Genomic DNA, 72,089 nt, shown 5'->3' on the forward strand with positions numbered 1-72,089 from the left:
CTAGAAATGAGCCGCCGTATCTTAACACACCATGTTATAAATTTTCTCTTCTAGATATGCACATATATACAGTAAGTGTGTGTGCGCTTTCATTTTTTGGAGCAAACCACAGCTAGGAGTCATATAAGGTAATGGGAAGGGGGTAGTTCAGTAGGGGTGGCCCCAGCGGGAACCTTTGCTCCCGGGCCTATGAGCTATTGATTTGAATGGCTGACATGTATGTAATACAATAGCTTCCTCAGCCAAATCAGATTTTAATCAGTGACTTTAATTTGAAGGGGCTGTCCTCATAAGTCAACCCCTTTATATAAAAAGTCTAAAAATGTTTCCAATCATCAAGCTGGATAGGGTGGAGGGGAGTGTATTGATGCACGGAGAAAACTGTCAAGCTAGGGAGCAGCTTGTTTGGTGTAGATATCACATGAAGCCTCCTTCTCCTTGTAAGGAGGAGAACCTGTCATCTAGCAATCTCTTCCCTGATGAGGAAGGAGTGAGTTTCATCTGACAGCTGCTTCGTGACTCCCCTGCCAACCACAAAAACTGCAGTAGGTCTGACCACCGTCACCACTATTTAAGGACACGGCATGCAGGATACGGCATCTGGTTCTTACAAGGTTTCCTGTTCCTCATTTAGAAATGAGATATAAGGGTCCACATGTAAATCCAGATGTCTGTTCCATGATGGTTGGTAACATGTAGATAGAAGTATTTGGTACGATGCCCTCCGCTGTAGTGATCTAAGGCCAGTGTCATTATGGCTGCATTGTAGGGTTCATATTATGGCAACCGCCTGACTTTGTCGGGGAAGCCTCCGCCATCCAAGTGTTCTACTGCAGGGGAAATGTAGCATTACAAGCCGTCCATTCACATGACTGGCCATCCGGTAATAACCGCACGGCACAAGGTCCCCCACCACAGCTAGGGCTCTTACTGTGCGGCGCTTTGGTTTGGTCATAGAGATGGACCCCACTCTATTTACATTCATACGCCCTAATAGGGTTTAGAAACACTTCACAAAGCCCCGTTTAAGTACCTTCCCTTTCCGACTCTCTGACAGGCATGAAACGGGCACTGGAGGATCACTATTTTATTGAAGTGATGGAGTTTTTGCATAGAGAAACGCCCCGAATCTACGGGTCAAATGCACAATATCAGGCCGGGTATCTCGGCCCCATATCGCACATGCCGTATGAATGTAGTATGTGAGGCGTTGGGGTGCATTCACACAGGAGAGAACATTTTGCGCAAGTTTTGTGCATTGCGAGGCGCAGAAAACTCACATGAAAAAGTAACCCATTATTTTACACGGGCGATTTTTCTGTCACAACAATCAAAAAAGTCATACTCAAAAATGGTACTAATAGAAACTGCAGGACGTCCCGCGCAAAAGGAGCCCCCGCACAACTACGTCGCCAAAAACAAAAGTTATGGCGGTCAGAAGACGGCGGCAGAAAACACATTTTATTTTCCAGACTTTTCATTTTTAAAAGTAGTACAGCAAAAAAAACTATATAAATTTGATCTTAGGGCTCCTTCCCGCAGCTATTAGCTCAATGTTCACGGTGCGGAATTCCACCGCGGAATTCCGCACCATGAAATCTCCCGACCTCACCCGCGGCATGCTCTATTTCCCGCGGGTGTACGCGCAGACGGCTTCCATTGCAGTCAATGGAAGTCGGCCGTCACGCTATCTTCCACTGTAGCATAGCGGAAGATAGCGTGAAACTGCTTCCCCGCCTACCGCCGCCGTGTCATATGACGCAGCCGGCGCGTCATGTGACGCGGTGGGCGTGTCATTTGACGTGGCCGGCGCGTCACGCTGAAGCGTCATGCGGGACGAAGGACGCCGGATCCGCAGGTAAGTATTGGGGTCTCTGGGGGATGCCGTGACGGGAATTCCGCGGCGGAGCCCATCACGGCCGTGTGCAGCCGGCCTTATAGTAGTCGGACCGACCCATAAAATACAGTCATCAGGTCATTCTTGCCACAGTGTACACTGTAGAAACAAGACGCACCCAAAGATGGCGTGACTGGGTTGTCGTTTTTTTTCTATTTTACTCAGATATTTTGTAAATATTTTCAGGAAATTATTTGGTACATTAAAAAAAACAGCTCGTCCCGCAAAGAAGCCCTCATACTGCCACGCTGAGGGATAAATAAAAGCGTTAGGGCTCCTTCACTCTGGCGATCATATCGCAGTGAGAGAATCACGTTTGTGCTCATGTGATGTCTGAGCGCCAGCGATGCTTTTTTCTGGAAAATCATTGTGTATCACATCGCTGCTGCTTGCGATATATGAAAACGGGAGTCGCTAGTGTTAAAATCGCATCACACAAACATCACAAGTTCGTGCGCTGTGATGCGATAAAGCGGAGGCTCTATAGGGAAACATGAGCAGGAAAAAAAAAATCCCAAAATGCAGAATGATGGGACGGGCAGCGATTTCCAAATCTCACAACATCGCATGAGAGAAAACATCGCAGATAGGAATGAAGCCATTGAAAATCATGGGCTTCATAATTCTGCGTTTTCTCTCGCATCATACGATTTTCTCGCCAGTGTGACGGCAGCCTAATAGGGAAGAAAATGGAAAAAAATAAATACTGTTCTTATGTGGTTAAAGGGGTTTTCCATGGAGAATACTACAGATGACCTATCATCAGAATAGGTCATCAACGGTTGATTGACTGGGATCCGTCGCTCGGGACCCCGACCGATCAGCGGAGCGGGCGCATGCTGTAAGCGCTGCAAATACACAGAGGTTGGAGCGGAAGTCTCCATGCCGACCTCTGTGTAGTGACCGGCGCTTGTAACTGCAGGTCGGGCTTTCATCGGAACCAACAAGAGCCGTGCCTGCAGTTACAAGCGCCAGCCACTATACGGAGGTCGGCACAGGCCCCTCCGCTGCTTCCACTCCGACCTCTGTGTATTTGTGGCGCTGACAGTTTGTGCCCGCTCAGCTGATCGGTCGGGGTCTCGAGCGACGGACCCCGGCCGATCAACGATTGATGACCTATCCTGAGGTTAGGTCATCACTAGTATTTAACTGGAAAACCCCTCTTAGGCACCTGAAATACATTCTACGTGAAATGGACTCTTGCGCTCGTGTGCGCCGGCCTTAGCGTATTTGAATTGCGTATTACGTGCACACACATATAATATGCAGTAAATCCAGGTGATTCAAACACACTGATTTTCGCTGTTCCGCTCGCACTCGCGAATATTCATTGTGTATAATATGCGCATAGAAAAGCACGCAGCGCGCTCTATTTTACCTCGTATTACCCGCGACAGACCCCTATTTTCTATGGGTGCGTACAAAAAACGCTGTAGATACCCAATTACACCGTATACGTTTTCACGCGACCTCACTAAGAAACAGAGAAGGAAATGTAAGAACCAAGCTGGTAAGCGTGCGCGGGATACGCCGTCCTGCGCAGGCAAGAAAAAGCAGCGGTACGTTGTTCTACATCCCAGTAGGACGCTGCGTTCTACGCGCCTTTCACCACACGCTCGCGTGCGCCCCGCCTAAACGCTATTTGCACCCCAAACCACCTCTAAACTGGTTCTGTCTCCCTCCATGTTGTACAGTCAGTGTTTCCATGAGGGGACTGTTATCTGTATTATTAGATGGTGACAGCCGACAGAGCCCCAGGGCCACCAGAAGGGCCGGCTATGCCCCCAGTAATATTAGGCCGCAGGTAGCGGGGATGGAGGAGGATGGAGCGAGGAGGACGCCGTGTGAGGAAGCCACTTCCAGCATCTGCCGCCAGAGGGCGCAGTGCTCTCCTCCATTCTCGGCCGCACTTCCCGCAGCCACTTCCAGTGTGTGAGGAGAGCCGGGCTGCTGCAGCGGCTCCTCGGCCCTCACCCCGCCGGTGTATGCTGTGCTCAGCACCATGGCGGCCCTGTCAGACAACATGGAGATGAACGGCCGGCTGGAGGACAGCGAGCATCTGCGAGATGACGAGGTAAGGGGAGGAGGGGCTCAGGGGTGTAATATGTGTCAGCTCTCCCCACAAGCCGGGGGACCCCAGCTGTGTTCTCAGGTAACTCCTCCTGTCACTACAGATGTTGCACGGCACGCAGCCACAATGATACTTTTTTGTCCCTGTGATACAATTTGTCACTTCTGAGCCACCTGTACGGTTCTGTCCGCCGCAGCGCCCCCAGCAGGTTGTAGACAGGTAGGAGAACCGCGGGACGATGTCACTGGCTGCCATCTGTGTGACCGGCAGCAGCCTGAGTCATGGACGCCGTCCAGAGGACTGTAGAAAGGAAAGCGCAGCAAAAATAATGGTATGGTGGACGCTGCGTTTACGTCTCATTTGCGAAAAAATGACGAACGACATCCGGAAATGTATCAGAGGATCGTTAACGGCGATGACACTATAAGTGGTGGACTAAGCGTTCCGCGGCCGCACGGATCGCGGCTCTGGTTGTTCCAATACGTGGCGGTGGCGTTCCGGCTATCTATTCTCCGAGCCTATTCGCCGTTCATACGTAATGTTTATTCCGTTTGGGCCGCAGATCGCTGCATCCATCGACGTCTACTGATGCCGTCCGCGCAGGATCTGCTTTACATAAGACCACACTACGAATTTTTTTCTTTCGCTTGCGGATTACGCACTTTGTACCCGCGGGTGTGAAGGGAAATTCGAAAATACGCGCCAATGCCTGCGTTACCCGAGGATCTTCTGCATGGACGGCGATCGTAGAAACCGCAATTAAAAATTGTTACTGTGACCCCTCTCACGTGAGCGTTGTTTTGTGACTGAAAACTCGCTGCTGTCCTAACTTTTTTGGCGATTTCTCGTAAGGAATCGCCCATTATTTCCTGTCAGATCTTTAAAAAAAAAAATAATGTATTGCCATGCGAGTGCGATGTGGTGATCGCTGCATGCGCTATATTTTGGCGTTCTCTCAGAATGCGTCACCTATTGTTTTCTATGGGGCCTTTAAAGACTCGCATGCCGTACGTCGTTTGTGCAGTGTGATGTTTCCCATTGAAATCAATGGGAAACACTTGTGATCCTCCGAACGCGTGAAACGTGCGCCCGATGAGCGCATTTTCACAGAAGCGATTTGAGACGTTTTTGAATGATAAAAAGCCTTGCCTCCGTGTAAGACGCGCGGTATTGGCGCGAGTTTCCCGCCCGCGGGCACGTAGTCTTGGACTCTCACGTATAGTTTGTACCACTTGTATCAAAAATAAGCGCGTGGAGATCGGCGCACTTATGGAGCGTTTGAACTAGTTTACGTTTTTTTTGGATTGTAGAATATTGTAGTCAACTGCGTTATTCACTACTCAGAACATAACGGACACCAAAGTGGCGTCCGTCTCACAAGCGAATGGGTCCGTTCGGAGGTTTGGTCACACTGCCAGCTTCAAATAGAATTGCAAAGCTAGTAAAAACCCCGCCATGTGAACGCTCCCTTCTAATGTAAGGGGTGCGGAGACCCCGACTGTGTGCTCTGAACCATCACAACCATAACTGATGAGGCGGTGTAACATTTGGCGCATGGTCACGCAGATTGGAAATGTTACGGATTTACTACGGCAGAGCTAGCTGTACAGAATCGGCAGCGATTACGGTACAAGCAGCGCGGATAGGATTTTAGAAATCCCGTCCGTCCGCAGAGAAGAACATCCACAGCATAAACTGACCTGCAAACAAGGGGGGACATTGCCATTATTTCAAATAATCTGCGGCATATGACCATACCATAAGGTCCCATGATGTAGTGCGACCAACCCGCATCTGTGACAGCCTATGGCCGTAGGATCTAGTCGATAATGCTTTGTACTGCCACCGTCTGCCGGCCGGTATGGCGGCACCGTAAGGGTAGGTTCACATGCCGAATTTACCCTGGAAGGATGTAATGTGACTTCTGCCTCTACAACCCACGTCTTCCTGATGCAGTTTTTGGCGCGGCTCCGTATGGTGGGTTTGTCCTTTCCATGCGTTTCCGCATCAGTAAGAGACATCCCAAGTGACCTGTCACTACTTGGTGCGGGAACGTGCGGAAATGAGATCCAGTGACAGGACTCTTGGTGCGGGAATGCATGGAAATGAGATTTTCTGCATCTAAATCCTGTTCGAAGGATGAATTCCACATGAAAAGCCACGTCTAAAAGATGCGGATTTTGACTTGGATTTTAGAGGTGGAATTTTTAAATACTCTTAGGCCTCTTGCCCACGGGGAAAATCAGGCCCGCCGCGGATTCTCCATGTAGAATCCACAGCGGGTCCCTCCTGCCCCGCGGACATGAGAGCTAAAATCAGTATAAACTCACCTGCTGCGGGCCGTGCGTGTCTTCCCTTCTTTGCGGCCAGATCTTCTTTCTTCGGCAAGGCGGATGTGCTCGGCACGCCGGCTGCGTGCCGCGCGCATGCGCCGGGCCGAAGCAAGAAGATCCGGCCAGGAAGAAGGGAAGACACGCACGGCCCGCAGCAGGTGAGTATATTCTGATTTTAGGTCTCCCGCGGATCGGACGGCTTCCATAGGCTTCAATAGAAGCCCGCGGGAGACCCGCACCAAATGGAGCATGGTCTGGATTTTTTCCTGCACTCGGATCCGCGTCTGCAGGGAAAAATGACATCCGCAGGTATTTAACTACCTGTGGGTGTCTAATGCATTCCTATGGGGCGCGGATCCGCGTGCAGGAGAACCGCTGCGGATTTTAAATTACAATTTGTAAGTGGACATGAGGCCTTAGATTCATTCCCATCTGTGCTGGAGGCTTTGTTCAGGGCCTTTGGTACAGATCTGACATAAAACGGCGTACACTTTATTATCTTTAACGCAATTGGTGTTAGTTTTAGCAAATCACTAGATGCCCTTTTACACACAACAATTTATTATCGCTCAAAAGCCATCTTTTATGTGATAATCGTTGCGTGTAAATGTGCGCCCATCGTGTACTTACCGTGCACCTTTCGTCCATCGCTGACTTCAGGTCAGCGTGAAATCCATCAGGACTGATAAAACAGACTGCAGGCTAAGCTCTCCGCAGGCAGCGCTGATAACATTCTTTAATCATAGAATCACAGAATAGTAGAGTTGGAAGGGTTCCTCCAGGGTCATCTGGTCCGACCCCCTGCTCAGTGCAGGATCACTAAATCATCCCAGAGAGATGTCTCTCCAGCCTTTGTTTGAACACTTCCATTGAAGGAGAACTCACCACCTCCTGTGGCAACATGTTCCACTTATTGATCACCCTCACTGTCAGAAACAGCTGCTGTCCCGCTGGAGAACAATAGCGCTGTATTTAGAGAACAGACCACCTGCCTTTTTCTAAATGCATGCAAATGAAGCTAGTTGGCTGCTAAAAGGTGCTCAAAACTATCAGTTTCTGATGAACTTTGAGCGATCACCTGTGTGTAAATGCACCTTAATGAAGGTTATATATTAGAATGTTGGCATATGGAACTTTTTGCCTAGGCAATTGGAATTGAATGTGGTTGTGCCAAGATTGCAAGTTATCCCATATCAATAAGATAGGAAATAACTTGTTGATCGGGGGGTCTCACTGTTGAGACCCCTGACGATCTCCAGAACGGAAGACCCACACCAATCAGCAAGTTATTCCGTTTCCTATCGATAGGAGATAACTTCCAATTTGGTGCAAACCCTTTTAATAGTCAGAATCGATCTGCAGGACAATGTTTGCTTCTACATATAGATTGGCCTATTGGGATTGTACTGCTGAGGCATGTACTGTAATGGGTGTATGTCGGCAGGGATACATATGGGTGTATGTCGGCAGGGATACATATGGGTGTATGTCGGCAGGGATACATATGGGTGTATGTCGGCAGGGATACATATGGGTGTATGTCGGCAGGGATACATATGGGTGTATGTCGGCAGGGATACATATGGGTGTATGTCGGCAGGGATCACGCACGCTGTTCATGTGTATTTGCTGCATTTCCCATGCGTATTTGCTGTGTAAGTTAAACTCCCATTGCCTATATGGGTACGTATTACCCACATAATCCGCACCAAAATAGGACACTTTGTGTATTTTTTCACACCGGTGTGACCGGCCTGATAGAATTAGGTGGGCTTTTAGCACTGTGGATTACATGTGTGTGTAAAATACGCGGGCGACATCCAAGAGTGAGCCCTATGTGACTCCAGCCCTGCATGCCATAACATGGTACAAATCATCTTAAAGCAACCCTCCGGTCTCATGATGAAATTCTGATTGAGAATCGGAGGGGAAAGGGTGGTATATGACCTGCGGATGCTATTTTCTTCCATCCCTCCAATCCACTTCTTCCGGGCACTGTTGTTGCCCATCAAAGATGGCTGATGCAATCTTCAGACTACCTAATCCCCAGACTGCACTGGTAGCGTTAGACAACCAGTGAACTCTACCTGCTTTCTGATTGGCCAGAGCTTCTCGCGTCATCAGTACTGGCCAATCAGAGAGCAGTGCAAGCTGTGCAGTAGGTAGTCATCCAAAATGTAATAGATAGAAAGTAATTTTCTATCTAAAAATAGGGGTCTGTAACCAGTAGAATGGGGGTGTCTAAGAAGAACCGTAGGTACTGTACCCCTCCGCCTCCTGTCCCGGGACAGAATTTTGTGCCGAAACTGGAGGAGGTCACTTTCAGCTTTAGTCTTAAATTATGGATTTAACCGTCATCTTTGCCCAAGATGTGCCATAGCAGCCGCTGCATCATCCGTTATGGGAGTTCACATCCCTATACCATCAGACTAGATGAGGGATACTGGCAGCAGAATAAATCTTCCCATCAAAAGGTCTGACACCATGATTGGCCCCAGTGACGCCCATCAGGTCTATCAGGTGCAGTGGTGTCCGTCATACAATGGATATGATAAGTAGATCGCTCAGTCGTGGCAACAACACATTGAAAGGTGACTTGAAGAACATCAATTACCTGGTGACAAGATTCTGCAGCAAGTGAACAGTCTGTTCTTGAAGGAGGAAAACGGACCCAACGAGGTTATTCTGCCTCGATGACTCGGTCAGAGCATTTCTGAAAATGGTAGGTCATTTCGAGCGTCCCCATCATGTAGTGGTTAGTACCTACCAACAGTTAGTACCTACCAAGGAAGGACATCTGGTGAATGGTAAAGGGTCATAGTCTTGGTCAGGTCATTAATTCATGTGGGGAGTGAAGGCTAGCCCGTCTGGCCCCATCCTACAGAAGAGCTAGTTAACATTGGGTGTGATAGAAGATGTCAGACATGAGGCATCAGAACTTGCTGCGTAGTCACAGACCGGTCAGAGTGCCCGTGCTGACCCTTGTTCACCATCAGTGGCACTGGGCACATTTGAGTATCAGAAGTGGACCATGGAGCGATGGAGAAAGGTAACCTGGTCTGATGAATCATGGTTTTTCTTACATCATGTGATCAGCCGTGGGATGAAGACAAATCGGCGGAGGTAGTATGATGCTCTGGGCAATGTTCTGTTGTGAAAACTTAGATCCTAGGACTTATGCGGATGTGACTTGTACCACCTAACTAACCATTGTACAGACCGAGTCCACCCCTCATGACAGCGGTATTCCCCAATGACAGTGCCCTCTGTCAGCAGGATAATGTGTCCGGCCATACTGCAAAACTTATTCAGAAATTATTTGAGGGACATAACAAAGAGTTAAAGCTGAGGACTTGGCCTCCAAATTCCCCAGATCTCAGTCTGATCAATCATCTGTGAGATGTGGTGGAAAAACCAGTCCGATCCATAGAGGTTCCACCTCACCACTTATAGGACTTAGAGGACCTGCTGCTGACGTCTTGGACACCTTCAGGGGTCCTCTGGAGTCTGTGCCTTGGGGCGTTGGAGCTCTTCTGGTGGTACGAGGGGAACCTCGACAATATTGGGTTGTAATGTTCTCTCTGATTGGTGTTTACATTCCTTAGTTGTTCTTCGGACCCGGTTGTTATATTTGGTGTCCTGAAAATAAAAGGTCAGGAGGGATTGCTGGAGCGTGAGGTGTAGTAACGGGATTGTTGGGTCATATGAGATCAGCAGTTTTAAAGTCCATTTATTGAACTCTGCTTGGTGTTTATACTGTATAAACTCTTCCCACATAGTTACTAGGTTTTGCACATCTTTGGCCTCCTTGTGCTGCTCTCAGCTGGAGGTGTTAGTAACTACCTGTCAAACAGTCCTGTAATGTGTTCTTGTCGGAGAAACCTTACTCCATTATACATTTACATTCTGTGGTTAACAGTAGAATGGATTTTTGCATCAGGAATACATAAAGGAAGGCTGTCATGTGACATTTACCCTACCAGGACCACCAGATCAGCGCTCAGATGTTGAGGGGCGTCATACCATGATTTCTTCGGGCAGAACTTCCATCATGGAGAAATCTTTTTATTCTTCTACCCTCCACTGTATTCAAATGAGTCCGAGACTGATAGGCGGGCCCCTCCACTCAGACTCCTCCCATGCTTCTGCTCTTGGTCCTTCGCAGCCCCTCCCCTTGCTTAATGATTGCAGGAGACAGCTGCCAATCATAAAGCAAGGAGAGGGGCTACGGAGAACCAAGAGCAGAAGCATGGGAGGAGTCTGAGTGGAGGGGCCCGCCCATTGGACAGTTTTGGGCTCATTTGCATACAGCGTGCTGGAGAAGAATAAAGATTTCTCCGTGACGGAAGCATTGCCCGAAGAAATGATGTTCTGATGCCCCTCCACATCTGGGCGCTGATCTGATGGCGCCAATAGCTGGTAGGGTAATTTCACATGACAGACTTCCTTTAATAATCATTTAGACATACTATATTTTTGTTTTAACCAGGGGGGGCGGTGCGAACTGAACTGCACCCCAACTTTCTCTAAACTGTATTGGGGAGGGGAGTCTTAAGAGATGGATGGTTAGGTCATCAGATCTCTACAGATAACTCTGCCCTTCCTCTGTCTCCTCTTCTCCCTTTCTTATTGACTGTGTATAAGCTGCTTATCTTGTCTCAGACAGTACAATAGATTAATCATTGTCATTAACCCTCTACCTACTGGTGATAATGCAGTGTATTTTAGAGTTTACTCCTATATGGTATTATTCATGTCTGATTTCACATAGAGGAAAATAAAGGTTTTTTTCTTCTATGCAAAGTTGTGACCTATTTCATCACATGGCATGTTATGGCGGGATTATCGCCCATACCAAGATCATATACGATGGCCTATGGAGTGACTGTGGCTCCATGTACAGCCGTGCACATTGCTTAGTCTTATGTATGCGGAATTATGCTGACATCTACAAACTGATGTGAAAATGGAAATTTTTCTTTTTTTTTTTTTAACATTGGTGCACAAAATATCAAAAATAGTTTGTTTTGGGCCTCTCTCATACGAGTGTATTGTTATGGCATGTCGCGTGCGCAATTTTCTATTGGGCCGGTCATACTTGCGTTTTTTTTCCTGCACAAAAAAAACTATGGCATGCAATGTCTTCATGCATATTACGCATGCATACATGCCAAGATAGTGTATGGGAATTGCGGTATGCAGCAAGTCTGAGCCCGGTCTTACAAAGACTCATTCTCTGATGATGGCGTCTCTTTATATTTCCAGCCAGCAGTAAAGACGTCTACTGGAATATATGAATTTGCTCAGGGAATATACTTAGTATTGAGCATCCGTCCCTGAGAACGGGGATCGTGTGTGGAAATAAATACTGCCGCACCCTCTGCAGCTGCAAAGATGTAAAATAAATACGGGAATCTCAATTGAAATATCAGTGTTCGTGGACCATCTGGTCCCAGGACAAATCAAGATGGCCGTGCAGCTGCTCTGACTACCTGATGCGCACTGCGTACTGGTTGTGCATCAGTAGTCAAAGACATTACATGTTGCATGAGCATCACTGGCTAATGCATGTACAGAGGTAGCAGAATTTAAGGCGGTTGTTTGACCTTTAGCCGTTTTGCTGCAGCAGACGGCTCTATATATTTCTCAGTGGCCTGTGTACTGCAGGCGGAGTCCCATTCACCTCAACAGGACTGAAGCTGTAGTACCAACCCGGGCCACTGCACGATGTATAAAGTCATCTGCTTTCTGCAACATACACATAGGGTCATACACCAGCGATATTTAATTTTATTCTTATTTTTTTCCTATGGCGCAGGAATAAAATCACAGCATGCCCTATCTCTGGGCATTCTCTCAGAACTCCTTGCATGGCATTACCCATTGTTTTCAATGATGCCGGCACAGCATCGCACGGTGTGTGAAGTGCATGTGAGTGTGATGTGAGGTTTATCCATCGAAAACAATGGGAAACATTCTGCGATCCTCCGTTGGCTAAAAGCGGCGGATCACTGCTTCCCTGAAGTGATACGGGCCGTTTTATACACCAAAAGGCCTTGCATCTGTGGGGACATCGCCGTGTGAAATTACCTATAGGGGCCATTACTGATGGCTATACAGAACTTCATGGCTTTGGTAAAACAAGACTTCATTTTTTCAGATCCTGATGAGCCTCATGCGCAGGTTGAGCCTGGTATTGCGGCTGGTATTGCGACTCTTTCATTCACTTGAACACCGCAATACCAGACGCGGCATTTCAAGAAAAATCTAATATGTTTTATGGAAAACCACTTAACAGCTCTTGGTCGCGGTCTGGTAGGTCTTCATTACCCCTAAACTTGGCCAGGTTTCTAGTTTAACACTGATGTGATTGTACTAAGAAATCCTTTCCGCTGCGGCGTCTTGGCATCTGCCCACCTGTCTGCTACTTCTACAAGTCTCCCCGCTGCCGCCGTACTTTGCTTTTTGCTTCTTTTAAACAAGTATCTTATATAATGTGTTTTATGGTGTTGCCTTTTGAATAAGTAATGCTTTCTTGTATAGAAGAGGTTTCTGAGCAAGAGCTGACGTTATTGCCTCTGACGGCTCCGGCGCCCGACCTCACATAACCCTTTGCCTCGAATTTTCCGTCTTCCTGTGGACTTGCACATAGTTGCCAACATATAAACAGACTTTCCAGCAGCAATTTGCTACCGAGACGTTCTCCACATTGAAAGTAATCCCTGCGGTTCAGCTAAGACTGTGAAGAATACATCAGCCCATCATAGTAATACGGAGACTAATAAGCAAGACTCATGAAGATTGGTTTGACTAGCTGTAACGGGGTCTTCCAGTTGTAGCAAGTGGCAGCACTTCTAGGTCGGTGGAGGCGATAAGACAAACTTCCAACAACTCCTCTATTTATTCACACTCCAATTTTATAATAGATGGCTTATGTATAATATGTGGCAATACATTTAGTACAGTAAAAAGGGAACATCAGGCTTATAATAAATATATGTATTTTCATATATATTTATTTCGAACCCATAATTGGAGTGAATTCCCTGATTCTGGGTCCAGCCAGAACTGATTCCAACTCCACAAGTATGAGTACTTTTACAATAGTCGCTCAAACGAGTGATTACAGGCGAGTGTTGGCCTGTGGAAACGCGCAACCCGGCAGAGTGCTGACCAAGACATCACTCAGTAGTCGCTAGTCATTCCTTTCAGCTCACAGATTGACCAGGGATCAGCTTCATCTATGAACAACTGCCTGTTTGCAGTGAATGGAGGTGAGCGGGTGACCGGAGGAGGTCTCCGGTGTGCTCTGCCCTCATGCACTGAAGACTACCGCACCTGTGTGAAAGCACAAGAGCGATGGTCATCCCGTCTAACCCCCCCCCCCCCCATAAAATTACAGCCTGGTTGTCCACCGGGAAGAATGAAAACTCTTCCTAGTTTTCCCCTGATATGCTATCATTTACTTTGGCTGGAATATCCCTTTTCAAATGGGTTTTCCAAATAATTATTTTTTAAATAATTTTGGTACCTCCCTGCACAAAACTACATAAAGAAATGTGCTCACCATGGCACCGGACCACCCTTTTGGTGGTCTGCCATCATTGCATTCGACAGGTGACATCACCCAGCCATTTCTAATATAAAAACCCCAAGGCTGGTTTACTGGTCGTCACTGATGACATCCTTGCAGTCATCCCACATCTCCGCAGCCACTGAAGTAAATGGCGCTCTGGCAGCGTGGCAGCAGGAGGTAAGTATGTGTGAGGTTTGTTTGTTTTTTTTAATTGTCACACACACTTCGTTCCCCACTGTCACCAATGACTAGATGTTGGACAACTCCTTTAAGGAGCATATTTGCCTTTGAATGCACCCGTTAGCAAAAGTCCTTCATTTTTTTGCTGTCAACCCTCTTTGGTCCTTTAGACACCACCCATGCCAAGAATGGCGCTATTTCTAATTTTAAAAAAATTAAAAGCAGGCATGATTTCTAGCGTCATACAACCCTTTTAAGTGAAAGTACCTTAATTGCATTTTTAGTGGCTACAGAAGGGATTTGATGTCCTTGTGAATTGTTCCAGAGTGAGTGACTGCAGACACTTCAGCGATGACCTGGAATGACAGTGTCGGCATTGTTCTGCTCCGCTGATAGTCTCCAAGTGTCGTTGATGGCATTCCTAAGAGGAAACATCTGCACAATGTATTGTATGTCTGGCAGTAAGTAGGTCAAATCTCAGATCCTGAAATGCGCCAGTATTGGAATTGTACCCTTGGTTTCTACATTACAATGCCTGGCATGTGCAGGACGCTTACAAGGAGTTGCGTTTCGAGTGAACACATGTTTCCAATTTTTCTATTTATTATATTATCGTTTCTTCCTGTCTTGTTTAAGTAGAGACAAAAGGATTATTAAGAAAATTAGTCTCACTGAAGTAAACGCTGTTCTCTGGAGACGGGTTGGGTGACTCATTCATGTACACTCATCGACAAAAATAATAATGCTTCCAGATAGATATGTCAGATTGCTGCAAAACTGGGCATGCCGTTATGTCTCGGGAAGATATGTATAGGAGTACGGTTGTGGTCTGCTAAGGCACTGGCTCTCCTGCTGAGAGATCCGTGACTGTTAGACAAGTCTCTATGATGCACTGGAAGACTTTGGGAGGTGGAGCAATGAGAGAAGTGGTCAACAAATTGACCACTATCTATGTCGTTCAGACCAAGCTGTTAGGAGGTGTTTGCATGTTCTCACGTCACCACTGCTCCCCACGAACAGGCTCCAGAATCGGCCGTCAGACCACCAGTAGAGAGGACCATTTGATCTACCGACAAGCACGAGCAGATCCAACAGTGTCGTTTTCTACCATCCAAAAACAGATGCACCTTCATTACAGACCCCTGTCTCTGCTTGGACCATTTTCAGGTGCTTAGCAGAAAGAAATTTGGTGTCACAGCGCCTATTACTCCTCTTTCCGTTTGCACCCCAACACCCTCATCTTCATTTGCAATGCTGTCATGAACAAGAAACCTGGACTGTTAGACTGGAACTGTATCGTCTTTAGGGACAAAGTCAGGTTCTGTTTAGGAGTCAATGACTGTCATGTTCAAGTATGGCAGCCTCGCAGTGACTGCCTCCATCCTGCCTTTGCTGTGGAGCGGCACACTGCCCCCTGCTGGTGTGATGGTCTGGTAGGGCAATCGCATACAACAGTCGGTCACCCCTAGTAGTGGTACGAGGGACAATGACAGCTCAACGATATGTTCAGGACATCCTGCAGCCACATGTGTTCCTTTCATGGTGGCTTCCAAGAGGCATTTTCCAGTAGGATAACGCTCGGCCGCACACAGAAGGGGGTCACAGGAATGTCCCCACAACATTGTCACACTTCCTTGGGCTACCTGGTCAGCAGATTTGTCACTAAACAAGCATTTATGAGACCTGCTGGGATGCCTAGAGGCCCAGATGGAATATCTGAGGGCAAATATGCCGCAGAATAGCCTATACAACCTATATGCCTCCCCTTTTTGCCTGTATTCCATCATGTATCCAAGCTAGAGGCGGCCTAACAGGGTACTAAAGCCTCCATGCCTGCCTGTATCACATCTTGTATCCAAGCTAGAGGTGGCCTAACAGGGTACTAGAGCCTCCATGCCTGCCTGTATCACATCTTGTATCCAAGCGAGAGGCGGCCTAACAGGGTACTAGAGCCTCCATGCCTGCCTGTATCACATCTTGTATCCAAGCTAGAGGTGGTACAACAGGGTACTAGAGCCTTCTTTTGAATTGTACAATTTTCTTAAATAAACCTATCCTTTTTGCTCTCATACTGTAATCCCTGTGATCACTTGCCTTATGCTTCATCCTTTTGGGTCTTATAACGACCAATTATTTGTACGTTGTAAGAATTAGTGGGATCCATAGTTAGTTTCAATATTATGGTGCAATCAGCACTCCAGGGCTTCTCTTGAATAAGTAAAAAGATCCTTTATTCCTCCATATGTGAGATGCGACGTTTCGACCTTTAAAAAGTCTTTGTCAAGCATGACTGATCTGTCATGATGCTGAGCGACAGTAAAAGTGATTGGTCAAAGCTCTCAATGAACAAGTCTACAACCTCCACCTTATAGAATTGTTCAGAGATTGGCAACCTCTTAGGTGAGTCTTAAACAATCAGGGTTGTGGAGTTGGGGTCCGAGTCCCATTTTGGTGGAGTTGGTAGAAATATGTATTAAAAAATATATTAATTTATTCTAAATATGGTATAATTCAATGCAGAATTTGTTGCATATTTCCTTTCATAGGAATTTAGGAAAGTTTTTTGAAATGTCCTATAAATATATTTTTATTCATCTAAGCCCCTATTTATCAAAAACAATGATTACCTGAATGTGGAAACAGCAATAGAAAATCGGTTATTGCCTTTCCTCTCTATTCGACTAAGGGATCGTTCCCGGTTTTAGTGCAATATGTCTCCACCTGAAGTATGGGTGGAGACATGGGTTGGCTGGCCTGAAGTCTTGGGAACGCCTACGGCTGCTGATTGGATGGTGGGCGCACACCTATACAGAGCGATGGGCACAGCAGCTCCTCTAGCAGATGCTGCTGGCTCAGCCCTCCCTCCCTCCCTGAAGGCCAGCCGGCCAGGAGCGGGACCTGCCGCAGCGCCACTGCCGCAGTGGCTTCCAGGAGCTAGCCGGCCAGGGCTGCAGCGGGACTGTTGGAGCTGTTTAGAGGAGCTGCCCTGCCAGGAGATGGAGTGCTTGCGGCTGCAGTGTCGGTGCTGCTTCTACGAGCTCGCCGGGCAGGCGCATTAGCGGCCGGTATAGGACTGCCGGTGCCGCTTGTAAGCCGGCCATAAGCTGAATGCCAGGCCAGTAGCGTCCACTACTAAACTCCCGGAGCCACTTCCAGTAGCTACCGCCCATGAGATGCAGGAGCCACCGTAGCGCTACAGCCGCTTCCACCGCTATGTGTTCCTTGCCGGTGGGAAGGGAAAGCTGGTGCAGGTGGCAGGAGGCAGAGCTCAGGAGGGCACGTCTGTGGCAGCCAATCAGCAGCTGGGAGCGTTTTCTTACACTCAGGACTGCCAACCCATGTCCCCACCCATTATTCTGAGACATATTACACTAATTCCCTCGTTCCCATGGCCATATGCGTAAAACGCTGTGTGTACCATTTAGCATTTTACTGCTGTGGAAGCCAGCTGTGAGTCTGTTATCGCTGCGTAAGGCAGCAATGGTGCACTGCGCATGACAGCGTATCTCCCCGCTCTGTCTCATTTCTGTGCGTAATACGCCGTTAATTTACACTTGTGGGAAGAAGCGCTAAGTATCCTTATGCTATTTCTTGAAAAAGCCTGATGTTACCATTTTAATACAGTAAATGTATCACTTAAACAGTGAGTATGAGTCATATATGAAGGAGTCGGAGGACTGGCTTACCATTGCTGCAACATGCTGGATTTCTACAGAATAGGCCTTACTTCTCATAAGGTTCTATGAAGGAGTTATTTGGAAGTGATGGAAGTTGCAGCCTGTGTTGATGATCTAGAGATACATACAACATTCTGCTCATCATCACTGGAGAGCATCAACAAGCTTGTCAGACTCCTAAAGCTGCCTGTCCACAGGCGTATTTTCATTGCGTTCCCCGCGGCGATAATCCGGCCGCGGGGAACGCAGTGGACGCTTTCCATAGCGTTGCTATGGAAAGCGCAACCCCCTGTCCATGAGCAGACAATCATAGTGATTCTCCGCTCACGGCCAGCAAATCGCAACACCTCTGTCAGATAGGCTCACAGCGGAGATCCGCCACTGGATACCGCAACGCCCGTGGACAGGCTGCCTAACTGTTACACTTCATTATAGGAGCTCTGCTATCTGTTCCTGAGACAGATGACTAAGGCTGCCTGCACACAGACGGATTATCGCCGTGGAAATCGTGGTCAGACACTCGCCGCAATTTCTGCAGCAATGTCCGTCCATAGACATGCTGTGTAAAACGATTCTCCCCTGCCCACGAGCGGAAATCAGCTACGATTTTTCTGCTTGCTAGGGAGAATCGCAGCAAGTTCTAATTTGCGCGGGAAAATGCACGGACTGCTTTCATTGCGGTCAGTGGAAGCCGTCCGGCCCGTGATACTCCATGCTGTGGGCGCAGTGGAAGTATCGCAGGAATCTGCATCATACCCCAGTGCCGGCTCGTCATGCACTGCGCATGCACGACAGCTCGCCGCCCAACACTCTCGCGGCGGATCCGGACAGGTGAGTATGGGGACTCTGGGGGGCGCTGGGTCTGATTCCACTGCGAGATTTCGCAGGCGGAATCCGACCCGGTCATGGGCATGAGGTTTTACAGTACCCGGAATAAAGATGACATTTCTCGTACAGCAGATCAACAGCACATGATCTGTGCAGACCTTGCAACATCACGAAATGCTGTAGGATTTCTGAAGCTTGCAGAATTTTGAATTCTGCGCTGGACTATAGTGCATGCTGAAACTTGGGCACAATGTGAGAAAAATCTTCCAGAGTATTTACAAAGTAGTGTGGTCTCACATCAGCGCCAGGGATTCTGTTTTCCTGCTACATTTGGGGAGCAGGAAAGGGGAATCCCTGCGGCCGAACGTCTCGGTTTCTGGATAGAACCGAACAGTGCCGGATGCACCAGGAATGACTATAATGGGGTCTGCCCGCATGCAGTGCTTTTTCTTCTGTTATTTTCAGCCCAGATCTACGACGGAACCCCCGGCCAGATGTGAAACCGCCCATACTCAACATTTTACATAGATTGAGTGTGAACTGCAAGCCCCTCCCACATTTATGCGCTGATCTTTAGTATGCCTTAATATTATATGAATGTGGGTTTTTTGTTCTTTTATTAATGTGAAGCATGGAACTTGTTTGCTGACACTAGATTTCGAAAAGGAAGGATGAACCGTTTCCTGCTGTAAAGCCGGCCTGGCCGGTGTTATGTGGAATGACGGCTGATGACTTGTAGAATAAAACTGAAAATAAGGACATGGGAAGCAAACCTCACAAGGACCCCTGTAAGGGGCTAGTGGAACCAAATGGAACATTCTAGAAGGACCCTTCATATGGTTTTCAGGGTTCTAAATCAGTTACTTACCACTTATTATTATTTCAAGATCCGAGGTATGTTATGAACATTGTTCTCCTTTATGGAACTTGCACAACTGTATTGCTTATGTCGACTTCCTTTTGTGGTGAGTCTTATATTTAGAAGCAAAAAAATTGAAGATTTTTAAAATCACATTCAGAAACCTTCCCCACATGCCTTAACTAAGGATGAGAGGGAGTATAAGAAAAAATATTTCATGACCTTTCTTGATGTTTTTGTTATCGCTGTACGGAGGGGCTTGGTTAGTCACCACAGAAGGCTTAAATCTCATAGTAGCAGCATATGAATTCCAGTGTTGGATACTGGCCAAAAGAAATAGAGGAAGAACACACTGGGGCAGATTTACTAACAGTGTCTAATAGATTCTCAGTGATTCCCAACCGGCACCTTCGTGTGCCTTGAAAATCGTTCAGCTTTTCAATTTATTACTGCTTAAATTTTTTTTTATTCAACTCCCTCCCCAACGAACTTTCTAGCAAAACTAGTGTGTGTGTGGGGGGGTTCCTCACGGCCACACTGGCAGCACACCATCTTAGTACCTTAACACCTAAGTGTCTCTTATGTGATCAGCACTCCGCTGCTGTGAGATGCTCTGACGGCAGTGTGTGCACCCAGATTCCACCTCCCCTGACCTCTTCTCCTTGGTTCCTCTGATACAGAGGTGCGTGGAAGAAGGGAGGAGGAGTCCAGGTGTGCACACTGCCATCCATGCATCCCGCAGCAGCACCGTGCTGATCACAGGAGCTGCGCTTACAGCTTCAAGGTAAAAAATGGTGTGCTGTCAGTGCGGCCATGAGTGCACCCCCACTCTGCTGGTAGCTTTGCTAGGAAGTCTTGCAGGGAAGGGGTTAAATCAAAAGAAAAAAATAATTGGCCAAATATATAAAATAAAACAAAACATGGGCCATCAGGGAACCAGGCTAGGGACACGGAGAGACCACCGTTGGGGTACATTTACATACAGCATAATTTGTCATGAAATTTCCGTGCAGACCCTCTATGGAAATTCCAGTAGCAGTAAAGTGGAGACTTTGAATATCCCGGTCAGAAATGGACATGCGGTGCGGAATTTAATTACACAGCATGTCAAATTTATCATCGTTTCCACTGCAATTCACTTCTCAATGAAGGGGTAAATTCCGCACACAAATACATGGTAGAACCCACACCAAATGGTGCGGGTTTTGAGGCAGAATTTCCACTGTGGACATTCCTTAGCAAATCAGCCCTGTATGGCCCCAGCCTTGGGGTGTGTGTACACGGAACGGACATGCTGCGGATTGTCTGCTTCAATGTCCACAGCATTTCTGCAAAAGAAATTCATCGGTGTGGAATTTGACTTCAAATCAGCTGCTCTTCCGAAGCTGATTTCAGAAGATGCCACGCTCCCTCTCACCTACAAAGTCCTCACGCTCTCTGCGCCTCCTACACTGGGCACCTGGCGGCCTCCAGTGAGCGTAGCGCCGCTGCTCCGGTGATGTGGTTACTACAGGCCGACAGGTGCCCAGAATATTGGAGGTAAAATCAAATGTTGTGATAATCCATCCCCTAGCCATGCCCCTGGCCCACATACCTCTTTTTGTAGGGGTGCCCCGTGGAAATTTTTCTTCTCCCAGTGGTATCCCAATACTGAGTAGAGAGTTGTATAGCACATCAGACTCATCACAGTGACTGCTGAATGATAAATCTGTTGAATTTCAAGACTATCTAGTGTAACTTTATACAACCTTAGTCGGTTTGGTCTATGACAAAATGCGACTTTCCTTCGGCACATGGCGTCACGTTTAGGTCACACAATCTTTTCTATGAAGCAGCACCCCTCTGTCAGACGCAGCTAAAAAATTGTCAGTGTAAAATGCACCAGAAAACAGTCAAATGTTTAATAGTAAATCTGCCATTCTATGTATTCATCAATAATAAAAAAATATTAGCCAGTTGGATCACTGATCTTCGCTAAATAAAGTGCGTAGAGACACTGAGGCAAATTTACTAATTCTGTCTAGTTTTGCAGTGCAAATATAGACTACACTGTCTTTAAGGCCGGCTTCCCACAGCCGTGACGGGCTCCGCCGCAGAATTCCACGGCGGAGCCCGTCACGGCGCCCCCCAGAGACCCCAATACTTACCTCCGGATCCGGCGTCTTCCGTCTCGCATGACACTTCAGCGCGCATGCGCAATAGAGCGCGTAACGCGTCACAGCGCCATGTGACGCGCTGGCCGCGTCATATGACGCGGTGGGCGGGGAAGCGGTTTGACGCTATTTTCCGCTGTGCTACAGCGGAAGATAGCGTGACGGACGGCTTCCATTGACTGCAATGGAAGCCGTCCGCGCGTACACCCGTGGCAAATAGAGCATGCCGCTGGTGAGGTCTGGTGATTTCATGGTGCGGAATTCCGCGATGGAATTCCGCACCGTGAGCATTGAGCTATTAGGTTCAATAGAACCTAATAACTGCGGGCAATGCGGCGGATTTTCGCCGCGTACTACGCGGCGGAAATCCGACCGTGGGAAGGAGCCCTAAATGTGCCAGAGGCATCACATGAATCCATCAGCCTGAGGAAGAGCCCTGAGAGGTTCAAAAACTCGCTATAACATCATGTATTTTTGTTAACCATTAAAAGGTATCATATCTACAAGATTAATCATAGAATGGTAGAGTTGGAAGGGACCTCCAGGGTCATCGGGTCCAACCCCCTGCTCAGTGCAGGATCACTAAATCATCCCAGAGAGATATTTGTCCAGCCTTTGTTTGAACACTTTTATTGAAGGAGAACTCACCACCTCCCATGGTAACCTGTTCCACTCATTCATCACCCTCACTGTCAGAAAGTTTTTTCTAATATCTAATCTGTGTCTCCTCCCTTTCAGTTTCATCCCATTGCCTCTAGTCTTTCCTTGTGCAAATTAGGTGGCTTCTCTTACTGAGAACAATCATATTTTGCTCTACTGGCTAACACTGTACTAAACCTTTTTCGGATGCATCACAGTGACTTTGCTAAATGTAAACCTGGTGTCTGTTTAGGCTATTTAACTTTATACCACTGGTATTATTGTACCTTGACGCCACCGAAAGCTAGTGGTTTGACGGGGAACGCCCCTCTCACACCGCTAGCTCCCGATAGGGTAAAGGCAGGAAAGTCGTAGCAGCCCACTGTGAATCCATTTCTGCCACCCCTGCTGCCGTAGGCCGATGGTTACTATTCTTCTTTGCCTTACATTATTACCTGTAAATGCTGCCATGTTACCGCTGTAACATGGCCGCATTAACATCTAATAATGTAAGTCAAAGAAGAAGAGTAACCGTCGGCCTAAGGCAGCATAGCCGGCAGAAATGGATCCACACACTGCAGCGCCTCACCTCAGTCCCGGCCAGCATTTCTGCCATGCGTCCCACCCGGCCGCCGGCTGTGAGCTCCGTCCCTGCTGCCGGCTATGAGCTCTGTGCCTGCCGGCCGCTCCCACCCCCGCCGACAGCTGCCAATCAAATGACATTCGGCCGCGCAAACACTGTAAGTTCGCTTTCGGCTCCCTGCTGCCCAGGTGGCGCACTGCTTGTGCACTGAGGGGGGTTCTGCCTTCTGAGGCACTGCTAGGGAAGCTGCTTGGAGCTGTGGTGGCACCGCCGGCAGACGCTGTATGCCTTTTCTAGCAATCTTTAGTGCCCTTCCAGGACCTGGTGGCTAAGAAGCTGCACAGCCAATCACGTACAGGGGGCATCACCCCCTGTCAATCTTGACTCCACCAGCAATTCCTGGTGGCATCAAGATTCAATAATACCTATACCACCTATTAATTTCTAGCTAAAAATATGCTAAAATTTGGCATAATTTCACATTTAGGCCTTGCACTGTCTTCACAAAGCCACATCCCTTTTGTTTGGCAAGTCTTTAACAATGTGTCACAAATGGGGCACGTACCATGTAAAACGGTTTTCTGGTGCAATTTGTGCCAGAATACTATCAAATTTTCAATAGTAAATCTGCCCCAGTGCCCCCACTTCTCTGCTACCTTAAGTCCCTGTGAAGAAAAAAAATCTCTATTGACTTCCCACAGTGACACATGAAAAAAGGCGCATATGTGGAGTTGCAGAAAAGTTGTATCAGTTAAGTTCTGTCACTATTGATCTTGGCTAATGCTTTCCAGTGATACTAGCATGGTAGCCCTCAGGCAGCATGGCTGTAAATATCCGCTTTAGCTTCATGTCTGTAAGATCAAAGATCATGGGGGACTCCCTTCCCCTTTAAAAACTTGCACTGAAAATTGACATCATGGAGATGTAAACAATGCCAGCTTACAATACTGTAGTCTTGAGCATTTTTATTGCTCATGTGGCTAGAAAAAGAGTTGTAAGGAGTGATAGTCATTCTGTCAATAGAGGCGGAGCAGGCGCTTCCACTCGACCACATGCGTTCACAGTAAACAGGCAGTCATTCATAGATTACCCACTGCCTGTTTACAAGGGCCAGTCATTGTTTTGATTTTTATGCCTACAGAAAATGAATGATAAGCGTCGTTCAGTCATTGGCAACATTTAAGCTGAACGATGATTATTCAGATTTTCACAATCCAGTGAGAATCTGAATGATAAATCATTTCGTGTAAAAGGGCCCTTAGACATCAGTGGGATATAGAAGCTGTAGAAGCTGAACTCTGCAATTTTTTTTTTTAATGAAACACTAGTGCAAAAAAATTGTCTTCCCAAAATCCGTGGTTTCCTTGTAGAAGTAAGTGATGCCAGAAGACTCCTGCATCCTATTATTTTGATGGACCTATATTTGGGGATGAAATAAAATCTATGAAAGTAACTCTTGACATACAGCTTAAAAAAAACCTGTTGCCACTTCTGCTCGGGCGCAATCTTCAACACTTCAGAAAATCTAATTTAACTCTGGATTAACATAATCCCTCTGTGCAAAAATAACCGAGCATTTTGAAAGTATCCACGATATCACTCATCCTCACTCTAAATACTACTTCTGCTTTGGGTAAGTAGGTTTATACGGTACGACAGGATGTTATACAGGCATCTTAGGTACAGATCAAAGATGGAGAAGTGAAATACAGCAGAATACTCATCTTCATGGTGAAGGTCTCAAGGAGGATATACAGTAACACTGATATAACATTGATCTCATTTCCTAATAAAGTCTATTAGTATACTTTCTAAGAACTAGTCTTGGGGTGATTGCTGCTGGGGAGGGGGTGTTCGTTTGTCCAACCTTTTCCATGGACAAGAAGCAATGCTGAGGTTGGAAGTCTAGAGATGAGCAGATTCATATAGACTCTATAGCTAGACAACTCCAGAAACATACTGTACTGTGTGACCAGGCATCAAGAACCTTTCTAAAAACCACAAAAATAGCATATATCTACACCTTTTGTCTTCATGACTCTCACCCTTCATGACCTTGAGGTAGAAAATGTCTTGTGAAGTTTCTACTGGTCTGGAACTTTAACATATATGGCCATCAGGGTTGTTGGGGATCTGATCCCTGCTATTCAGCACCGTGAAGTGAGCTTCCCATTCCCTTTATTGTATACTCAAGCACAGCAGCTTGTCCATAGGGGTAGCTGTACCTGGTAAAAAAAAATAGATGAGCAGCAATCGTGGAATGCAAAATGCTTGAAGTGCAAGCTGGTTTTGAAAAGGCAGGGGCACTGGTGATCATATCTCAAACTTGGGGCTGATCATGGAAAAAGCAAGAAAATGCCAAAAGACCTCTATCTCTGTTTTATTGACTACACCAAGGCTTTCGATTGTGTAGACCATGAGAAGATCTCGATTTGCCTCAAACAAATGGGTGTCCTGTCGCATCTCAATGAGCTCATAAGATCAGTCAATCAGGGAGCAACAGTCGGAACACCATTTGGGGACACAGACTGGTTCACCATCAGAAAAGCAGTGCGCCAGGGGTGCATTCTGTCACCATTTCTTTTCAACTTGTGTGCTGAAGCAGTCATAAGGAAAATCGGCTTGGCTGAGCTATAAATTGGTGTGAAAATAAGAGGGCGGGACATAGACAATCTGCGATCTGCTGATGATAGCACCCTTCTTGCAGAAAGTCAACATGATCTAGAATAGTTAATAATGGCAGTCAAAGAAATAAGTGAGCTAGAAGGTCGCTTCTTAAACATCAAAAAGACAAACATCATGACTACTACAAGAGATGGTAGAACCAGCATCGAAATTAACAATGAAGAGATTGATGCTGTACCAGATTGCATATTCCTCGGGTCCAAGATAAATCGCAATGGAGAATGCTGCTCAGAGATTAAACGAACAACATCACTGGGTCGTGTGGCTTGGCTAGGCATGGATAAGATCTGGAATAGTAAAGACATCAGCTTCAGAACCAAGTGCTGCCTAGTAAATCCAATTATTATTTCTCCTTTTGCAACTGATGCTTGTGAAAGCTGGACACTTGCAAAGGATGACAGGAGGAAGTTAGACGCTTTTGAATGATGGTGCTGGAGAAGAATGCTTCGGGTCCCATGGACAGCGAGAATCACTAACAAGGATCCCTAGAGGCAAAACATCCCTAGAGGCAAAGATTGCAAAACAAACGTTATCTTATTTTGGACACCTCATGTGAGCAAATTGGACTGGAGAAGGATATTGTGCTGGGATTTGTCAGTGGCTCACGAAGAAGAGGTCGTCAGAACTCGCTGGGTAGACACAATCATGGCAGACACTAGCATGTCTATTTGCCAGTTAAAGGAAGCTGTACTCGATAGATGAACATAGCGAACGTTGATCCATAGGGTGACCCAAAGTCGTCAATGACTCGATGGTTAATTATTATTATATTATAAAAGTACAGCATGCCTTACTTAATATCTTAAGGACCACCCCTTTTTTCATTTTTCTTTTTTCCTCCCCACTTTAAAAAAAATCGTACCTCCTTTTTATTTATTCCATCAGCATAGCTGTCTGAGAGCTTGTTGTTTGTGAGATGAGTTGTATTTTTCAACTGTACTATTTAATGTACCATATAATGTACTGAAAAGTTTTAAAACATTTCTAAAAGGAGAAAAAAATGCAATTCCTCCATCTTTGGGTGGGTCTTGTTTTTACAGTGTAAACACTGCACCAAAAATTATATGTACACCCTGTGTCGTTAAGAGGTAAAGGCAACGTGTCACATTAAAAATGCAGTCCAATCTGTAGGCAGCATGTTGTAGAGCAGTAGGCTATGAACAAAGTGATATGTAGTTAATTTATTAATTGATCATCAGAAAGCATGACTTCCTCTGTAGAAGCAGAACTTGTTGCAGTTTGCTGGTCTGGAGCATTCACATAATGCCAAGGCATTATGTGAATGGAAGGCTTGCCAAAAGAAAGCATTTTCTTTCTAAAAAGAATACTGCAGCATGGCTAAACCACAAGACTTCTGGAACAACGTCCTTTGGACAGACAAGAGGAAAGTGGAGATCTTTGCCTATAATGCCCAGTGCCACTTTTGGCAAAAACCAGTCTCCGCATATTAGCACCAAGACCTCATACTAACTGTCAAGCACAGTGGTGGGGGTAAAGAGTTGGCCTTGTTTTGTAGCCACAGGACCTGAGCACCTTGCAGTCATTGAGCTGACCATGAACTCTTCTATATACCGAAGTATTCTAGAGTCAAATGTGAGGCCATCTATCCAAAAGCTAAAGCTTGATCAAAAGAGGACGATGATCCCAAGCAAGCTAACAAATCTACATCAGAATGGCTAAAATATAAAAATAAAACAAGTGGCACTTACCTGTCCTCAACCCGGGCGATTCTCCCAATCTGTGTTGACAGCAGAAGTCAGGTGACTATTACCTACCAATCAGAGGCCTCTGTGTTACTGTATGTTCTCTTGGCACCTGCGCTCACAACCTGGGCACCATGATGCCAGGAGTAAAGCACAATAGTAGTCAATTTATAAATCGACAACCCCTTTTAATAGTGCTGTGCATAAATGAATGCCCACAAACCTCTGTGAACTGAAGCAACTTTGTAACGAGTAGGACAAAATTTCTTCACAGCGATGTGAAAGACTGATATAGGCTGAGCTCACATGAACATATTTGAATTGTGTTATTGCTGCTAACGGTAATTCTACAAGTTAGTGGTTCATGGAGTGTACTTAATTTTTCACACACTGCTTCTGCATTTTGGCCTAGTTACCTAAATAATGGCATGGTGTAATTTGCCAGCTGGTGGTGTTCATCTGAGGTTGTATTTACCTAATTTTAAGCTTTCTAAGGACCAGACTTTTATTATGTCCTGATACATGAAACCATAGGATGCAAAGAGGGTGTACCTAGTTGTTCGCATTACTCTAAATATATATATTTACGGTTTGGCTGTATTATGGTACAATACAAACTGCTTGATGCTGTCCCGTATATCTTCTTTGATTTGAGCTTCTATTAGGATTCAGGAGAGGAGAAAGAAGGACTTCTGACTGAGCCATCAGAGAGAGTGGGACAGTTTTTCTATTAGAAATGCCCCAGTTTTCTGATGCAATTAGTTCTAGAAAGCTATCTTGCTCTTACATGGTTTGCACCACATTTATCATGTGCTTTTAGACACTTTTCAGACGACTTGTGAGAGGGTGCGGGCCTAAATGCCATATTTTCAAAAAGTGCCCCAAATTTGGAGCAATGTTTGTCATAAATTAAGCCAATTAATAGGCAGACAACTGAAAAATAAAGTAAAATTAGGCAGTCTAAAGATTCCACAGATTTATCTTCCAGTAGAGTCATTGTGAAACTGACGCATTTTAAGACAGTGCAACCTAAAGGCCCGTTTAGACACAACGATTATCACTCAAAATTCGCTCAAAAGCCGTCTTTTGAGTGATAATCGCTGCGTCCAAATGTGCACTATTGGTTCATCGCTGAGTTCTCAGCGGGATAGCGCTGATAGCATTCTTTCAGCTGTCCTGCTCGAGAACAAAGTGTTATCTGCATTCAGCAAAAAGCTTCATTTGAACACTAATAAATATAGTTTTTGACATTTGAGCGAATTTTGAGCAATGATCGTTGTGTCTAAATGGGCCTTAGGACTGTGTAATTGAATTATTAGCCACGATTAGCAAATCTGCCCCAGTGCGGCTTCTTTACAAAAACAGATGGATAGTTGATGCCGACTCTCCAGCATTCAGAGGATTTGTCCTAAATAGATAACATTTATGACTTAAAGGGAATCTGCCACTAACATTTAGGCCGCCTGCACACGACCGGGTTTGAATTGCAGAATCCGCGATCGTCTCCTGCGCGGACCATCCACGGCATTCCGTAGCAATTCAAACCAATAGAGTTCGCCCGCTGGTCCATCCGCAGTGCAGAAGAAGACAAGACATGACAGGTACGCCAGCCGGGCACAGAGTCAGATTCTGCTGCGGGATCTGGAATCTCACTCGTTCGTGTGCAGGCGGCCTTATCCTGAGAAGCTAAGCTTTTAGGCTAAAAGTAGGCGACCCGTGGAGTCCAGGGCTGTAAGTGTTATACATACCTCCACCATCATTCCTTCAGTGCAAGTTGCCGCTGCAGTGCATTGAGCAGCGCTCACACCGAGTAAACCACAGGAGAGGTAAGTATAACACTTACGCCCCCGGACTCCATGAGGCACCTACTTTCAGCCCATAAGCTTGGCTTATAGGACTAAAAGCAGGCAACAGAGTCTCTTTAAGGCTGGCTTCACACAGGGCGTATTCCCGGCGGAAATCCCGTGGTTTGGCCGCAGCAAAAAACACGAGATTTCGGCCGGGAGAACCAACGTGGAAAAACCCGCGGCGGCTTTGAAGCGGCCCAGCCGCTCGCTTTTCCGCTGCAGCCGGCGCTCCCATAGAGGAGAGCGCGGCCGCAAGAAAAGATAAATAGACATGCTGCATATACGGAAACCGTGGCTGCGGCCGCCGCCGTTCCAGCCCGACTTACCGCAGCGGATTGGCCGTCCCGTGTGGACGAGATTTCTGAGAAATCTCGTCCACATGGCTGGCTAACCCCGAGATTAGCGGCCGCAGGCGGATTTTCTGCGGCGAAATTTCGCGTGGAATTTTCGCGGCAAATCCGCCCCGTGTGAACCCAGCCTAAGGGACCTTACACACGGGACACAATTCTCCATGGGATGCAGCACAGATGCCAATTTTGTCACTTAATACGGATTTTGTTGCCGTTTTATCTGCATTCTGCTGAACATTTAGTAGAATTTGTAGCTTTCATTTTTTACACGGGCTTTAATTGCGGAATTACTTCTCCTGTATGTTAGAAATCCGCAACGACAATTCCACAAGACGTCCTTATTTCTGCAGCAGAGAGCTGTTATATTGCAGAATGTTAATCTAGCAGTTTTGAAGTAAGGACATACAGAATTCAAGCCCCGAAGGGATAGCATTGTGTCGCAGAAATGTCCCTGCGTCCTAATTAATCCCATGTGAAAGGCCACTAAAGCAGAACCCATATACTGTATGCCTAAGGAGTGGAGCCTGACATGAGGATTCTCTGGTGCTCTTGTAATCCCTCTGTAATGCATATACTAAGTGATGTAAGGATACCAAGATGTGCTCATATTACATGGCGTATACGGCGGGACCTCGGTGTAATGAGGACACCGGCCGCCTCCTGATTACAGTCTACAGACTGCCCTGTTTGTTCTCTTGACGGGTCATAATTGAGGTACAATTAAGAGGATCATTTACCCCCAAACTGTTGTGACTGGCTGCTGTAAGGAAGGGAAGAAGGGTATTTTGGGGTATTACTCATCCAACTCCACCCAGAAAATGTATGTATTTCATGTTGGTATCGCCCTGTAACATTTGGCGCTTCCAGCGGAGTACAATGGCTAACTTGTAGCAGTTATTGCACATCTCCTCCTCCTCCTACAATGACCTCAGTTTTACACTGTTCATCTATGAAGGATAGAATTAGCAGTCTAATATGTGGCGACTCGCCGTCTCCTAATAGTGGAAGAGCGTGGACCGTGCCATTGTTCTCCTGTGTTTACAGAAAGGAGTAATGTTACATAAACACCATTCTAGGCTGCATGTCAGTTCACACGTCCTGCCCAAATAATGGGGGTTTCTCATGATTTGTTTTCATTCAAAGTAAAACTTATCATTTTGCCATGATTCTATGAAAATTGAGGCAAAAAAAATGCAGTCTGACACTCGTTCTTCGGCCGGGCTCACACGAATATATGGTAAAATACTGTGTTTCATATGCAGCATATCACCATGTATTGTCGTGTTTATTGCCTGCGCATGACCGCGTATTTCACACATGCTGTCCTGCACTGGCTTCCCGGTTTCTCTTTTTTTTCCTTTCTTTTAATGTTCTCTAGCAACGTTGCATAAAAAAGTGCGCATACACATTGTAATTGCGTATGTACAGCATTTTCATACGTACCCATAGAAAACAACAGGGCTATATTGCATGTAATACATGGTAAAATCGAACATGCCGCGTTCTTTTTTTATGCGCATATTATACTCAATGAATATACACAGGTGTGAGTGGGACAGCAAAATTCATATATTTGAATTGCTGCGTTTTACCGCATATTATACGTGCATACATCTCGCGCGTAATATGCAATTCAACTACGCTTGTGTGAACCCAGCCTTAGGGTGCTATTACACAAGCGCCAGTGGCTATGGCTAGCACGCGCGTATTCCTTGCAGCGGTTGTCAGCGAGTGGCTGCTCCTAGCACTCGTGTAACAGCAGCCTTAAGGCCGCCTTTACACACGCAGGATCTGCTGCAGGATCTCAACTAGCGGAATTTCTGCGGAGACTCCGCAGTGTTGAGAACACGCGCAGTGAACGAGTTGTCCAAGTGTCCTTCACACGTAGCTGACTTTTTCTGCTGCAGATATACAATAAGTTTGAATTACAAATCCACAACGTGTCAAAATACACTTTTGCCGCAGATTTTGATGCGTTTCCGCCATGGAAACAAACTGATTCTGCTTGGAAAGCTGCGTTTGTTGGAAAATACAGTTTGTCAGTGCAACTTCAGTGTGGGAACTACAAGTACCAGATCACACAGAAGCAGCATACACTGCAGTAGGAATCCACACTTAAACACGCAACTACATATATGAAAGCCGCAGCAAAGCTCATTAATTCTGGCAATCTGCAGTCCAGACGTCGTGTGTGAGGGTAGCCTGAAAGAAAACTGTAATTACCACATAATTTGGCATTGATGACTGTCATACCGTAGGGTACCAGTAGGATGATTGGGCATGATTAACGTGATTAGGTCTATACAGGGTTGATGTAAATGTCACTCTTCCCATTTATTGCAGCAAGCAGAGATTTTGAAAAAAGTGAGGGATTGAAACAAAGGATATTAAAGTTGTTGAAGCTGTCCTTCTACAACGATTACGCATCGCATATATGAGTGATACTGTATCTATTCTGCCAGAATGGATGTTCTAAACCTCATTCATAAAACATGTCATGATCTATAAATGTATCCCACACAGGATTCATACAGTAAAGTGGCCTCGGCAGATTTCTCCTTTTAAGCCGCCTACGTTTTTGGGACTGGGTAAAAGTTCAGCCAGCAAAGTTTTTGGAAATCCCCCACTATGCCTAGAAGTTGTACTGTAGGGTGATGAATAAGTCAACTTCTCACTAGTAATGAGCACATGGCAGCAGTTTAAAGGGGAACATTCTGCAGAATGTCCCGGTCAACTACTAGGTTCTGCATACTCTGTTTGCCATCTGTACCCCTGCAGCTATTCTTGGAGCCAAGGCAACACAACCTTTTTTGTCTAATGGCCGTGTTGTCCTATTGAAGGGCTATAATAAAAATGCCTCAGATGATAGATCAATAGTATATGCCATGAATATCTGATGGGTGCTAGCGCCACTTTCAGACTCTTATCTATCAGGAGAATAGGTATCCATTTCTCCCGCAATCGGAGCTAGACACACATGTATTCATGCCCCTCTCTCCATGTAGATGATGGGTGCTGCGGTCACAGCCTAACATTTCGCAACTCCTATACGTTATGATGGAGTGAGTCGCCATGTGATTGATGACCACCTCTAACTTTATATATTCCTACCAAGAGTGCCACATAGAGGCCCAGGGACCCATAGATGGCTACATACTGCACTGTACTTACCCATCCGTGTTCCGCCGCTGTGCGCCCACCTCTTTGACATGAAAGCTACATGTGAGCAGCCACAAGCAGCCAAGAATTTCAGCTTCCAGATGACTGGGGACGGTGCAGAATGGCCGCATGTGACCCCATCCTAGATGGAGGTTGTGCATCCAGGATGGGCTCACATGACAGGGGTCATAGTCAGTACATAGGGGGCCTACACACTAGCGATCTCAACATCGCTGTGTTTTTTTTAACTTGAATGTCAATAGGACTCTCTAATGTTAAAAACATATTGCACAAAATTGCAAGTTTGTGCTTTGTGATCTTTGTGCCATGCGTTTTTAACATTAGAGAGTCCTACTGACATTTGCGTTAAAAAATTGCAGCAAAATCACAAGTGTGAAGGCCCCCTTACTCATCTCTCAGGTGGCACCGAGGTCCTTCATGCTAACAATTCATGGAGTCTCCACACTGATGAAAACTTCTCTGGTGCTTAGGTGCAATGTCTGATAATAGTTGCTAATGACATGTCTCCTTAAAGGGGTTGTCCCGCGGCAGTGTATAGTGGGTCTATACACTTCTGTATGGCCATAATAATGCACTTTGTAATGTACATTGTGCATTAATTATGAGCCATACAGAAGTTATAAAAAGTTTTATACTTACCTGCTCCGTTGCTGGCGTCCTCGTTTCCATGGAGCCGTCTAATTTTCGCCGTCTAATGGCCAAATTAGACGCGCTTGCGCAGTCCGGGTCTTCTTCTCTTCTCAATGGGGCTCCGTGTAGCTCCGCCCCGTCACGTGCCGATTCCAGCCAATCAGGAGGCTGGAATCGGCAATGGACCGCACAGAAGAGCTGCGGTCCACGGAGGAAGAAGATCCCGGCGGCCATCTTCAACCGGTAAGTAAGAAGTCACCGGAGCGCGGGGATTCAGGTAAGCGCAGTGCTGTTTTTTTTTTAAGTCCCTGCATCGGGGTTGTCTCGCGCCGAACGGGGGGGGGGGGGGGGGGGGGGGTTTGAAAAAAAAAAACAACCCGTTTCGGCGCGGGACAACCCCTTTAAGGCCTCCCTCGCACAGGCATTTTCAGCGTTTTTCACTGCTGCATTTACTGCAGATTCCGCCCGGTTTCAGCAGCGCTGGCATGCGTTATGCCAGTGTTTTGGCAGTGTTTGTTTTTCAGCACGGCTGAAAGCGCAGCCAAGGCTGCTGATTAAAAGAAAAAAATCAATTCTCACCTAGCTGGTGAAGCCGCTGTCGGGACCTTGTGTAGTGGGCCAATTGCTCTGATTGGCTAAGCGCTGTTGAGTGACAGCTGGCTGAGCCAATGAGAGCCAGCACTAGATGCGTCCAATCACAGCCATTCAATGAATAAATGTCTGTGATTGGACGCATCCAGTGCTGGCTGTGATTGGCTGAGTGGGCTGTCAATCAGTGGCGCTCAGCCAATCAGAGCAATCTCTTGTTGGAGGTGGGGATTTCAAATCCCCATCACCACAGAAAAAGTTTCCCTACCGGCTGACAAGTGCCGAGAGCGTCGCCGGGTACAGTGACATCACCTGCAAGGTGAGTATTGATTTTTTTTTTTTGACTCAGTGTAGCTAGGGCGTTTAGCGCTGCCAAAAGTGCGGTACCAAGTTGTGCTGCATTTTCAGCATCACTAAAAAACAGCTGCTTATCCATTTCAATGGGCAACACAGGGCTGAAAACGGCCAAAAAATTGAACATGCAATGCTGTAAAAGAGCAGTGTTGAAAATGCTGCATTTCAGCCTTGTGTGAGCGGCCCCATTGAAATGAATGGGAGCGCTGTACAAAAATGCCTGTGCAAGGGAGGCCTAAGGGGGCTGCACAAAATAAAACTAGGCTGCCATATTCCATAAATGGCGCTACAGATGCGGTGTGGCCGTTCAGCTTCACCGCAGAGAGCCTGTAGACAGATATGGCTCAGTTTCTGGATGAGAGGAGCCTTCTATACAACCCTATACAATATCTAGTGTATTCTGGACGCAGGTTTATGTTCCTCTTTTTGTTTTTTTACATTTTCTCTGACAACCCCTTTAAGAAAACATTTAGTGCTGCAGTTTATTTGCCTTGTGTTAACCCTTTGCAGAGCGATCCCGCCATTCTCTGAAGCCAGACTTTGCTACACCTGTGCGCAGCAAATACAAACTTATTATTTGGCAACTAGGTTTGTGTCCCAAAACTTATACAATACAGTCATACTTCATAAAAACTTGGCTGGATATTAAAGCCGCACTATTCTTCGCCGTCTGGACGGTTCTGTTGTTAAGTAACGTATGAGACTCCTAGACAGGCAGAGCAGGTGCAGTAACCTGTCACATGCCCTCCCCCCTCCTTTACACTGCCAGACTCCTCTAATCCCAGGATAGTGGGCTGGCACGGGATCCTTACATTTCCCTACAGGGTAACATGACCGGTGTTTACTCTGCTACTCCTGCATTTACTCAGCCATCTCTGATCCACAGGTGCTTAGTGAATGGAGAGCTGGAAATGCCTTAAATAATGCCAGCTCACATGACTGTACGGTAATACGCTGGGTTTTACCAGCACAGGGAACTGCGTATCGCTGCGTATTGTTGTGATATTACCTGCACATGGAAAGCGTATTTTATACACGCCGCCATGCACAGGCTTCTTGTTTCCTTACGTTTTACTTTTAACTTATGTTTCCTAGCAACTTTGGTAAAAACCGCCGTACATACGGTCCAAATACACACATAGAAAGTAATAGTGCTGTACGCACGTAATACACCGTAGAATAGAACATGCTAGGATTATTTTTATACACGTGTGAAGGGATAAATGAAAATCTGTTTAGTTGCAATGACTGTTCACCGCGTATGAGCATTGCACACGTAATACGCAATGAAATTACGCTTGTGTGACCCAGACCTAATCCTGACAGGAGAGACTACGCAACTTATTGCTGCTATCAGGCCGTTTTCACGTGGCCGAGAAAATCGTGCAAGATGTGTGCATTGCGAGATGCACGGATCTCGCACGGATATGAACCCTATTCTTTTGAATGGAGTCATACATATGAGCGATTTATCGCATGTCCTATTTTTGGGCGTGCCATCGCATATTGTATTTAGCAGGGCTGGCAGCAGCATCACACCACATTCTAGGTGCACAAGGTGTGATGCAAGAGCTCCCCATTGAAAAAAATGGGAGACACTCCGTGATCCTCCACCGTAGCGGTCACAGTGAAGCAGGGCTGTTTTGATATAAAAACATCTTGCATCTGCAGGTAAATCGCATATTAGTGAGCGCAACATCGGGCCATGATTTGCTGTTTGATATTGTCTTCACCCATGTGAAGTTAGTCTTAGTTTTTGTGCAGTTTTGTTTTCCGCACCGCCTGGATGACATTTGTATAAATCCTATGCACTCCCATTACTGCTGGCTCCCCATTTATACCCCTGGGAACGTACATGTATTGTGTAAGGACGGCTGGAATGCCTCCCGAACCTGCATGAACTGACTGCATGTTTCGCCTTCTCTCTGCTGCCTTGTTTTTGGTTGTCTGTCATCTTTGAATGAGAATCTCTCAGCAAACAGTAGGAACCTTCCAATATAATCTTACTATTGAGCTGAGATTTCAAGTGTATCTCAATTCATTGAATAGAGCAACAACAAACATGAGGGGATGGAAATTCTAGAATTTTTGTAAAAAATTCTTGTAAATTATGTTCTTTATTTTGCATATATTGAAGAAAAGTTGTCTGAAAACTGGACGCACCCTGGTAGCTCCGTGTGCCTGCACAGAAATGTATGCCAGTTCCAATCTCGTGTACATTTCTGGCATAATTAACTCCCGTTTCTGACATAAATTATACATAAATGTGTCAATCCGGGTGTCCACGCCCCCTCCCCACAAGGTCAGCACATTTTTTGCTGCCACAGGAGGGAAAAAACGCACATTTTTGCATAAATACAAGTTTGCGACTTTTTTTTACGTCAGAAACCGTTGTAAATGTGCCACATTAAGCCCTGCCCCCTTGGCTATGTGCCACCTCTTAGCTGGACTTTAGTCACAAATGGAGTTGATCAGGGTGAGAAAAGCCCTGTGTTCTCCGCAGGATTTCTACAAGACTGTTTGTATTTTCTTGCATGTTCAAACAGTGAGAGTGGGATTATCTCCTGTGTACTTTTGTAGGATCTCTTTCTAGGTTTCGTTCTCCTTTAAGGCACAGTCAATAGTGATTTGGCCAGGTGAGACTAAACCATGTGAGTAATGACATGAGAGCCGAGGCCCGAGGCATTAATGTCTATAGATACTGACCTGTAGAGCGATCCAGTGACCATGTTAATATTTCACTATTGGTGTGCCTGACACATATACAATTGCATTACGTAGTTCCAGTTCAGTTTCTAGGGGAAATTTGCTGGCAGGGCGCACATCAAAAAAGCCCCCCTCCAACCATCAAATAAGGCTGTACTCATATGTGAACATTTGTGCACGCAGCACACGCTGACCTGAATTTTTCTTAATTACATAGACTACTCTGTCAACATATAAACAGAAACTATAAGTAACACGTAATTGTACAGACAGGGAAAGACTTACAAACATATTTCTTTAGTCATGGACAGGTTTATGCTACTACTATAGAATGAGCAATACACCTAATAATAGTGCCATACAGTGACCATATAGTGGTCAGATACTCTGTAGACCTTGTATTACCACACTGCAGTCCATACAAGAGAATCTAGTACGGTTTGGACGCAGTCACAGGCAGAATACATAACAATTACGTCCTGTGAATCACATGTGACATCTCCTCTGACTGGAGTACTTGCTTTACCTTCTCCATCCATACCAGACCATCATAATGACCTCTCCCAAATCCTGCAAAGCTTTTTGCCCATACATCTGCCCTCTTCTCTCCGCACTTCATTACCACCCTCTATAGAAACACCAATTCAGATCTCAGGCCAAAGTAAATTAGTCAGACCTTAGATCAAGAAGGTTATGCATGCATTTTATTGGGTTCGTGTATATATGCCCTTCATTGTTGGATGTTGGTAACGAGAAGCCGAAATCCAAAATTACCAGCTCTGGTTTGTGACTTGGGGTTAACACCTTGCACTTGAGTTCATGCAGCATATCGGGCTCTATAGACTTGCTGTTAATTATTAACATAGTTTCAGGCCACTGATCTGTATGCTTGATATTAGTAAGAGAGTTAGTGTATTTGGAGGTATTAATATATCATATTACTTATGTTCATTGTTTTCAGTGCTGAAGAATACTGAATCTGAGTACAATCTAGCTTAATTTACTAAGGGCTGGTTGTTCTTGCTGCTCATAAGATACCCTTGTTAGCTGCTTACTTCTGTATGACCACACCTTGGATACGGAAAGTAAAAGATTCCTTTGTGAAAGTGTGCGGGTTCACCTCATATAGACATCCACAGAATATGCTATAGATGCATCTTGGGTGTTGGTCCCACCTTCACAAGAGACACGTAATAATAGACTGGTGATCTTCTCCATTACAGTCTATGTGAATTTCAGAAAGGGCCATAAAACCAGTAGCATAAACATATACGATGGGAATACTTGGCGATCCTTATGACACTAAGGAAATTTTCCAAACGCCCACTCAGAGGGAAACTCCCTACAAAGCTGAACTTTCAGTTCTAGATGGAATTTCCTTTTTTAAAGCAGATCTTTGACGTCTTCTAGAAGTGTTTCCTAATGTGTCCTAAGCCATGTTTATACTCCCTACTCAAACACATGACATCAGCGGACCTCAAAGGCTACGGTCACACACTGGACGGTACATCGCCTCCTAGAGGCATGGTGTGTACTCCTTGTAATACGTGCACCATAAGTTGACCAGTAGGTCCTATAGTACAGTATCTGAGGAGAATGGTGGAAATACTGACCACCTTCTTGGTGGGCAGGAGAAGCTGTCATTGACTCTGTGTGACATTGACATTGACAGTTGACATTGTGTGGGCGGTGTAAGCAAGATGCACTGGCAGCAATTAAATAGCTTCGTCAAATGTACCAATTCATTTTCCTAACCTGATACAGCATACATTTAATATAAAACCTTGTGGTGTGCAGTGCTGCTTTTTGTTTCAGTTAGTTCATCTTGTTATTGCCATTCACGTAGATCACTTTTTTCAAAATCCCACCAACTGTCCCTGGAATCAGTTACTCTGCACCCTGCTATCAGGCATGTGGCCTTAAAGTACAACTAAACTTTTTAAAACGTCTTCTGAAATGCATTAGTGACACAGCAGAAGTTTTGATCAGTGGGAGATGGGTGCTGAGAATCCCATTGATTGCTAAAACATGGACTCCATAGACAGCGGAACAGGCACAACGCTCACATGAGGGCTTTTGCCAGTTCATTTTAGCAATCAGTGTTGGTCTCGGTGCCCAGACCCCACAGATCAAAACTTTTGACATGTCACTATGACAGGTCACAAAGTAGAATTACATTTTTTTTAAACGTCTAACAGGGTGATCTCATCAGAGACCATCCCTTTGGGAATGTGGCTCCAGGGCAATCCATTAGTAACCCCGGATCCCGCTCCTGGTACCCAGAGCAAACAGCTAAAAGTACACTGGAAAGTGGTGACCAGCCGGGCATTTCACCTGCAGCTGTATTACACCTAGTATTACATGATAAGCCATTGGATAAATGGCAGTATAAGGATGACTTGTGTTCACCAGATCAGGAGGCACTAGTAAGTACAGAGCGACTCTCTGTTCTTGTTCATAGGGAGGACCTCCCCTTTATGTTGTCCATATGCTCTAACAGAGGTAACCAATTTAGGCCTATGGCTAGTTTAGGCTGACCCTAAACTAATCATTGGGATTGGCCAAGTATCTTATGTGAGCCTGTCAGGGGAAAAAGGGGACTGAACAGGTAGGCCTTCTTCATACGGGCCATAAACACTGTGGGATATCCACCGGTGAAATTGTTGTGGAAACTCTGCCGTGTTTGCAGTACAAGGCACGAAGAGGAGGTTTCAGAAAGCTTCTGCCACCAATCAGCAGTGATTTTGAAAACTCTGTAGATTCTAAAAAAACAGCATTTCTATGTGTACAGTGGATACAACCCTTGAAAAAGAAGGGTTACACTTCGTAGCAGATCTGCAAGAAAAAAATGGAGCCAAATCTGCTTATCTTTTTGTGATTCTCAGTAACTCAATATTTTATGTAGATTTTGTCTTTGGCAAATAGTAAATTTTCGTTCCTTAATAATCAAGTAATCCGTACTCTGCAGTGTAACTCGCTACAAGCAGAATGTACGGATAGTAATAGAATCACATGCTAAAGCTGCGACTGCTCAGGCCTTGACTAGACCGAGGGCCGTCTGTACATTATTCGGGTTCCGATGATGACCTGTGTCCCCAGTCCGGTTTGTAATAACAGAGGCGTTTGCACAATAGGAGCTGAACTGAAAGGCCTCCTTACTGAGAAAAGGGAACCTGTATGGTTATGGCCCAATTTCAAAAACCTGAAGAAACAGACCCTCTATATGTAGCTTAACCCCTTAAGGACCAGGCTGTTTTGTACCTAAAGGACCAGACACTTCTAGGGATTTTACCCATGTGGTGGTTTTACTGCCCTATTTTTTTTTTTCTTCAGCTACCAAAATTATTTTTGCTGCGTTTTTTTTTCATGACATACAGGGCTATTTTTTTATATCTTTTTCATTGACTTTTTTTACCCTGTTTTTTAGTTTTATTAGGCGGAAAAAGCAAAAAATAAAAAATGTATAGTTTTATTTTTAAAAGTATTATATTTACGCTAAAATAAAGTTTGGGAATCGGTTCTTCGTATTGTTGTGGACGTTTTGATATATACCTTGTAGAGTTTGGGATTAAAGGGGCCCATATGTATAGAATTTTTATTTTATTCTGTATTTTTTTAATACTTATTTTTGTAACTATTTTTTTTATGATTTATGATGCCCATGACGTCATATAAGACCTCTGGGGGTCATTCACATAGTTTGTTTTTTTTCTAATTTGACACTTTCCCACTGTAGCTGGGGCATCCATAGGAGCCCCAGATACAGGGAAAATATTCCCCTTGGTAGTGACAATAGTCACTAGCAGAACTGATATGGGCCTGCAAGACCCTGCAGCTCTGCTATGACAAGGAATACCTAGCGGTCATGTGATCCCTAGGTCGAATAGCTTTCTCTCTTTAGTACATAACGCTCATTGAGCGCTATGTAGCCTGTAAAGGAGAAGGCAGAAGCGGTTAAAACAGACTTCTCCCTTCTCCTCCGGGTCCTCGGCTGTTACTAACAGCCAAGGACCCGATTTGCTCCTGCTTGATTGCAGGAGCTTTAATCCCACGCTGTACTTCTGCTATCGGCCTGGATTAAATCCCAGGACCAAACACTATAAATTTACAGCACCTGGTCCTTAAAGGGTTAAGGGAAAAAAAGTCTAGTGTTGTGTTTTGCATATGTGAACTGTAATTAGCACCATATTGTTTTTAGATTGCACTTCTACATTGTGGATACATTTAATTTTCAAGGAGAGTCAGGTTGGATCTGGTGTTACTTGTTAACACCGTAAAGCTGCGTAGTCAGCGATATGCATCGTGCTGTGGATGGACTTTAGCTATTTCAAGCTTTACTGAGCAACTACAATCAGTGGTCAGGTCCATGATTTACAGCTTGTCTTCCGAGAGCCGCCAGACATGACAGTGCGTTGCTATATTTATATAGTCTCAGTGTAAACTTTTACTTTTTGAAAGGCTCTGTTCACATCTGCAGATCGAAGCCTCCAGCACACATCCATCCCAAAATGCCGCTGCGCTGTTTAATCTGGGAAAAGGCTGGGGCATATGACGAAATACTGACCAAACACCTCCATCTGAATGAGGCCTAACTAATTAATTGTAAAACTACTCGGCATTTTATGTACTCCAAGTCATGTGATCGATCTTATGCCGACTCTCTCTGTTACAGATTGTCCGCAGACCAGGCAGAAGACACCTGAACATAAATCATTACGCCAATAAGAAGAGCGCAGCAGAGAGCATGCTGGATATCGCCTTGCTGATGGCCAATGCTTCCCAGCTGAAAGCCGTCATTGAGCAGGGACCTACGTTCTCGTTCTACGTCCCACTCATCGCTCTGATCACGGTATCCCTCGTCCTCCAGATTGTGGTCGGGGTTCTCCTAATCTTCATTGGTTTGTACAATCAATTTACTCTATGACCTTTTTTGTTAATTTTATCCCGTTCATGTCTTTCTTTGCACCTTTTCTCTCTGAAATGTAATGTTTGTGTGTTTTTGTTTTTTTTCAGTAAAGTATGACCTCAATAATCCCGCAAAACACGCCAAACTGGACAACCTTAATAACGCGACAACTGCACTTGTGTTCATCATTGTTGTGGTCAACATATTTATTACTGCATTTGGAGTGCAGAAACCTATGGAGGCACCTACAAAAGTATAGAGCTGGAAAACAAAGGTAAACTAAAGTAACAACGATTGCATCAAGCAACAATATTTAGTGAACTCAAAGGGGTTGTCTGGTTACCGGACAACATCCTTTCAGTAGAGCTGACTGTAGTAAAATAACGAACTGCGGAGTACTTACCTCTCCGCTGCCGCTAGGATCCAGCATTGCAGCGCTGCTGTGATCACGGCGTTAGTTGTGCCAGTTGATGTCACTGGAAGGTGGCCACTGCAGCATCATGTTCCCAAACTCCTGGCATCATGAGGCTACAACCTCTGGTTGCAGTGGTCACCTGACTTCCAGTGACGTCAGAACAAACGCTGGGACCACAGCGGGTCTGCAACGCTTGATCCAGACAATGTTGGAGAAGTAAGTACTCCTCAGTTCATTTTGCTACAGTCAGCTCTATAGAAAGGAAGTTGTACGGTAACCAGACAACTCCTTTAAAGCAGATGTTCCATCATACTAAGTTGTCCTGTTTTAGGGCAGCATAGCTCCATCACAGGTCCACTCTGCTAGTCTAAAAGGCACAAAAATATATACATGGTACCTATGGCTGTGAGTCCCATGTAAACATTAGGGGAGCGCGCCCCTTGCAACTTTCAGTTGTGACTGCTGTGTATCTAAATGGCGCCAGTCAATAACTGCTGTCCGGGGCCGAGGGAGGCGAGATAAGCGCTCCCCTAATGTATACAGCGGACTCGTACAGGTAAAAACTCCTGTGTTTCTCAGTAAATTCTACACTTTAGGCCAGATGACCTTATAGCCGGATGTCATCAGTTTTTGATCTGTATTCGCCACTGGATTTGCTGTCATTAGAGGCAATATGGGGGCAAAAACAGACAAAAATTGGTTATTCTTCATTTTTTAAAAGACAGTCATGAAAATACAACTGTGTGAATAGATACTTAGATTTATATTAGCTCTGTTTTATGGTCCACAAAACGCACACCGAATGCGGAGGTAAAATTCGCTCGTCTGAAAATAGCCCGTAGCTAACTTCACACGGGCGAGCGCAATATGGTGACATGAATCTGGCCCCCAAATCCATGTGAAATCCCCGGGAATGCGAAGCGGCTTCATGTGAAACTGGCCTTGCATCACTTCTGCTTTCAATGGGAGATCTTGCATCACATCGCGGTCACTGTGCACATTGCGCGATGCTGCCGCTGGCCCCATTGAAAACAGTGGGTGCTGTGATGCGAGAGCACACAGCATGATAAAACATATCGCGATTTGTTTCCTCATCGCATCGCGGTGCCATGCAGGGAAACATCGCTCATGTGTATGACCACGTTCAAAAGAATGGGGCTCATATTTGTGCGTCTTGCAAAGCACAAATCTGGCACAATTTTAGCGCCTGTGTGATGCCACCCTTAGACATATAAACATTTTGACCTTTTTTTTCTGCCTTTTCCAGATATTTAAGGACTGAAAAGCGAAGATTTATTTATCACACCAATATACTGTATTGTAGATATATTTGTATTGAAGATATCAGTTACCAAGACATTTCAAGTCTTCTCATTTACCTACTTCCCCTGGAAACATGTGGATGGAGTTCTGGAATATTTTTTGATACTCACACTGTAAGACAAAACACATGGAGGTTATTTAGGGTTTACTGGCAATCAAATCTCCCTCTGAGGATACAACCGTCATGAAGCCAGGGGGCCTGGATTTTTCCGCAATACTGCCTGTCTCCTTGGACCACAACTGGCGCCGGTTAATAGTCCAGCGACTCATCTGTTCTGTAGAAAGTTAAGCAAACTGGAGAAAGGTTATGAACCACACGCTGCATGACTCCTACATGTCATCCCTAGTGTACCGTGGTGATGTGGGGTGGACCGACTAAGCTGAAGCACCATGATGTCACACCATCCCTCTGATGTCCATTATACTGTTGCCACTTACTAGCATGATGTAAATGTCAGGTGACAACATTTTTTAAATGATTTTAGTTAAATTAGGGAACAGAATAGTAGCCCACGTGTGCACTGCTATACTGAGCGGGTATGGAGGACATTATGTAGTTGAGCTCCGATAAAGTAGGGAAACCTATGCAAAAAAGTACAGGGCTATTTGGGTCCATGGTAACAGACAGTAATTCCTACACCAGTAATTAAACAGAGCCGTGGAAGTCTAATTAATAGTTACTACACAACTCACAATTGCACCAGTATCCAGACTAGGTGGGATAACTGGACCTGGTGGCAGGGCTAACGCTCTGCTAATGTGGACCCTGGGGTATCAGGTTGTAGTATTTCCCCCTGTCTACCCAATGCTTTTTGAGCACCACTGACCAAAGGCATATTTACCTGAAGACCAGGTTGTCTGTGGCTTTTATCATAATGGATGGTTAGATCCTGGACAGACCTCTTTCTCCACACGTCCAACAACATTAGCAAAAGGTGTGGGGAATTAATTCAAGGATCATGGGAAAGAGGTGTGGAGGGGGGCAATTACTTCAGTCCAAGTGGTTTAGGTTTTGGTAGTGGTAACCAGCAGCAGAATGGGTCCACGTTTTATTTTTGTAGCCATACTGGACTTCTTAACCGTATCGCTTACTTGAGGACTAGTTTGATCAGCACCCTTACCCATGAACAAAGTGCCTTCCCCCTAGTGCAGCTGTGCCACATCCTGCCGCCAGCCCTACCTGCTGAAATGGCATCTTATCAGGACCAGTCATCACATAGCCGGGGCATAGTACTGCACCAACGCATACATTGCATGGATCACTTGGCCCAACCACCATATATAATTGGGTCACTGCAATGGTCTCCTACTTCATCTACTCATATTTTTTGTTGTGTTTTTTTTCTTTTTGACTTTTAAATAGAATTTGGGTGAAAACAGAAATTAATATCTTTCATATTCTGCATTTTATCCACGTAAACTACAATGAAAAATAGGTTCTGGATCACACCCAGTGTCATTATTAGAGATGAGCGAGCATACTCGCTAAAGACAATTGCTCGATCGAGCATTGTCCCTAGCGAGTATCTCCCCGCTCGGGAGAAAAGGTTCGGCTGCTGGCGCGTGTGACAGGTGAGTCGCGGCAGTCAGCAGGGGGGAGAGAGAGATCTCCCCTCCGTTCCTCCCCGCTCTTCCCTGCTGCTCCCCGCCGACAGCCGAATCTTTGCTCTCGAGCGGGCAGGTACTCGCTAAGGGCAATGCTCGCTCATCTCTAGTCATTATCATTTGTGTTGTCACCATGCGCAGTCCAGCCAAGTTCACACGGTGTTGTGGGGAGATATAGCGTGGTTATTCTAGGATAAGATCCTAGGTGGTTCTGTTCACATTAAGTTATACATACATTCTGAATATAATTGACAGTTTATATTATCCATGTACTATAATATCCCCAAAGACCAATGTGGATCACACATCTACTGGTGGAAATTGAAAGTGTTGTACCCAGAAGAAATTAGTGGAATTTCATGAAACATGGTTCATATGTTCAGAGTCATACCAAGAATAAATGCTAGTAGATTGGAATGAATCTAGACAAAGAATATTACTGTTTGGTACAGGTCTCAGTAAGAAGTGTGCCCACCGTGAGCACTTATACACTTTGATCCTTGCAGGTATTGAATCAATAAGTGTTCAGATATCTTGTTGGGGTCTCTCCAGGCCTGCATGACTTGTGCAGTCACTTGCTGTATAGAATGTGGTGCGTCTACCTATTGAGTCCCAGACATGCCCTATTAGAGATAAATCTGGGGACCGTGCAGGGAAATTCATGGTTGTGACATCTTGCAAGTCGTAGCTTGTGATGGATCCTGTATGTGGACGGGTGTTATCCTGTTGGAAGATACCCTTCACGATGACCATCCAAAATGGTATGACAACAGGGTGTACCACTCTGTCCACATACTGACGAGCAGTCATTGTGATTTCAACAACCGCCCACTTCATCCTGCTGTCATAACTGCAGGATGGACCTGTGTGGCAGTCTAACATCACAGCGGGGTGGGTTCATTCTCCAAAAGACCAATGGATACGTTGACGATTATCATTTTGCCACAGACAAAACCCATCTGTTCTTCACTCGTGTCTAGTTGCATCAAGCTGTACACCAGGTTTGTCCTTGCTGGCAGTGAAGTCGGGTTAATAGAACACACAGCATGGGGGTCTGAGAATGCAACCCAGCTTCTAGCAATTGGTTTATAATTTTTCGTGGGGTGACTCTGAACTTAACCACTGCTTGGATCTGTCTTGCAGTCACCTGTCTATCCACAACTGCCATCTGCACAATTTGGTGGTGTTCACGCGGTGTTGTCCTTCGGTGTGGACCTATGCCAGATCTGCAAGTACTGGAGCCTTCCTGTATCCACTGAGTAAACCCCATATACTGACATTGCACTAAGGCCAGTCTTTCTGGAAATGAGTTATATGATGTCCCCATTCGAACATTGCAATTATCCAATCTCTCAAAATCAGATATTTTGGTGCACGGAGTTCAAATTTTACGATTTAGCATACCTGGTCATAAATAGGACCTTCTTATGTAACACATGACTACCTGATTTTAGTTTATAACAAAGGGCCCCATAATTTCTATACTAATATATGTTCTACATCCAGTTTTAAATTATTAAGTACCTTTCATATGGAGAAACTTTGATACAAGTTTCGTAAACTTTCTACAACTTTGTCTGGGTGTAACACTTTCAATTTCCACCAGTTTATAACGGATGTCTTTTTGGCATATGTACGTTTGGCTAATCTACATCCTACTCTTTAAGTATAAAAAAATGCCACAAAAAAGTACAGAAATAGTTTATATAATGTATCATAATGCGTTGTTTTTTCTTCTGTACTACAGAATGCAGCAGAAAAATGCACCATCATCCAATGTGAACTTGGTCTGAGGAGTTTGATATTATACACGTTGTTGTACAACAGTTCTTCACGTCATTAAACATAATGACTTCCATTTTCCAGTTATTAGGAACATTAGATAAGATCTTCTATCCAGCATCTTCTTGAACACTTCCTTGGTTTCCTAGCACTGCTCTTGCTGCAGCTGTGCATATTTCCATGCCAAGACTCTTCCTATCCCCTGAAGTCCCAGAACACGAAGGAACTAAGATCACTCATTGCGTAATAAATCAGATGTTTTTAGGTTTTGGCCATCACTTTATGAGAAGGACAATATGTAGAATCTGTCTGTGAAAGTCAGAAGCTGAAGGAATTGTCCACTTGGGAAATGTCTCCTAAAAGTGACCGCTTTAATAAATAACTATCAAAGTGTTAGTTATAGTCACATATCCTGCTCACCTTATTGCTGAACTAACAAATACTAATCTAGACAGATGGCAAAGGTATTTTCAGGGACTTAAATATTGTATAGGATGGAACTGCAGTAGCGGGCACAGACACCTGTATGCATGAACTGCTGCACATATGTAAAGAATGAAAGAGATGCAGCCTTGTTCTTCTGCTAATCAGTTGCGGTCATCAGGCATCAGACACCCACTGAGAAATACTGCTAGCCTCTTGTAACCAAATAAAGTACTTTTGGCATAAATCCCTTTGGGGCGAGCTAGAACTATTGGATATGCCCAGCTACTACACTGTATCTTTTCAGATACTCTATTACTTCATCTGAGTGTATAGGTGGGGGATTTCCAATTGTTCTTCACCCACTTTCCCTCTCAGCAAGAGCTGCAAAGAGCATCTCCCTCTTACATTACATTTTATTACACAGATATCCCATTGATTTTCAATAGGTGAGTGTAATGAAAACTCCTCCAGCAATTTCCCCAAGACTCCCTACAGTATTGTTGGGGTGACCTTTTGAGCAAAATGCTCATTCACTGTATGGATGATCTACTGCGGTAACCAAATGCAGATTACCACTAATTGATGAGCTGCATCTGGACTTGTTAGGGTGCTTTCACACTGGCTGGAATTTGCCCGCATTATTCACCAAAATCTGCACTTTAATCGGCCACTGCAAATTCTGCACCAAAACCCACAAGTCTCATTGCGGATTTTGATGCAGTATTGCGGCAGAATTAAGCCATTTCCAATTCCGCTTCAGAATCCACATGGAGCCATCCAGATTTTGGTGCTTAATTTACTGCAGCTTGCAGTGTGTCATGTGGGCCAATTCAACTCCTGTAAAAGCACCCTTATTGCTTCAGTTGGCAAGTCCAGATGTAGCCCAGCAATTAGTGATGATCTGCATGTGGCTATCACAGACCATCTTTAGCATCTAAGGGCGTCCTTGGGCTTATTTACACTTCCGTATACGAGTTGTATATGAGATTCTCAGACAAAACTCACATTGGACAATTTATGGACACATCTGTGTTCTATCCGCGCGTCAGGAACAGTGGAAATAGTAGGGCATACAATCGTCCATGATAAAGATGAAAATAGGACATGCTGCAATTTTTTATTTACAACCCCAATTCAAAAATGAGATGCTGTGTAAAAAGTAAATAAGTGTACGAATCATAAAGCGTGCTGTAGTAAAGATTCATAAAAAACTGAAAACCCAACATGGCGACGTGCATGAGGATATATTATTTCCCCCCCAAAAAAGTGTCCCTAAGGGAGTAAGACCCCTGGGGTATGCCATCTATGGAAATCCTTGAAAAGACCTACAATACCTGGGATTAAACACTCTTCTAGATTACATTTCTGAACCGTGCTGTAGAAGAGTGCAAAATAAACAGCCATGTCTTCCAATGTGATACAACCCTTTTTAAGAATTTATTTTTTTAATATCTAGATAGATTTCATAGATTAAAGGCATAAAGTAAAGCTTGTCTCCTTCTTGAATCCAGAATAGCTGTACATGAAAACTGGTCTCAGTTTGTGAATTATCTTGCATAGATAAAACGGGATTGTCCTGTAGAAGCCTTAACAATATTAATGTGTTACATAAAATATTCACTGTATAAAAGCCAAAGCTGTTCAAATCATTATTTGTCATGCTGAAGAATACTGTGTTAGAAACTCGATTAAGACCAAACGCCGTAAATTTATGGCGCTTGGACCTGGGCTTTAATCCCTACGGATGGTAAAAGTACAGCACAGGATTAAAGCTCCTGCAATGTAGCAGAAGCAGGTCAGGTACTAGGCTTTCAGTGACAGCCAAGGACCTGGAGGAGAAGGCAGAAGCAGTTTTAACCTCTTCTTCCTTCTCTCTTGCAGACTATATGTCATTTAATGAGCACTGTGAAGTGAATAGAGATAGCGGAAGTGCCACTTCCACTGTTTGACCCAGCAATCACATGACCGCCAGGTGCCTCCTGCCATACCTAGCTGACCCAGATCAGCTCTGTTAGTGACTACTATCACTACAGGGGGATCTTTTTCCCTGTAACTGGTGTTCCTATGGATACTGCTCCTATGGATGTCCCATTTACAGTGGAAAAGACCTTGTGAATGACCCCCAGAGGACTTATGTGACATCATGGGGGACATAGATGTTTAAAAAAAAAAATGATTACGAGATAAATTTTAAAAATTACAGAATAAAATAAAAATATATATATAAGAAATAAAATGACCCAACGCCGGCCAAAACTGACGCTATATGTGTCCTGTACTTTATATATTTTTTAAAATTTATAGTAGTATATTTATGCTATTTTTTTTTTTTACTTTTTACCCCTGATTAAAATATTCTGTGAAAAAAAAGTTGTTGAAAAATTAGCTCTTTAGGTCACGGGAAAAAAAAAACGCAGCAAAAATAATTTTGGTAGCTGAAGAGAAAAAAAAGATAGGGCTGTAAAACCACCTCATTGGTAAAATCCCTAAAAAGTGTCTGGTCATTTAGGGCCAAAACACCCTGATAAGAGGTTAATTTAGCATCCAGTAAGTTCAAGACTTGTTTCTTGCATAGGACTGCCTACTGATCCAGAATCACATTAAAGGACTATTGTAGTCTGCAGCACCTGGTAGTTTATTTAATGTAGCTGGGTGTACGCCTTGACCTATAAGGATCCAGAATGCTTGTAATCTCACATCTGCTGGCTGAGAGCAACTTGTGTATGTTTGTCTGTCACCCTTTCAATGTTAACTTGCAAATATACACTGAAACATAGATTGGATATAATATATACATATAAGCAAAAAAAAAAGTTTTTCCTATGACCAAATTTATGTAAAACCACTTGGACCTTATGCAATTTTATATGCCATGTTTGAAATATATTGTTTATTAAAGTTTTTTTTATGAGATCTTTGTCGTATTCATTAGATCTACTCTATCACTATGGTCTCTGCAAACACTTAAATGAAGCTAATCCCAACATATGATGTGCAAATTACATTTACAGTACTGTCAACATTTTAGGCAAGTTTGGAAAAAATGCTGTAAAGTAAGATTTTTTTTCTTTTTCAAAAATATAAGTATTCTGATTGACTCCAAATTTATTCTGCAGAGGGGCAATTCCAAACATACAGCAAAGGTCATTAAGAATTGTCTTCAGTGTAAAGTAGTAGTTTTAGTTCTGGAAGTGATGATATGGCCCCCACAGAGCCCTGATCTCAACAACACCTTTCTTTTTGTTCTTTTTTTTTATCCCCTTTACATCTGTATTGAGCCACTTTGGGTTTTACTTAGCTTTTTTTTATTCCTGTAAGGTATGAACCGCTCACAGTAAGTATGTAAGATGGTTTTAAAACATTCCCATTGTCTGTACTCCTATTTCTGAGGACAAAGTCCCAATGTCCCAGGTAGTAGGGTTAAAGGCATCTCTAAGCTGATTGAACTTTGCCTTCTTAAAGTTTAGTATTTTTGTGGCTCCCTAATAAAAAGAACTCCATAGTGCAAAACAAATGGAAATTTATTATATCATGGTCACTATTTCCCAGGTGTTCCCCAATCTGCACCCCTGTTATTCTGTCAGGTCTATTGAGTAATATTAAGTCCAAAATGGCCATTTCTCTAGTTGGGTCCTGTACAAGTTGGGTAAGGTAATTATCTTTAGTTATTAGCAGAAACGTGTTACCTTTATGAGATCCACAGATTTTGGCATATATCCAGTTTATATCCAGATAGTTAAAGTCCCCCAAAATAATTACCTCATTGGTATTTGCTGCTTCATCTATTTGCTTCAATAGTAGATTTTTGGTGGCCTACAGAAAACCTCTAAGGATTTTATTATTGTTTTTCCCTCTATGTATTTCTACCCATAGAGACTCCCCATCTTTATCTCTCTTAAATATATCTTTCCGTAAAGTGGGCTATAAACAGGATTTTACTTAAAGACAAACCTCTCCCCCTCTTTCCTTTTTTTTGATCTCTTCTAAACAGACTTTAACCCTGTAAGCTCACTGTCCAGTTACAGCTTTCATCCAACCAGGTCTCTGTTATTCCCACTATGTCGTAGTTCTCAGACATTATTACTTCCAGTTTGTCTACTTTATTGGTCAGACTTCTAGCATTAGTCACCATACAGTTTAGAAGGTTTTGGTTATTTTTTTATATTGAGTATCCCTATTACCTATTCTACGAGTCCTAACTGTACAAACCCCTCTCACCGCCCTGTGCCCATTATCATTACTTAGTCCCTGATCACTGTCTACAATATCTTCCCCTCTATCTCTAGTGCTATCACATTATTTATTCTATATGCTGAATGCTGTAAAAATGTAATAAAGAAAATATGGTGGGATTTCTTTTTTTCCCAAATTATCCCCATCCCTCCAATAAATTTTTTAATAAATGTTATACAAAACATATGTACCCCAAAATGATGCCATTAAAAATACAACTTGTCTTGCAAAAAACAAGCCTTCATGCGGCTATGTCGAAGAAAAAATTTAAAAGTTATGGCTCCAGGAATGCAATGCCAAAAAAGATTGATTGTAAGAGCAGTGAGACTGTGGAACTCTCTGCCTGAGGACATGGTGATGGCAAAATCCATAGAGGAGTTTAAGAGGGGACTAGACGTCTTTCTAAAGTGCTACAGTATAACAGGATATAGATATTAGGTGTCCAGCGGGTTGTTGAATTCAAATGTTGATCCAGGGATTACTCTTTGATACCTTTCACTCCCTTCTCAGCCCTAAACCGCAGCCCCCTGTGACAGATCTCAGTGCCGAAGAGCTGGCTGCTTACTTCAAAAAGAAAAACTAAGCCATCCGGCAGGAAATAATTTCCCAGACTCAGACTAGCCCTGACCCCAGTCTTGTCAGTAACAGACCCTGCTCACTGTCTGTACTCAGACCAACGACAGAGGAAGAAGTCTCTAGATTGCTTTCGTCTGCTCGCCCCACCACCTGCGCTAGCGGCCCTCTCCCTTCACACCTTCTCCGGTCCCTCTCCCTGGTGGTTATCTCACATCTCACCACTATTTTCAACCTCTCTCTGGCCTCTGGCATTTTCCCTCCTCTTTCAAACATGCTATCATATGCCCACTGCTAAAGAAACCGACTCTGGACTCGACTGATGCTGCCAACTACCGACCCATCTCAAACCTCCCCTTCATCTCCAAACTACTAGAACACCTGGTTTACTCCCGCCTTATAAGCCATATATCAGAAAACTCTCTTTTCAACCCCCTACAGTCCAGCTTCCACCCCCAACACTCAACAGAAACCGCCCTTACAAAGGTGTCAAATCGAGGGGTGACTGTTGATCCTCCTCTATCTCTCCACAGCATTTGATACTGTTGACCACAAATGCCTCCTCAGTATGCTTTGCTCCATCGGCCTAAAGAACACTGCTCTCTCCTGGTTCTCCTACCTATCTGACTGCTCATTTAGTGTCTCCTTTGCTGGCTCCCCCCTCTTCCCCTTGCTGTTGCGGTCCCCTAGGGCTCAGTCCTTGGCCCCCTCCTTTTCTCTATGTACACAGCCCCTATTGGACAAGCCAATCTGATGACACCCAGTTATACATCTCTTACCATGACATCTCTGCACCTTTCCTCCAAAATATCACCAACTGTCTGTCCGCTGTCTCTAACACTATGTCCTCTCTCTACCTAACACAGAACCTCTCAAAAACTGACCTACTGGTGTTTCCGCCCTCTACTAACCAACCTCATCCTGACATCTCCATCTCCGTGTGGGGCGCCACCATAACTCCTAGACAACATGCCCACTGCCTTGGGGTCATATTTGACTCCGATCTCTCCTTTACCCCCACATCTAATCTCTTGCTTAAACATGTCAGCTGCACCTCAAGAACATTGCAAGAATCCGACCTTTTCTCACTGTGGACACGCTAAAAACGCTCACTGTTGCCCTCATCCACTCTCGCCTCGATTATTGCAACTTGCGGCTGATCGGCCTTCCCTGCTCCAGACTCTACACCCTCCAATCTATCCTGAATGCGGCAGCCAGGCTCATCTTCCTGTCCAGCCACTACTCGGACTACTCTGTCCTGTGCCAGTCACTGCACTGGCTGCCCGTCAAATACAGAATTCAATTTAAACACACTACCTTCATCCATAAAGCTCTCCATAGCATTGCGCTGCCCTACATTGCCTCCCTCATCTCAATCGACCACCCAGCCCGCGCCCTCCGGCCTGCTAACAAACAGACTGAGTGCCACATTAATTTAAACCTCTCATTCCCGCCTCCAAGACTTCTCCAGAGCAGCACCTGTCCTCTGGAATGCGCTACCCAAAACTATCCGGGCAATCCCTGATTCACAAAACTTCAGGCGTGCTCTAAAAACGCACCTCTTCAGGGAGGCATACCATATCTCCTAAACCAAACCCCTCTTTAGGCCCCCTGCACATGGGCGGAAATTCTGCAATGGGATTTCCCGCAGAATTTCCGCCCCTGCCCGCCTGCATAGGATTGCATTACAATACGCAATCCTATGCAGACGGCTGCAATTTGTCCGCGTGAAAATGCACGCAGAAAACAAATTGCGGCATTCTCTATTTCTGGCTCCACTCTGCGCATGCGTCGGCAGCCAGCACATCACAGAGCCGGAGCCGCAAGAGAGGTGAGTACCGCACTAGTCCCTGCAGGGGCTCGGGATCGGGTCCCGCTGCGAGAATTCTCGGATCCGACCCGGCTGTCTGCAGGCGGCCTTACTCCGCCTGATAACTTGCTCCCTGTCCTACTGATTGCAACCCCTGCTAGCCGCCATCAACCACCCCCTGCAGTCACACAGACTCAGCTACCACACGGCTTAAGTCTGACCATTGTTTATGTGTATAGCATCCCTCACTCTCCACCTCCCCATACCGTGAACATCTTCAGCCCCTTTACCTTCTGGCCTCATGTCCACGGGGAAAATCAGGCCCGCCGCGGATTCTCCATGCCGAATCCCGCAGCGGGTCCCTCCTTTCCCGGGGACATGAGGCTAAAAAAAAAAATTAAACTTACCTGTCCGGAAGCTGCGGATCTTCCCTTTGTCGCGGCCGGATCTTCTTTCTCCGGCCCGGCGGATGTGCTCGGCACGCCAGCAGCGTGCCGCACGCATGCGCCGGACATATCCGCCGGGCCGAAGAATGAAGATCCGGCCGCAACGGAGGGAAGATCCGCAGCGTCCGGACAGGTAAGTTTTAATTCAGGTACGGGTGTTCTGCGGATCCGGACGGCTTCCATAGGCTTCAATAGAAGCCTGCGGGAGACGCGCACTAAAATGGAGCATGTCGTGTTTTTTTTTTTCCCGCACACGCAATCAGCGCCTCAAGGGTACAATGACACCCGCAGGTATTTAACTACCTGCGGGTGTCCAATGAATCCCTATGGGGCGCGGATCCCCGTGCGGGATAAACGCTGCGGATTTTAAATCTTTTTACCGTGGACATGAGGCCTCTGTATCACCCCATTACTTGTATGTAAGCTCGTTAGAGCAGGACCCTCACCCCTACTGTTTCCATCAACTGATTACTATGTAACCGTGGTTTTTGTATTCCTGTTTTTCTGTATCCCCCTGTCTTTGTAAGCACTGCGGAATATGTTTGGCGCTATACAAATAAAGATTATTATTACTCTGGCTGCCGTTATGGAGTCAGGAAGGAATCTTTTCCTCCAAATGAGCTACAGAACGCATCACCCATTGTTTTCCATAGGACAGTCAAACACATTGCTTGCCGTGTGATGTGCATGCGAGTGCATAGTGATGTTTCCTACTGAGATCAATGCGAAACACTTGCCGATTCTCTGATGTGCATGAAACAAGATCGGAACTTCAGAGAAGTGATGCAAGGCGTTTTTGCATGAAAGAGGCTTCGCTTCCATGGGTAAAACACACGTTGACATGCGCGATATTGGGAGTTCCTCAGTTAGATTTCATGTTGCCCGTGTGAAAGTAGCCTAACAGATATTGCTCTTAAGCCCCTTTACACAGGACAAGTGTCGGTTGCTGAAGTGCCCGTCAGCCATCCCAGCAATAATCGCTCCTTTGCTTTTACACAGGAGTGAGGATCACACAGTCCATGAAGGCAGAGGGGGTCCAGGATCGTTCCGGCCCCCCTGTCTCAATTCACAGAAAACAGGCAGTCGTTCATAGATGAATGACCACCTGTTTACACAGTCGATGCAGCTGCAGACCAACCATGATTTTATGGTCTACATGTAAGATCCGATCAGCGATTTATGTTTCATCGCATGCGTTTACACTGCACAATTATCGTATGATATAAAAGGGAGCTTTAGTAACCCAAAGAGAGGAATGTATACCTTGTAAGGCCCAATTACTGAACTATCAGAATTAGTAAGTGAATGATCCTGAAGTGAGAACATTTGTGATCAAGGCACAAAGCATTCTGTTAATAACCAAAAATAAACTTTTGCTTTCTTTAAAAGTTGGGTCTTTCCCACATTAGAACAGATTTATGTGGTCACTTTGGTGACAAGTGAAAACTACAAAAACCAAACTACAGATGTAGCAAATGTTAACTTGACATTTAACACATGATGTTAACTACAATGTTGTAAAGTGGGTTGACACGATGTGCGAGTCATATTAACGATTACTTCATCTGTACACATCTTTGATACTCAGTGAATTGCTTCATTAGGTATACTTAACAGAGCTAATTCTTATCCTGTCGTCATTTTCTAACCAGTAAAATGGCCGACATTGCTCACTGCCTAGTCATTTTTGGATAAAAACTTCTAATCTTTTTGCCCCCTCTAGTGGTAGAATGAGTGTAGTGTCTGGGCTGCATTATTGTTTTCGTATAAGATGATTATATGGAAAGTGACAAGACTGCATACAGACAGACACATGTAAGATGTAATACAAGGCGCGATGTGAAATAAGCCCTCAACAAATACAGTAAATTTTGGGCATATGTTGCATCTAGACAGTATGATGCCCAGTACAGGAGGGGTGTGCCACCCCATAGTCTTGTTGCTTTCTTAGTCTACTATAAATCAACCATTATGTGAGATCTGCATTATAGGGGGTGTCCGATTACTATATCCCTTTTTAATGATATGTACACATGGGTTAAAATAACAAATCCAGCGCTACTTACCTGTCCTCAGCCCCAGTGTTCCCATGTTGCGGCCCCTTCCGGTCTTTTTTGTGACACATGTGACTAAAGAAATAGGGTTTGCCTGAACGTGGCGGATGGGCCCACATGTTTTAATCAAAATGTGCACTAAGAAAGTTGAACCAGGAGTAAGGGGAAGGCACTGCCTGCTTTTCACCTTACAGAAGAGTGGCATGCAGCCACTATGACAGAGCAACCGATGGCCACAAATTCAAACCCTGCACCCTCCGAAACAGTACCTGGCTAGAAGGAGAAGTCGGGAGAAGCAAGAGACAGGTGCTTGCCTGCATCAGTCAGAGAACAGTGCTGTTGTGTTGTGTGTTCTCCCTCTCTGCTGGCCCAGAAATACGATCAGTGAGAGGAAGTGCCATGCTCAAACGCCTGGGTGGCACCACTTTGCAATGGCCTCACAGAGCATTGAATAAGAGGTTCAAACTCCTCCAATGAGATAGCGGTGACTTGGTTAGTGTGCCACTGCTGTGAATATCTGGCCTCAATGTTAGGTAAGTATATAGGGCTGTGCCCCTCCCCCTCCATGGGGCGCAGGAGTTTTATTTGCATATATAGCAAGGAGCTGAGTCAGCAGACCTTGAGGTCGAGCCAGCTCTAGTAGGCTTTATCATGGAGGCGGCCATTGCAAGGGGCAACAGACAGCGCTGTCCCCATCCTAGGCGAAGAACAGCAACATTGAGACATCTAAGAGCCCCGCAGTCCAGGTGTGCTGAAGCTAGGCAACAGGACAAATTCCTTGGTGAAACAACCCCCAAGGAACCCGGGAAGAGAGGGAGACTCCCTCCCCGCACTACTGGACAATGTGGTGGTGGTACAGAATATTTGCCATGGACGATGCAACAGGAGAGCAAAGTGGCAAAAGGGTTTCGTTTAGCATAAGTGGACTTCGACCTTCCTATAGGGCGCAGTACTGTTTATTATTCAACTGTTCAGTAAAGTTTTTTTAATAGAAAAAGAATGTGCCGCCTCCGTTTGTAGTTCACCGCAGCCATCCTAAACCTGAGATGCCAGGAAAACAGCATCTGATCGCTGCGATCTCTGATAGACTGTAGTGGTCAGCTGGTAGCCGGTTCACAACAAAGCCCGGAAGGACCTCAGGGCTGCAGTGTTGGATTGTCAGGGCTGAGGACGGGTAAGTAGCACTGGATTTGTTATTTTCAGACGTGCACCTTATAATCGGTGTACAACACTACAGAATATCTTAGAACTGTATTTAATGAAAAATAAATATTGAAAAAGGTGGCTACTGAAGCTGTCATCTGGCAAAAATGGAAAAAAAACACCTTTTAATAAATATCCTTGAGTTATATCCAAGCTTCTCTTAGTTAAAGGTATTGTCCAGCTATAAAGTATCTGCAAGATAGACCATCAATAGCAGGTCAGTGGGGGATCACTGTTTTCTGGGCCAGTGTGTTTGTGCAGGAAGCACATGGCTCCATTCCCACGGCAGTAGCCAAGTTTGGTATTGCAGACCAAGTTGATATTGAAGTGAATAGGAACTTTGCTTGTAATACAAAGCCTGGCCACTGTAGTGGGGACGGAGCTGTCTGCCTCCTGCAGAAATCAGTACACTGCACAAGCACACTGGCCCAGAAAACAGCTGATCAGTGGAGGTCCTGGGCCGTGGAGTCCCACCAATCTACAATTGATAGCCTACACTTTTGATAGGCCAATCAATAGGTTGCAACTGTAGGAAAGCTGAGGTGCAACTACTATATTTGGCACCTTTACAGCTCAGTATTGATTTTAGTGACCAATAGCCACCAACGAGAGGGATATTTCTCATATATTTATACATAAAACAGACTCTTCATCTCCTCTCAGGAGTCCATCTTTGGATAAATGCATGACAAATAGCTTTTGCAAATGAACATTGTATCTTTATAGATAAATTTAAGGGCATACAAGACAACTTCACCCATGGAGTAAGCACAGTCCAACTATACCAGTTGCCAGACCATTGTGAAGTTTTGTCCTGTAGGCACTTGCTACTATTAGCTAGTATTACTGCGCGTTGATATACAGCATAAAGCTACAATCTTCATTTATAAAAGCGATTTGTTGTGCATTTATTCCAACATGGACACCTTCAGGGTACATTCACATGTAGCGGAAAATCTGCATCAAGCCTGTGACAAAAGACGCATCACAATCCACGCCATTGCTGCCGATGTTGACACAGTTTTTGATCTGGTTCTGCAGCAGCCTTTCAATTGAAGGGGTGAAATCTGCTGCATATCCACATCAAAATGCATCAGTGATGTGTGGCCTATCTGCCATCGCAAACGGAAGTGCAACTAGAGAGCTCCGTTTGGGTACCATCCCTATCTGGCGCTTTCAGGCCTCCTGCTGCCCACTACCCCATCTTAAAGGGGTTGTCTCACGCCGAAACGGGTTTTTTTTTTATTCAATAGGCCCCCCGTTCGGCGCGAGACAAACCCAATACATGTGTTAAAAAAAAACGGGTAGTACTTACCCGAATCCCCGCGCTGCGGCCACTTCTTCCTTCTTCTTACTTACCTTAGTAAGATGGCCGCCGGGATCTTCACTGTGCAGTCCATTGCCGATTCCAGCCTCCTGATTGGCTGGAATCGGCACACGTGACGGGGCGGAGCTACGAGGAGCCGCTCTCCGGCACGAGCGGCCCCATTCAGAAGACAGGAGACCGCACAGCGCAAGCGCGTCTAAAATCGCCAGAAGAGGCGATTTTAGACGGATCCATGGAGACGAGGACGCTAGCAACGGAGCAGGTAAGTGAATAACTTCTGTATGGCTCATATTTAATGCACGATGTATATTACAAAGTGCATTAATATGGCCATACAGAAGTGTATAACCCCACATGCTTTCATGAGACAATCCCTTTAAATGTCTCCCCCGGTCCTCCCCAAGCTGAGAGGCACAAGAAGATGGGCTTAGAGACCTGATCAGACCCGCAAAGGCTTCCGGCTTACCGTGGCCTAGTGGAATAAGAGAAGCCACGGGCTAAATTTGTGGGGATGTCCACAAGGCGGATCATAGCAGCGGTCCAGAACTCCGGGAGCGGGGAATTCACCCTGCTGAGCCATAGCAGAGGTTCTCCTGACATGGGGGAACAGGTGAGAAGCCCGTCCAGAGGGCCCATAGCCCCGACCTGAATGCCACTGGGAGGGCCCAATTAACAGCACCCTGAGGGAAAAGAAGGCCCTGCTTCAAACCCCTACTATATAGTGCAGTCTGCTAATTTACCAGCTGGAGGCTACAGTCCCGAAAGCCGGGAACAAAGAGCTGCAGCGCAGCCTGCGGGATAGTCAAGTCGTATTTCTGTAGCTACTGGGTGGCACAGAATAGACTTCTTAATCTCCTACATGGCAAGCTTGATCAAATACAAAATCCCAGTGCGTTACATGACCACTTCGCCAGTACTTAAAAGCCATTTCAAGACAGAGAAGAGGTGCGCGTATCCCATCATTGAGAAACATCTTTGCTGCTGTTGGTGGCCTCTCTTACAGTGGAGACAAACTAGAATGATAGTAGAATGTACTACCTGTACAGGGAAGGGAGTTGGGTTGGGCTTACCATGGGGATACACCTGGCAAAAATTCTGATGAACCTCACCTTAGCACAGCCACTAACCCCCAATGAAGCCGGAAAGAAAAGAGGCTTCAGCATCCTTTACTATAATTTGGGCACAACTGTGCAGCTGTCTTCTGTGGCTATGTGCAACACCCCAGAGGGATACCCCAGACACAGAGCTGAGAGGAATAAGTGTTGGCTTGTCATGGCAGCATTTACCAGACTCTCTTCCTGAAGGGATGACACGTAGCCAAGGCCAGAGCTGGATTGCAAGCCACCTTTGACACCCCTAGGATAGGGCATGCCAATAAACAGGATGATGGGGGCAGTAGTTATCACGTGTAACGCCACCGTTCCCATGCACTGGTATGCTACATGACGGAGAATAATCACAGACATTTGTGAATAGTACCTCGGGTCCCCAGGAACGGTTAAGGCCTGGTATAACTTTACTTGATATACTTTGGCAAACAATTATTCACAGTAGTGCAAGTACAATTCTTCACAGAGAAAGTAGAACAGAGCTCAGAGATCAGGGAGGATACGCAGGATGAAACCGGTCCTACATTTCACGTTATCTGTACGGTACCGCTCCTGGACTGGGAGCACTCAAGAGGAGGAAAAGGGTTAGGCGTCACTCCACAGACACTCTGGCAGCAATTATTTACTTAAAGGATTAACTCTGACACCCCACATGGGAGACGCGTGGGTGTGACTTCTAGCATACATCTGCGTGGTGATCCTAACTTTGGACGGCCACGCAGGAACAAACTTGTGGTTTAGAATTAGTACCTTTACGATGACTTTCTCTATACAGAATTAGTTATGAATGCTCTCTCTTATGGGTTTTGGGACTCACTCCACTCACATCCAAATTTCAATCGCTACAGGATCTCTCTCCTTCTCTTCCATCTTCACCACAAGGAGGCTGAAGGTGTTTTCATGTGGCTCTGTGTTAGCAGTCTTTCTGAAGACAAGATGGAAGAACCTCTTCTCGCTCTCAATCACTCCTATTTATACCCTCACTCATACCACATGATACGACAGACTGTTACATTTACATGCAGGCAATGATTTTATTGGAGTTACCCTCTCAAGTGCCACAGCTCTGCAATACACACACTGGATACAACAGGACTAGAGATGAGCGAACGTACTCGTCCGAGCTTGATACTCGCTCGAGTATTAGCGTGTTCGAGATGCTCGTTACTCGTGACGAGTGCCACGCGATGTTCGAGTTACTTTCACTTTCATCTCTGAGACGTTAGCGCGCTTTTCTGGCCAATAGAAAGACAGGGAAGGCATTACAACTTCCCCCTGCGACGTTCAAGCCCTATACCACCCCCCTGCAGTGAGTGGCTGGCGAGATCAGGTGTCACCCGAGTATATAAATCGGCCCCTCCCGCGGCTCGCCACAGATGCATTCTGACAGAGATCAGGGAAAGTGCTGTCTTGCTGGAGTTGCTATAGGGAGAGTGTTAGGAGTATTTTAGGCTTCAAGAACCCCAACGGTCCTTCTTAGGGCCACATCTAACCGTGTGCAGTAGTATGGAGGCTGCTTTTTGCAGTGTTGCACTTTTTTTTTTTTTTTGTATATCGGCCGTGCAGAGCATTGCGCCCTGCAGTAATTATACATAGTCCAGGGCCAGTAGGGGTGGTGAGGCAGGGACAGAAGACATATTTATTGAATATAGGCAGTGGGCCTTTCCAAAAACATTTGGGAAAAAAAATCTATTTGGGCTGCCTGTGACTGTCCTCAGTGTACTGGGTCTGTGCTGGGGGTAGTTGTCCTCCTAATTCATACGCAGCCAGCTAAGTGTTACAGCAGGCTTGCGCAAAATTATTTCCTGGCTCTGTGTTGGCTGTTAACTGTTACATCACCGCTGTATTCCAGTCCACAGTGCAACAGTCTGCAGTTATTTTACATACTCCAGGGCCAGTAGTGGTGAGGCAGGGACAGAAGACATATTGAATATAGGCAGTGGGCCTTTCCAAAAACATTTGGGAAAAAAAATCTATTTGGGCTGCCTGTGACTGTCCTCAGTGTACTGGGTCTGTGCTGGGGGTAGTTGTCCTCCTAATTCATACGCAGCCAGCTAAGTGTTACAGCAGGCTTGCGCAAAATTATTTCCTGGCTCTGCTGTGCGTTCCGTAAGCGAAGTCAGCCTCCAACCACAGGGCAATAAGTGGCACATTTAATTACAGCGTTCTGTTTCTGCACTACTGGTAATACAGCATGCTGAGGGGTAGGGGTAGGCCTAGAGGACGTGGACGCGGGGTAGAGGCATGGCCAGACCGAATAATCCACCAACTGTTTCCCAAAGCGCCCCCTCGCGCCATGCCACCCTGCAGAGGTCAAGGTGCTCTACGGTGTGGCAGTTTTTCACAGAGACGCCTGACGACCGACGAACAGTGGTGTGCAACCTTTGTCGCGCCAAGATCAGCTGGGGAGCCACCAACACCAGCATGCGCAGGCATATGATGGCCAAGCACCCCACAAGGTGGGACGAAGGCCGTTCACCGCCTCCGGTTTGCACCACTGCCTCTCCCCCTGTGCCCCAACCTGCCACTGAGATCCAACCCCCCTCTGAGGACACAGGCACTACCGTCTCCTGGCCTGCACCCACACCCTCACCTCCGCTGTCCTCGGCCCTATCCAGCAATGTCTCTCAGCGCAGCGTCCAGACGTCGCTAGCGCCACTGTTTGAGCGCAAGCGCAAGTACGCCGCCACGCACCCGCACGCTCAAGCGTTAAACGTGCACATTGCCAAATTGATCAGCCTGGAGATGCTGCCGTATAGGCTTGTGGAAACGGAGGCTTTCAAAAGCATGATGGCGGCGGCGGCCCCGCGCTACTCGGTTCCCAGTTGCCACTACTTTTCCCGATGTGCCGTCCCAGCCCTGCACGACCACGTCTCCCGCAACATTGTACGCGCCCTCACCAACGCGGTTACTGCCAAGGTCCACTTAACAACGGACACGTGGACAAGCACAGGCGGGCAGGGCCACTATATCTCCCTGACGGCACATTGGGTGAATTTAGTGGAGGCTGGGACCGAGTCAGAGCCTGGGACCGCTCACGTCCTACCCACCCCCAGAATTGCGGGCCCCAGCTCGGTGCTGGTATCTGCGGCGGTGTATGCTTCCTCCACTAAACCACCCTCCTCCTCCTCCTCCTCCTCCAATGCAACCTCTGTCTCGCAATCAAGATGTGTCAGCAGCAGCAGCACGTCGCCAGCAGTCGCTGTCGCGTGGCGTGGCAGCACAGCGGTGGGCAAGCGTCAGCAGGCCGTGCTGAAACTACTCAGCTTAGGAGAGAAGAGGCACACGGCCCACGAACTGCTGCAGGGTCTGACAGAGCAGACCGACCGCTGGCTTGCGCCGCTGAGCCTCCAACCGGGCATGGTCGTGTGTGACAACGGCCGTAAGCTGGTGGCGGCTCTGCAGCTCGGCAGCCTCACGCACGTGCCATGCCTGGCCCATGTCTTTAATTTGGTGGTTCAGCGCTTTCTGAAAAGCTACCCACACTTGTCATACCTGCTCGGAAAGGTGCGCCGGGTCAGCGCACATTTCCGCAACTCCAAGAGGGACGCTGCCACCCTGCGGACCCTGCAACATCGGTTTAATCTGCCAGTGCACCGACTGCTGTGCGACGTGCCCACACGGTGGAACTCTATGCTCCACATGTTGGCCAGGCTTTATGAGCAGCGTAGAGCTATAGTGGAATACCAACTCCAACATGGGCGGCGTAGTGGGAGTCAGCCTCCTCAATTCTTTACAGAAGAGGGGGCCTGGTTGGCCGACATCTGCCAGGTCCTTGGAAACTTTGAGGAGTCTACCCAGATGGTGAGCGGGGATGCTGCAATCATTAGCGTCACCATTCCTCTGCTATGCCTCTTGAGAAGTTCCCTGCAAAGCATAAAGGCAGACGCTTTGCACTCGGAAACGGAGGCGTGGGAAGACAGTATGTCGCTGGATAGTCAGAGCACCCTCATGTCTATATCTCAGCGCGTTGAGGAGGAGGAGGAGGGGGAGGAGCATGAGGAGGAGGGGGAAGAGACAGCTTGGCCCACTGCTGAGGGTACACATGCTGCTTGCCTGTCATCCTTTCAGCGTGTATGGCCGGAGGAAAAGGAGGAGGATCCTGAAAGTGATCTTCCTGGTGAGGACAGCCATGTGTTGCGTACAGGTACCCTGGCACACATGGCTGACTTCATGTTAGGATGCCTTTCTCGTGACCCTCACGTTACACGCATTCTGGCAACTACGGATTACTGGGTGTACACACTGCTCGACCCACGGTATAAGGAGAACCTTTCCACTCTCATTCCCGAAGAGGAAACGCGTTCGAGAATGATGCTATACCACAGGGCGCTGGTGGACAAACTGATGGTAAACTTCCCATCCGACAGCGCTAGTGGCAGAAGGCGCAGTTCCGAGGGCCAGGTAGCAGGGGAGGCGCAGAGATCAGGCAGCATGTACAGCGCAGGCAGGGGAACATTCTCCAAGGCCTTTGCCAGCTTTACGGCTCCCCAGCAAGACTGTGTCACCGCTCCCCAGTCAAGGCTGAGTTGGCGGGAGCACTGTAAAAGGATGGTGAGGGAGTACGTAGCCGATCGCACGACCGTCCTCGGTGACGCCTCTGCCCCCTACAACTACTGGGTGTCGAAGCTGGACACGTGGCCTGAACTCGCGCTGTATGCCCTGGAGGTGCTTGCTTGTCCTGCGGCTAGCGTCTTGTCAGAGAGGGTGTTTAGTGCGGCTGGGGGAATCATCACGGATAAGCGTAACCGACAGTGCCGACAGGCTTACACTCATCAAGATGAACAAAGCCTGGATTTCCCCAGACTTCTCTTCTTCACCAGCGGACAGCAGCGATACCTAAGCAATACGTAGGCTGCACCCCCGGATGGAAGCATTGTTCTCTATCACCATCAAAAACGTGGACCTTTTAGCTTCATCAATCTATGTATAATATTCCTCCTCCTCCTCCTGAAACCTCACGTAATCACGCTGAACGGGCAATTTTTCTTAGGCCCACAAGGCTCAGTCATACAGTTTTTTGAAACAATTTTTATACGTTTCAATGCTCATTAAAGTGTTGAAACTTGCACCTGAACCAATTTTTATTTTAACTGGGCTGCCTCCAGGCCTAGTTACAAATTAAGCCACATTAACCAAAGCGATTAATGGGTTTCACCTGCCCTCTTGGTTGGGCATGGGCAATTTTTCTGAGGTACATTAGTACTGTTGGTACACCAATTTTTTGAGGCCCTCGCCTACAGTGTAATCCAATTAATTTTTTGCCCACCTGCATTACAGCTGACGTTACATCAGCTGTGCTGGGCACTGCAATGGGATATATTTATGTACCGCCGGTGGGTTCCAGGGTGCCACCCATGCTGCCGGTCCACACGGAGTTGTAACTACATGTGTCCACTTCTAAAGAACTCCAGTCTGACTGGGGCATGCAGTGTGGGCCGAAGCCCACCTGGATTAAACATGACATTACCTCAGCTGTGATGGGCAATGCTATGGGATATATTTATGTGGCGCCGGTGGCTTCCTGGCACCCACCCATGCTGTCGGCCCACAGGGACTTCACAATAGGGAGTTGTACCTGCCTGTGTCTATGAATTAAAAAGCCTGGTCAGGTTGGGGCATGCAGTGTGGGCCGAAGCCCACCTGCATTTAATCTGACATTAGCTCTGCTGTCCAGGGCACTGCAATGGGATACATTTATGTACAGCGGGTGGGTTCCAGGGAGCCACCCATGCTGTGGGTGCACACGGAATTCCTATTGCGGAGTTGGGGATTCCCAGTTGTACCTGCCTGTGACTATTTATAAAAAACCGCGGTCTGACTGGGGCATGCAGACACCTTGACAGAATGAATAGTGTGTGACACATAGGTTCCCCATTGCTATGCCCACGTGTGCAGCTCCTGATTGCGGTGGCACAGGATTATATTTCTCATTGCTTCTGTACAGCATTGTGGGCTATCGCCCCGCCCCTTTTAAAGAGGGTCGCTGCCTAGCCGTGCCAACCCTCTGCAGTGTGTGCCTGCGGTTCCTCCTCATGGCAGATGCACTTATAAATAGACATGAGTGTGGTGTGGCATGAGGGCAGCTGAAGGCTGCGCAGGGACAATTTGGTGTGCGCTGTGGACACTGGGTCGTGCAGGGGGGGGGGGGGGGGGTTGGGCAGCATGTAACCCAGGAGAAGTGGCAGCGGAGTGTCATGCAGGCAGTGATTGTGCTTTGTTGGAGGTAGTGTGGTGCTTAGCTAAGGTATGCATTGCTAATGAGGCCTTTTCAGAAGTAAAAGTTGTTGGGAGGGGGAGGGGCCCACTCTTGCCGCTATTGTGGCTTAATAGTGGGACCTGGGAACTTGAGATGCAGCCCAACATGTAGCCCCTCGCCTGCCCTATCCGTTGCTGTGTCGTTCCCATCACTTTCTTGAATTGCCCAGATTTTCACAAATGGAAACCTTAGCGAGCATTGGCGATATACAAAAATGCTCGAGTCGCCCATTGACTTCAATGGGGTTCGTTACTCGAAACGAACCCTCGAGCATCGCGATAATTTCATCCCGAGTAACAAGCACCCGAGCATTTTGGTGCTCGCTCATCTCTAAACAGGACAAGCCTTGCACAGTGCATCAACATAGCACAAACATGTATGACATTTATGGAGGGGAGCAGGATGGTGTTCTGGACCACTAGATATGTAGCTGCTGAGTTGTATAGCTCCACACAATCACATTCAGCTACAAACAGAATCTTCTTCAACATCCCTATGCAATCTAACTCCTCATACCGCTAATCATCCTATTTCATACGAATGACCCAAGGAGGCTGCAAGAAAACCAAAACGCGACTTAAAAGCAAAATGTGAATGTTCTCAGCAAGAGAAACCAAGTATTCTTGTAGATATGATACCTTTTACTGGCTAACAAAAATACATGATGTTATAGCGAGCCTACTTAGGGTTCTTCTTCAGGCTTCAAGCAAAAAGAGATTCACTATTCTTCCCTGCTAGAGCATCATAAGACTAACCCCTCTCTGGCTCTCCAGGCAAGGATCTCTAAAGCATGCATAGAATTAAATGTATGCTTGACTGCTATAACAGAAAAACAATTGGTCCAGATATAAATTTTTCTCACAAGGGTATTGACAGGGCAAACGTTTGGCCTGACAGCTTGCTCCCGGCAATCCCTAAATTACGTCTTCAGAAGGGTAACTTAAGCCAAAACGTAGTAGAGATAATTCTATAATAACCCATACACTAAAGAACACTTCTCAGACCAAATGTGTAAGAAACTATTTGAGAAGTCCCTTCTTAGGTTATCACCAGAACAAAGGGCCATCCTCGAAGGGGAGGTGACAGTCGAAGTGGTATGGGAAGCAATAAAATCACTTAAACCCTCCAGAGCTCCTGGCCCAGATGGTTCCTCCAACCTCTGTTATATGAAATTTACATATCCCTAGGCACCCTTCTGGTAGGGTTTTTTAACTCCCTCCTACAAACCTCATATGCATCTCCTACAGCAAATAGAGCCTTTATTTATGTCGTTCCCAAACCTAATAAAGACCACACGACTTGTGAAAACTATCACCCTATTTCCCTAATTAATAATGACCAAAAGATCCTCTCCAAAATCATGACCATCAGACTCCATACCTTCCAGATCAGGATGGGTTCATTCCAGGATGCCAAGCCACTGATCAAATGAGATTGGCCATAATTTTGGCCGTGCAAAAGAGCTGGGATGGGATGGAGAATAGGTGAGGACTTCTCCTCAGCCTAGATTTACGCAAAGCCTTTGACTCAGTTTTATGGCAATATTTATTCTTTGTTCTTAAGGGAATGGGATTCAGAATGAAATTCAAAACACTCCTTCCGATCCCAGTGGTAAGCATCTGCAATCCAAACTTTTGACCTTCATCTGGTCCAACAAGTCCAGAGGCATTCAACAATCCACCCTATATGCACCTCGTAGTGCAAGAGGCTTTGGAGTTCCTAACATTCTTAACCCTTTGCAATCCAATTTTGGATGTGGGGTTTCCTAGGGGGCTTTCTCTTTCTGCCATTATACAATGGCACCGTCTGCTGGCTAGAGCCAGTACTGTGGTATGGGACATGCTGGAGAGGCCCCCGACAACAGAGCGGCCAGTAATATACAGTAAGAGTACCCTGCCGGACGGCTTCCGACATCGGAGCTGTACAGCCTTCAATCAGAATATCTTTAGACGTCAGACAGTGGATTGGAAAAGGTTAAATACTACCACACTGCCCAATTACAATAACTAACTTCTATATTCTAATTTATCACTGCACAAATCCCCCTGGGAGGCTCTATTGGGCAGAAGGATTCCCAACACTCCTAGACACATACACAAATGGATATCTTATTGTTTTCTATCTGCATGTATAGCAATTACTCACTCCTGGAGGGAAACATCAGTTAGTATTGACTTTGTGAAACTAAACTATATTGGATCATTGTCAATGAGAGGTTGTCAGCCATCCTTATGGATCGCAAAACGTTATTTGAAAAAAACAAGGCGTCTTGGTATCAATATTCTCTTACCTGTAAAATTCTGCAGCTCCATCTCAGACCCATCCAGTGGACCTTAGCCTACCATCAAGTGCACCCCCTCACCCCAAATTTATGAAGTAAAAAAACCTCCGTATTGGACAACAGAAGGGGCCATCCTAATCCTCCAAACCAGGCATAATTATATGATAAGTAATTAGCACAGCCCTTCTCCCTCCGTTCTCCAACTCTTTCCTTACATGTCACACCCCCTTGTCTTTTACCACCCATTAAAATCTGGTAAATCTGCCTCACTGTTCTTTAATGTTGGAGAGGAGGGAGTATCAATGCATAACTAAGTTTATTTACCATTCATGGCTCTAGGGGCTCCCACACACTTGCGTTTTTTTAATGCAGATGTCAATGGGACTTTCTAATGTTAAAAACACATCACAAGCTTTTAACATTAGAGAGTCCCATTGACATTTGTGTTAAAAAAAACAGCGTTAACGCAGTGCTAAAAAAAACGCAGGTGTGTGGGAGCCTTAAGAAATATAGTTTATAACCTCTAGATTCCATATTGGGGGACACTCAGCTTTTAAGCAACACACATAATTGACAAACAGGCTAGGTTCATGCTAGTGTATTTTAGTTCAAAATGTTTTTATTAACTTTTTCATAAATTGGGTAGGGTGTAGATGCATGTTACATAGTGAAATAAGTACAATAGATTCTTAGGGATCACCTTCAAACATTGCGGTATATACTCCTGGTTCTGAGGATGCAATCCTGGTTTACAACAGACATTTATGACATATCTTGTTACATCTTAATAATGGAAAGGGGTTTAGGAAGGAGGAAGAGGAGAGGAGAGGGGGGGGGGGGAGAGAAAGGAGAAAAAAGGTGGGTGGTATGAGAAGGGGGTGGTGGTGGGGGGAGAGTAGGTTTGAGGTCTTGTAACTAGGCTTCTATAATCATTATAAACTAAACAGTAAACTTTGTTAGCTTTATAAGCATCAGTGGTTTAAAGTTATTTTTCCAGAATCTCTCTCCTTCTGTACGGCCCCGCCAGGGTCTGCTTAGGATCCAGGAACTTTGTGCAGCGGCAGGATACGCAGGTTTCCCGCATGCCCTCAGGGGCACCTCAACTACAAGTCTATCAGGGCTCCCCTCACATAATTCTCTCTATGTACCAAGGTGTTTGTTTAAAAGATTCGTTAACCCTTTCCAATCCAATTTCTATCCTGGTTTTCCTAGGGGGCTTACTCTTTTTCTGCTGTTATACAATGGCGCTATCTGCTGGTTAGAGCCAGTACTGCATGAGGTGACACGTTGGATAGGCTCCAACAGCAGAGAGGCTGGCAATATACAGCAAGAGAACCCCGACGGACATCTTTCAACATCAAACTATATAGCCTTAAATCATATGTCTTCAGAGGTCAGACTGGATTAGAAAAGGGTTAATAGCCACCTTCACCCATCGGGGCAATATGCTAATAAAGCTTTCCCAGCCTTTAAAACATCTCTATACACGGGTTTCCTTTGCTGAGGAAGCCTCCACCCAGTCCAGCTGCATGAGAAATGTGAGTTTCTCTAAAAAGAGTTTAAAGGGAAGTGAGGTCGCATCAATCTGTGTCTGTAAGATCATTTTGACCCCGGCTATGGCTACCATATGTAAAAGTTTTCGACTTCATCTTTGTTCGTCTTGATCTATGTAACCAAGGATTGCCCAATATGGGATTGAGGGGGCCAGCCGAGGTCAGATGCATGGTGGTGAACCTGTGTACCCTGTTCCAGAAATTCCGGACTGCAGGGCAGCCCCATAGACAATGGAGAAGATCCGCGCCCACCTCCCAACACCGGGGACACTTACCATCTGGGTATATTCCCATTTTGAATCCTCTTTGAGGAGTGATGTATGCCCTATGGTAGAGTTGTAGTCATTTCAACATAGCGACTCAACGAGAAGGAGTGCCAACTGTACTTTAGGGCCTCCAATAGACGCTGGACCGTTAGCTCGGGAATATCAGCGGTCCATTTCACGAGTGCTGTTTGGGACATAGCATAGTCTATTGGAGTATGTAGATGTTGGTAGGCTCTGGTAGTGTGACCTCACATGTTCGAGGGCTGTGTCATGCATACGTGGTTGAGTTTTGACCATTCATGTGGGGGCATGTTGACCAAGACTGTTTATGTAACTCTTTGGTTGTAGATGGGGCAAGATCGCAGGGGTAAAAAATGGGAGAAAAAAACAAGCAGCAGCGATGTTTTTGCAAGAAAAAGTAGTGCTGATGCTCAAAAATCACGGGGGAAAATCTAGCAATATCACATTGCACGAAAATCGCAAGTTTGTGCTCTGCGATGTGATAAAAAGGAGGCTCCATAGGGAAACATGGGAGATAAAAAAAAGCAAAACACAGAATGAAAGATAGAACACACCACCAATTGTGTTTCTCACAACATCGCATTATTGAAAACATCACAAGTGTGAAGGAAAGCATTGAAAATCATTGGTTTCATAATTCTGCCTTTTACTTACTCTCGCATCGTGCAATTTTAACGCTCATGTGAAACGGGCCTTACTGCTCGCTGCCTGTAGCCGGTGCCGAAGTTGTGTGTGGTCTGTGGTGAGAATCCTCCTAAGCTAAGGGGCTGGGTCACAATTGCCCCCCTTAGTGGTACGCCTGTGGCTGCATCTAGACTTAAGGAATGTTCTAATGGGACTGATTTTCCGCTGCGAATCTCCTAAACATCCACAGCGGCCCAAACTGCACTAAATGGTCCGGTTTTTGTTGCTGTAGATTTAAAATCTGCACAGTTTGTCAGATTTGCACATTTAGGGCTCCATGACACAGGCGGTTTTGCACACACAAACCACATCCATTAAAACCCATTTTCCATGCTCTTATTTTTCTGCACCCAAGGCCCCATATGAGTCTATGGGGTGCACAAATGCGCAGTTGTCCTAAACTAAATTGCGCACTGAACTGTGCAATTTCACAGTGTTAATTGACAACATTGTGGACTAATTAGGCTGCCCGTCCTGTTCAAATATTGCGCAGTTGTGTCCTGTGCCGATGTCCATCAGTGCAAAAAAGTACAGTAAAAGAACGTGGTTACGCTAAGGAGAGCACAATCATGTCACGCTCTCGTGTGAAGGAGCCCTTAGTGGAATTTTTCCATACCATGTTGATGAGGTTTCTAAGGCCGGATGCAGACTAACGTGTCAGATCCGCAGTCAGACATGAGCAGTACAGATTTTTTTAAAAAATATTTATTTTTCCTCCGCCATCGCTAGGCAAAGACGTAGGGACCTGCAACCTCTCCGCCATGTCAATAACTAATGGGCCGCGAGTCGGAAAGCTTCCGTTGACTTCAATGGAAGCTGTCTGTGCAGAATTTGCACTAAAACACAACATGCTGTGATTTTTCCTCCGCTCGTGGAAATTGCAATTGGTTTCCGCTTGTGTGTAGGAAGAAGCGCTTTTCCATAGCATGATACAAAACGATATTTGCTGCAGATCCACAGTGCAGACGCCGACC

At 45.8% G+C, this 72,089-nt stretch overlaps 1 protein-coding gene across 2 annotated transcripts; it reads left to right on the forward strand.

Annotated features, from left to right (window-relative positions):
* Window positions 1–3,839: 3,839 nt before the first annotated feature.
* NINJ1 (ninjurin 1) lies at window positions 3,840–50,207 on the forward strand. 2 transcript variants are annotated; one of them, XM_066596509.1, is made up of 4 exons: window positions 3,840–3,971; window positions 41,512–41,737; window positions 41,853–42,019; window positions 43,428–50,207. In XM_066596509.1, exons 1-3 carry the CDS (start codon window positions 3,900–3,902, stop codon window positions 42,002–42,004), a joined length of 450 nt encoding a protein of 149 aa, XP_066452606.1. In that variant the 5' UTR covers window positions 3,840–3,899; the 3' UTR covers window positions 42,005–42,019; window positions 43,428–50,207. The 2 variants fall into 2 exon arrangements, with proteins under 2 accessions (XP_066452606.1, XP_066452608.1); XM_066596511.1 differs by having other exon boundaries at window positions 46,836–50,207.
* The last annotated feature ends 21,882 nt before the right edge of the window (window positions 50,208–72,089 follow it).

The sequence above is a fragment of the Eleutherodactylus coqui genome, chromosome 3 (genome assembly GCF_035609145.1).
Source record: "Eleutherodactylus coqui strain aEleCoq1 chromosome 3, aEleCoq1.hap1, whole genome shotgun sequence".
NCBI lineage: Eukaryota > Metazoa > Chordata > Amphibia > Anura > Eleutherodactylidae > Eleutherodactylus > Eleutherodactylus coqui.

Coding starts and splice junctions, on each gene's coding strand:
- NINJ1 (XM_066596509.1), top strand. CDS start 3,900: ATGGCGGCCCTGTCAGACAACATGGAGATGAACGGCCGGCTGGAGGAC. Junction 3,972..41,511: donor AGCATCTGCGAGATGACGAG/GTAAGGGGAGGA, acceptor TCTCTGTTACAG/ATTGTCCGCAGACCAGGCAG. Junction 41,738..41,852: donor GGTTCTCCTAATCTTCATTG/GTTTGTACAATC, acceptor GTTTTTTTTCAG/TAAAGTATGACCTCAATAAT.